General features: G+C 38.2%; 1 protein-coding gene across 1 annotated transcript; it reads right to left on the bottom strand.

Annotated features, from left to right (window-relative positions):
* Window positions 1–16,032: 16,032 nt before the first annotated feature.
* On the bottom strand, window positions 16,033–71,847 carry OTOL1 (otolin 1). Its single transcript, XM_067737223.1, has 5 exons — window positions 71,736–71,847; window positions 31,278–31,649; window positions 28,076–28,165; window positions 17,929–18,000; window positions 16,033–17,264 (listed from the first exon to the last, which is right to left on the bottom strand). The coding sequence occupies exons 1-5, from the start codon at window positions 71,818–71,820 to the stop codon at window positions 16,366–16,368; spliced, it is 1,518 nt and encodes a 505-aa protein (XP_067593324.1). The 5' UTR covers window positions 71,821–71,847; the 3' UTR covers window positions 16,033–16,365.
* Between the last annotated feature and the right edge of the window lie 242 nt (window positions 71,848–72,089).

Here is a 72,089-nt window from a genome sequence, read left to right as displayed (position 1 = left end):
GATATTTAATGTTTCTGAAAGGTCTTGTCTATAAAATATGTTCAATACCTATCTCATCAGTTACTTAGAAGCTAAATAAGATACTGTGTGCAGTGCAAGTCACCTATCACAGAGTGATGGCCCGATGAATATTAGCTTCCTTCCTCCCCTTAATTTTTTATTGCTAAGTACATCAGATGAGAAAATAGGGTTGTATAAATAACTGTTCATTGCATATACTGCTAGCTTTTCATTTAGCTGTTTTGAAGTCTTTATAGCAAAATTACATTAAGAGAAAATTCCACCTAATTATAAATAATAACCAAAAATTGAGTTGGCCTCAATTAAAACAATTTCATCCAAGACTCTTCAAAACATTAAAGTTAAAATATGTGGCAACAATATAATTAAAAAGTCAAAAGTCTTGTAATTGCCTTGTTTTTGCAGTGAGTAAAGGTAAATGCATGAAATTTTTTAATTCTCTCCAAAGGACTGTTTACCTTTCACATGGCCTCATCAATTTTTATTTGTTTTTTGTCATATTAAGGTCCTTTTCAATTACTATTTCAATAACTATAGCTTCAGGGTGATTAAGCTTTGTCTTTGAATGAATAGTTTTAACTGCTGGCTTTTCTGAGGAATTACACATTCTTGACTGGCATTGACAACTCAGCAAGTGAAGAGTTACAGTGGCCTGTTGATAGATCAAATTCTAAATGAAGGTCATATTTATGTTGACATGACTAGGAATTAAGACATAATCAAAGCAGCTCACATAAAAGCAGTTACCTAGTCTAACCATGCATTCTGTGTGTGAACCTCTCAATTATATCGCTGATAAATGATTGTCCCCCCTCTGCTTGGAAACCTCCAATAAAACAACTCACCACGACCATGAGCATCTGATTAAATTTTAAAACATGTGTAAGTTTTAGAGACTGTTTCCTTATATCGAACTAAACCAACTGGCTCATTAGCAGAGATCCCTCCAGTCACTGCCACCTGATACCTATATACACAGCCATTCCAATTTTATCTGCCCAGAGACCTCAGCTAAAATGTCATCTAAGATGAATGCTGCCCAGATGGTGGCATGCTATAGTTAAGCCAGTTGATAATTGTTGCCAATGGCATCAAAATTGATCCCTTTTAAAGTTGCCTGTGTGCTTTAAAACTTTAAAAGTGCATGTGTGTGTGTGTGTGGGGGTGTGTGTGTGTGTGTATGTGTGTGTGTGTGTGTGTGTGTGTGTGTTTAATTTCTTTATCAGTAAAACCTGGGATAAAGAACATTCTTGATCAGCATTGCTGAGAGATGGTATCTAAAAAAATGATGTCCTCAACTTATGAGAAAAAATAAAATCCCTTTTCCTGTGTCACCTCTACATTCTTCAAAATGAAGACACTGCTGGAAAAGAAGCTGGGGACGCATGTGACCAGCAGTGACTTTTGTGATGTCAGCTCTGCTTTGTAACAGACCCTGAGCTAAATACCTTATTCTCATTTAAACCTCCAGTCACCCACATGGTAGGTGCTATCATCATTGCTCTTGAGTGAAGAAACTGAGACAGAGAAAGATAAAGCAATTGTCCAAAGTCACACAACTAGTCAGTGAAGGAGGCAAAATTTTTACACCATGAGTTGGAACTCAGAGCCCAATCTCTTCACCTCTGTGCAATTAGTGTCTTAACCCATCATTGTAATCCCATCCCTCTTGCCAGTGATTGGTTCAGCAACCTAGGTTTAAGCCAATTAAAACACTCCATAGGTTCCCTTGGAGACAATTTCTGCCCCAAGGATGAGCTGGTGATCTAAAGTGATTCACAAAACCTGGAGAGTGAACTTTTTTCAGAAAACTTAAACCTAACTCACAAAAACTTGAAGTAAAACCGATAGTTTATTATTCTTTAATGTAAAATTCAAGCTGATAAGGTAGCTCTCCTCCACAAAACTGTCAGATGTCCCAGCTACTTCTACCTTACTGCTCTGTCCTTTTCCATAACAGACCATCTCAAGGACTAAGCCCACCAACAAACCCTCATTCCATCATGTATGTGTGTGTGTGTATATATATATATACACACACACACACACGGACAGAGACAAGGAGAGAGAGAGATTGGAAGAGAAATGTTATTATAGGAATTGACTCACGTGATTATGGAAGCCACAAAGTCCCACAGGCTGGAGAACAGGAAAGCCAATGGCTTAATTCAGTCCAAGTCCAAAGGCTTCAGAACCAGGGGAGTCAATGGTGTAAGTCCCGTTAGGAGTCCCAAAGCCCAAGGTAGGGGGGTGGCCCAACTTTGTAAGTCCTGGTCCAAGTTTTAAAGCCCAAGAACCAGGAACACTGATGTCTGAGGGCGTTCAGCTCAACACAGTGAGCAAATTCACCCTCCCTCCCCCCTTTTGTTCTATTGAGGCCCTCAGCAGATGGAATGATGCCCACCTGCATGGGTGAGGATTATTTGCTTTGCTCAGTCTACTGATTCAAATGCTAATCTCTTCTAATGTGTGTTTCTAGAAGACACATTTTACCAGATATCTGAGCATCCCTTAGCCTTGTCAAGTTGACACATAAAATTAGCCATCACAAGGAAGAATAGATATTGGGTTATAACTAAGGTGTCTGACATATTCCAGAAGACATATTTTCTTCTGGACATGACCAAGGAAGCATGCTTCCTTGGATGTTGCTGGCAAGCATGTTAACACAATGGGAGAAGCCAGCCTGAGAATAAAGACAAGGCAGAGAAGAGGGAAGAACCAACAGAACAACAGAGAAACAGAGCAAGCATCCTGATTTCTTCATGCCTGAGGTCCATGCTACCTGTTAACCACCTGTTAGGTGAGATAATAAATTTCTTTATTGGTTGAATTAGGTTGCCCATTAATTGCAGCTGAAAGGAATCTACTACAATGGCCAAAAGACAAACAAGAGCAGGGAAGGAGAGAAGCAGCTGGATCCCAGTAACCTCATAATAATTAATGAGGGCTTTCATTTCTCTTTAGGTATAAGAACAAACTTCTCTACTGCTTTTTACTTTATCCCCTCAGTAAATTCTTAGTTTTCTACAGGAATGTTGTACATCATCTGTATTTGAAAACAGAACTAATTTGATACCCCTGACAGGATGGGCTGCCTTGTGCTGAATTGCAGGTCTCTCTAAGTGTGGTACACAGTGATACATCTTAATTAGAGAGGGTCATTGTAATCTCTAACTCAATTAAAATTGCTCAGTGGCTTAGTTGTAAGTAGTGTTCAGTGAAGCTGTAGAATTGTGAATAACAATCTAAAATCATCATCATTGCACATTAAGAACAACACCTAATATCAGCATAAAGCATAAAAGTACAAGAAGGAATGAAAATGCAATGTTTTCATCATGCTATGTAATGCCCTGCAATTACTTAAATATCCACACAGCATACACTGCAGTTAAGCTATTCTAAGTTTTAACCCCTAATTCTATAACCAAGTTTAACTCATAAGTTCATACCTCAGCCAGAGCCATATTTACAGTCCCATTACAAGGACTAACTTATGCTTTTGCCACACACCAGGAAAATGACTCTTTCTGTCACTCGTTAAAACAGAAATCATACAATATACCACCTGGTTTTGCAGGGGAAATCAGTTGTAAGGCAAACAAAACATAAAGACTGTATCAGTAACATTGCCGTTATATGTAGCTTAGTCTACACTGTAAAATATTCACCATATCCCTCAGTCCATCCCAACCTCCCCCCTAAAAAAATGTGTTCCTATGTTTAAAGACCTACGGATCACTCTAATCCTGGCTGGCTGATTAGTATTATTACATCAGTTCTAAATTAATGAATAACTGCTCAGATATTTCTCACACATGGATACCTCCAAATTATTACAGTCTAAATTTTAATTTTTCCCCCATAGCAATCTTACCCCAAGTCAAGCATTTCAGATCATGACAATGCATATTCTTCTAATATCAACTCATCTAATATAGCATGAAAGAAAATCTTAGAACATTTCCTTTGCACTGTAGTATTTTCTAATAACTTCTGATCACAACACTTCTGAAAGCGATTTCAGTTTATCTGTAGAAGTTATTTTATTTAAAAAAGTACATAAATACATATATACTTACATCATGGTAGCTTGTATTTATCAGCAAACATTCACGCTACCTACTCCCACCCTTGCTCTGTGGGAAGAGTATACTTCTCAGCCCAGTTACGGGTTTGGTCAGAAGACTTTCTTTGCAAATGGAATTTGAGTGAATATGACTTATGTCCAAGCAGAAACTTTTAGTACAAGTTTCTATCACTCATTGAGCTCCAGCCCTCCACCATGAAGAAAACTTTCCCTACATAATGGCTGCTCATTCCACTTAGGTCCCCAGAATGAAAGAATATATGAAACAGACTTGAACCTAGTCCATAGCCTGGAGCCCAGTCCAGAGCAGACAAGCAGAGCTGAGCAAAGCTACAACCAACCTGTAAACACATGAGTGAGAAATAAATATTATAAACCATTGAAATTTGGCGGTTGTTTGTTACTGCAGGAAAAGCTCACTAATATATACCCAATGCTTCTGAAGGGCATTTAAGAGGATATATAATAAATGTAACCCTAAATTAACCCCTTTGAATCAGATACTTAAAAGTTATTTGACCAGAACATAGTCAACTGGAAAACCAAAGGGCCATTTTCTTCTTCTCACTTTAATAGGCTTATTTTTTGTCTGCTCTGACACCTCTCAGTAGAGACAAATAGCCCAAAACTGCTATACAAGTCTTTGAACACTTGAGGGTAAAGGATGGGAAATCCCTATGAAAGAGTTTAAAATTCTATCTTGATTAGGATAGAATGGAGCCAGGTCAAACCCTGAATCTAGCTCCTTCCATTTTCATCTACCTCTCAGCTACTCTCACCTTCATGTCACTGGGATATGACATTCCTACATTCTAAGAACTTTTAAGGATAAGATAGGGACCCTGTCATATTCATTGCTGTATGAATTCCCCCAGTGTTTATTAATGCCATCCATAGAGTAGGCCTTACATAGATAGGATGATAAACAGAGAGACAGCTAGATGCATCTAGCTATCCCAGCCCCTGGTAGATTTAACTGCCACATTACTAGAAGCATCTACTTCACTGGATTCTCATCGCATGCATTCCGCATGACGTCAGCCCACATCCCCCTGTTTGCAGTTCTGCAAATTCACCAATCTCTTTCCAAACTGTAATTCTATCTACAGGAGCCCCTTACAGGAATGGCTTTCCTCCCTTTTCACCAAAAAAATACTTCAAGACACGGTTTAAAGTCATCTCCTCTATCTTTCCCACTAAAGTGCCAGCTCCATGAAAACAGACTCATCTTTCTTATTCAAAGCTGTATCTTCAGCATCTATCTTGATGCTGGTATGAGGTAGATGCTCAATGAATACTTCTTGAATGGGGAAAGAAATTAATGCAAAAGCTCCCCTAATCCTCACAGACTGCTTTGAACCTCTCTTCTGGTCTCCTATTATAGTTAATAAATACTTTAATTAAGGAATTGACAAAACTGTATGATGACTATCTATCACAGTACCCAACTGTTAATGACCAATAAATATTTGAGGAGTGAAATATTTATGGCAGAAACAGACTAAGGTTCTCAAATCTGTGCCTGTGGGGTTTTTTTTTTTAGCACACATAACTGAGAACTGGTTTTATAGTGAGAGATTAAATAATACAGTCTGCTTAGGTTGGTCATCTCCAAACCCTGTTTTCTTTTCTAGCAAACTCTCAGCTTGAGGATGACCAGAGACTGCTTTGGGTCTGGCTAGGCACACACACACACCTCTATTTTAATTTTTTTCACTATTTTTGGCCCTCTTTGTCGTCACTAAAATTGCCTTCAATGATATTTCTTATTTTTTTCTGAGTTTTGCTTCCACTTTCAAATTATCTTAAATCATTTTCCTGCCTATAAGGTGTTAGACTCCACTTCCCAATGTAACACGGCTCATTAACTTAATAAGCATGCTTTGTTATCTCCTAACAAGTCATTATTGCAACATGAAGCCTGGTTTCTAGGACAACAAGCCTCCCTGGAACATCACACCATAAGGTTCCCAGGTTGGTGTTAACCACTGATGCCCAATCTTTGAAAATAGTCCTGAAACCAGTGATCCAGGTTTAGCCCTATATTCCTTAATCCTTTCTTTTTTTTAATGAAGCAATCATTTGTTGATGAATAAGTGTCTTTTTCCTTTGTCCAACACTTAATTGGCCCACATTCAAAGAAAAGTTTAAGAAATGACAGCAATGTTGGATTTCAGAGATATAAAAAATACCTCTTGTTGGTCATTCTTGCCCCCCAATTTCCCTCAAAAAATTCTCCATCAGCTTCCCAGTTTCTGAAATTCCACCATCAGTATTCTGTTGATTTGTTTCATTTCCTTTCAAAAGATAAATACCTAGGGGTTAAAGTAACAAAGAATTTTCATTAATATCTAAGCATTAATTCACTTATATCTAAGCATGAATTCACTTTGGGGAGCAATTTTAGTCCCACAAAAATAGAGAACCACTAGGGGAGCTTACATTTGAAAGTTCTGGAAATCTAAGAGGAATGAATGAAAAGGAGGAGTGGGCTCAGGAAACAAACTGACCCACTTGTAGAAAAAGTGAAGTAGATTAAAACTCAAGAGTCTTGCATGCAGACAGTCTAAAGAACTCCTATAAATCAAAATGAAAAAGACAACCCACTAAAATTTGGCCAAAAAATTGAACAGGCACTTCACAGAAGAGGATATTCAAGTGGTCAATCAGTATACGAAAAAAGATGTTCAACATTTTAAGTACCACTGATACACGCAACACCATAGATGATATTCCAGACAGATGTTGAGGAAAGAAGACAGATATGAAAAACTCTAAACTGCATGATTCCATTTATATGAAGTTCAATAACATGCAAAATGAATCTATGGTACTAGACATTAGAGTCATGGTCATGTTTGTGGGATGGGGTGATTTGACTGGAAGTGGGCACAAGGAAGCCTTCCAAGTACTGGAAATTTTCCATATCATGACATGGTGGTGATTTCATGGGTATCACCATCTGTTTAAAGCCACCAAGCTATACATTCAACACAGCTGCTCTTTTCTGAAGGTATATAATATACCAATAATTTTTTTTTCTTTTTCAAATCAGAAGCCTTTGGCTGCAATGTGAATGCTGCAATATTTGGGTCCTTGGGTCACACATCTTGAGTTACAGAATCCAGGCTTTGGACTCTCTTCCCTCATGAGGAGTTGGTAAGGTGACTATAGAGATCCTTTCGAGGCCTGGGTGAAAGCTTCTGCCTCCTTTGGTTCTGGACTTTGCCAGGTCAACTTCTGATTTCCCCACAGAGTCTTTAGCCCTCTCCTGCTTGTCAGTCCAGGATCTTAGAAACAAGACTTAGGGTCCCAGATGGTAATACCCAAATGTGAAAATGTCATTCTTGGATTTTTGTTTAACATTTTTTTCCTACTGAGACTGAACTTTTTGAAATAAATTGCTTATCTAGTACTCCATGGAGTAGTTAAATAAGAACATCAATCAACCAACTTGCTGCATTAAGTGTTTTCTCCAGTTCTCTTATAATAGCTATGGCATTTAGGTTCTTGGTCATCCCTGAGACAAAAGGATGGAACAACCCTTGTCTTTACTTAGTCACCTCTTCCATTCGACTGTGACTTCCTTGAAGACAAGAAATTATCTCATTCTTCTTTGTATCCCTGGCATCAAGCCCAGTGCCTGGTACATAGTAGGTGCTTATTAATTTTTCTTGAATTAAAATGAATGAGTAATACCTTTACAAAACCTTTTGTCAGAGGCAATTTTAACTTGCATTCAACATCCAAGGAGAGTGGGCGTGCTGCTTTGGCTCTGACATTGAATAATCTGGATGTTCCAAATTTCTTCTTGCTCATTTATCCTCAGGAAAAAAGAGAAGCAGGGGAAGATCATGTTTGTGGGCCTGGTAGACACATCTCAGACTCATCACCCTGTGTGACAGATCAGATGAAGCAGGAGCAAGACCAAGGCCACCTGCCCTGCTGTCTTCTGACTGCTGACGTTGCCTTAATCACCGAGCCGATGCAATTTCCTGCTGCTAACCCTCGCTATGGTCCACTGGGAGGTCTCATTTGTCACTGTCATTACCTTTCAGATCAGCAAAACATCCATCTTTAGTTGGGCCTTCCTTCAATGCCTTGTTCAGGTATATAGGGAGCTCATGGTCAGCAATGGCAATCCAGGACAGTGGTCCTCAGTGCCTCAGTATGAAGGTGGATTCATGCACTTTGATATACTAACTCTATCAACAGTAAGTTTGAGGAGAGGGTGAACCTCAGTCTCATTTCAAAGGAGTAACACTTTATTTTTATATATCCTTTATAGAACATATTTTTTGTATTTTTTTAATAACTCGCATATTCTATGGAAAGACCTTGATTAAATGTATAGCTCCAGGGCTTCCCTGGTGGCGCAGTGGTTGAGAGTCCACCTGCTGATGCAAAGGACGCGGGTTTGTGCCCCGGTCTGGGAAGATCCCACATGCCGCGGAGCGGCTGCGCCTGTGAGCCATGACCGCTGAGCCTGCGCGTCCGGAGCCTGTGCTCCGCAACGGGAGAGGCCGTGACAGTGAGAGGCCCACGTAACGCAAAAAAAAAAAAAAAAAAAAAATGTATAGCTCCAATTCCACCAACGCTCTCACCTCTGTTACTACCCTGAACCCAAATCAGTCCTCTTCTCCCTCCACTCAGCTGAAAAACTGAAACATACCTGACCCCAAAAAGGAATCTGAACCATATGCAAAATGCACCCTCTCACATTTGACTTGGATAGAACTGGCTTTCTTATCTGACAAACATCTGTCTAGCATTCACTATGTGCCAGACACAGTTCTAAGAGTTTTGCAAATATAAACTCATTTATAACACCAGAATCTCATTTTATGGATGAGGAAATGGAGGCACAGATAGACTAAGCATCTTGCCCAAGGTCACATGGCTAGTAAATGAAACTCTAACCCAGTGCATCCCATTCCTGAGTCCATGCACTTAATCAATCACTACAGTCAGACAATAGGAGGTCTTTGGACCTAAAGGCCAGGCCCAAAGCTTCCAGTAGTGTTCTGACAACATTACTTAATTACCTAATCAATTCTTTCAGCCCTGGCTCAGAACAAAGGAGAGGGGTATGTGTAGGTGTGGGTGTGGGTATGTGGGGGGGGGGGTGCACATGTGTGAGTGCACAGTGAACAAATAGTCCACAAAACTGTACCTCTACCACTGTCTCTCACATTTTCCATCTCATGGTCACCAGTTGGGTCTCCAGAAGCAAATGTTCAGAGAGAATCTGAGGCACAAGATGTTTATCAACCCCTGTGAAGGGAAGGGAAAGGAGGCAGAACTGAGCAGGGAAGAGCCCAACTGTAAGGAAGGCCCAGCAAAGCCTCAGTCAGGCAGCAGAGAGTCTGGAGCACATATGGGTCATCCAGGTAACCACCAAGGGCTGAGGCAGCTGGGCCTTTGTTCACCCACCTTGCTCGGTTATCAGTCTGGGGCTGCCCCACGAAGGGCAGCCTCAAAAGAGGCAGCCAAGGCAGACCTTGAAGGAGCACAGTCCCTCAGGAGCGCATCTAGACTTTCCTTGAAGGAGGTCTGGGTGGCGCAACTCCACATGTACCAAACCAAAATCCTACACAATCTGTGACCCCATTGCCTCTCTGACCTCACCCCCCGCTTCCTACAGTCTCACTGGTCTTCTTGCCAAGCAAGCCCCTACCTGAGGGATTTTGTCCTTGTGTTCCCTCTGCTTGCTCTCATGTCCACATGATTCGCTCTTTTGGCTTCTTCATATCTTAGCTCAAATATTACATCTCAGTGAAGCGTTTTCTGAACACTATTTTAAATCTCTCTCACCACCCCCCAACCCTACTCTGATACCCCCAATCCTTCTTCCTGCCATATTTCTCTCCATATCATTTATCATCTTCTGACATAATATATAGTTGGTGGCTTACATATTTTTAATTCTTTCTCTTCATAAGCACTATGAAGACAGAGGATGTTTTCCCCTGTTGTGCTCACTGATTTATCCTCAGTACCAAGAACAGTGCCTGGCACACAGTAACCCTAAGGCAATGAATGACTACACAGAGAGTAAAAGAAGGAAGCTTCTGTCTCCTCAGCGCCCTCCACAAGCTCAGGACAAGAGAGATGCCTTCCATGCATTTCCTACCTTAGAGGCAAGGAACCCTGAACATGCAAATCTCTCATGTCATCTCTATTAGACACAAGGTAATTCTTATACTTCAAGCAACAATAAATATGCTTTAATTCTAGTTTAATTAATATATATTAAATTAATATATTTAAACTAGTTTAATTAATATATTTAAAATATATTAAAAATATATTTAATTCTAGAGCTACTACCATTCTTTTTCCCATTATATCAATACCAGGTCTTACCAGTTAAGCTTTTTAGTAAACACTGCTTTGCTCCATTGGTTAAGAGGGCGGGTTCATGATATCTACAAAACAGAAACAGACACACAGACATAGAGAACAGATTTGTGGTTGCCAAGGGGGAGGGAGTGGGGGAGGGAAGGAGTGGGAGTTTGGCATTAGCAGATGCAAACTGTTATATATAGGGTGGATAAACAACAAGGTCCTACTGTATAGCACTGGGAAGTATATTCAGTATCCTGTGATAAACCCTAATGGAAAAGAATATGTATATGTGTAAGTGAATCACTTTGCTGTACAGAAGAAATTAACACAACATTGTAAATCAACTCTACTTCAATAAAATTTTTTAAAAAGAGTGTGGGTTCCTGGCTCCCCCACCTACCAGAAGGGTGTCCTTTGGCACATTGCCTAATAACCCCATGCCTCATTCTCCTCACGTGATCTATCACTTAAGGCACTTTAGACACATAAAGCTCAGGGCCTGGCACATTGTTGGGACCTAGGAAATAGCAGTTTCTATGACTCCATAATTCTCTCTCTCCTGCCTGCCCCACCCCCATCTTTGTCACTGGTAACTGCGTTGCTCTCAATTTTTCCTTCTCCCTAAGTCCTTCTTCCAAGTTTTACAGCATCCTTAAATCTTAAAGTCTTACAGTCTTCTTGCCTCATTTTAAAATCTTTTTGTAAGTGGCTTCACAGATATAGAATATAGTAATTCCCAGGACTCAGGATGACCCATTTGGGGCTGGGTTAAGTGATAAAGATGGATTAGACGCCCACTCAAAAGGAGCATCATCGCCAGCAACAGGAGACACGTTCCCCTTCCATACTTGTAAGTTCCTCATTGCAACCCCGTGGAACCGCCCAGTAGTCCCCTGTCCCCACAGGAAAAAAAAAATTCTGTAGCTCTTTGAAACACAATGAAACATAAAACATGGCATTTCATGAAGCCAGTTTCTTAATTATGAAATCTAAGAAGGCACAGTTTTAGTTACTTCGCAACTAGACTAGTAGTTTGTCATTGTTGTTTTACGTTAAGATGGAAACCAAAATCAAGATAACCTGTGAGCATCACCTTGTAGAGAGATTTACAACCACCACAGCAGCTTGGACCCCATCAATCTTCATTCACTGAATTAATGTGCTGGTGCTGGGGAAAGGACAATAAACAGATAAAAATCCTTGGAGTCCTGGAACTTACTTCTTAGTGGGAAGACAGAAAATAAAGATCAGTAAGGGAAATATATATTAGATGTGGTGAGTGCTGTGGAGAAAAAAGCAAGGATGAGAGGATGAGAGGCAGGACATGGGAATGCAATTTAAAATTTAAAATCAAGTAGTCAAAGACCTTACTGAAAAGGTGATATTTAAATAAAGGCTCTAGAGAGAGGAAGGGGCCAGTCATGCAGTTACCTGGGATAAGAGCCATTTAGGTAGAATGGCACGTGCAAAGCCCTAGCCCTAAGTGGAAATATGTGAGTGAATTTGAGAAATAGCATTGAGGGCAATGCCCAGAGTGAGCGTGGAAGAGATGGCAGAGTCAGAGGGAAAGCAGGGGCCCGATCACACGGGGCCTTTCCGGTCATAGTAAGGATTCAGCTTCTACTCCCGATGAGATAGGAGCTTCAAGAGGCTTTGAGCAGAGGAGTAAGGTGATCTAACTTCCTTTCTAACAGGATTGCTTTGATTAAAGGAGTTGGAGACAGAAACAGGAGATACTGCCTTTAGACCCAAGCAAGAGGGGCCCCTGCCCTGGGCCCCATGTTGTACGGGGTCCTGCATAAAACAAACTCACAACATGTACATTTATGATAGTACACAGGGCATCCTTCTTAGTGATCAGGCTCAATTCCAGCACAGAACAGCCTGCAGTCGTAAATATGTATTCCCATGACTACCACGTTTTAGACCCTTTTAGACTCTTCTCCACACCTCTTGCCACATGTGCAGCAAACAAAAGGTGACTGCCCCCAAATGCCATCAAGGCTGCAAACATGGGAGCTGGACACTGCTTAGGAACGTGGGGAGGATTTGAGAAATGGATGTGCCTAATTAAGAGAAGTACGACTTCACTTACTTACTTCCTCTTGGAGAGCATAAGTGCCATAGATAACAACATATTATGTCTCAGTTGTGCTGAGAGTCCATTTCCTTGCTTCTCTTTGTGTTCCAATTCAGCATTCTTGAGATATTCACGAATGGCCCAGGGTTTGCAATGGTTGCATACTTAATGGCTAGAAATATTAAACAATTCATCTCTCTCTAAATTTGTATTTATGCAGGTCCAAACAAAATTCATGCTGGAGCTAAATTCTAGAATATTGTTTCAAGAGATGACGAAAATGGCAATATAAGTGATCATAGTTTATAGGATGAAATTTAAATATTTTGAAATATTGTTTACAATAGTGGTAATATATCATCTGCAACCCCAGTTACAATACTTGAACATGATATGTAGAAGTTGTGGTTCTTATTGCTAGTTCAGATGAGCAAAGTTTCTCCAAACTGAATTGAAATTAATATGTTTAATTAATTTTTAAAATACAAGGACTCAACAAGAGTGGTCTAATTTGATAAAACTATCAATAGAACATCAATTACATGGAAATCTTGGTTATGTGGCATATATTTTACTGAAATTAAGTTTTAAAAATAACATCTACAGGATAGACATATAGTAATTCATAACTTAAACTCTTTCTGTACTCATCCAAATATCACCTACCCATTAAGAGAACACCCAGACGCACACAACAGTAATTCAGTCATCTGTTATGTTTTGCTTACTGTTGGTCATATAAAAATCATTAATTGTTTCTTACTTTTTCAACATAAGAGTATACGTTAAAGTAGGAGGATAGAACATATTTTAAATAACTTTGTTAGATTGACTCATAAAGTTCGAATATTTAGATATTTATTATGTTGGGTCCCATTTGTATTTTGGCCCCTTGTATCTTAGGGAAATCCAATTTGGAGGTTACTGTAATAAAAAAATCCTGGCAATAAATGATGGTGGTCTCATCAGGGTATGGCAATGGAGATGTGAGAAGTCATCAAATTCTGAATACTTTCTGAAAGAAGCACCAGAAGGATTCCTGACAGACTGGATTTAAGTGTGAAAGGGAAGAATCAAATGACACAAGGTTTTCAGCCTGAGCATCTCCATAAAAAGTTGCCATTATGTGAGCTAGGGCAGGATGTAGGAAGAGCAGCTTGGGGAGACTTTCAGAAGCTTGTTTTGTCATGTTAAGCCTGAGATGTATTTTAACTCTCAGCAGTTTTTTTTTTTTAATACATTTATTTATTTACTTACTTACTTACTTTTGGCTGCATTGGGTCTTCATTGCTGTGCACAGGCTTTCTCTAGTTGCGGCAAGCGGGGGCTACTCTTCGTTGCGGTGCGTGGACTTCTCTTGCAGTAGCTTCTCTTGTTGCAGAGCATGGGCTCTACGTGCACGGGCTTCAGTAGTTGTAGCATGCGGGCTGAGTAGTTGTGGCTCACGGGCTCTAGAGCGCAGGCTCAGTAGTTGTGGCGCACAAGTTTAGTTGCTCCGCGGCATGTGGGATCTTCCCGGACCAGGGATCGAACCCGTGTCCCCTGTTTTGGCAGGCGGATTCTTAACTACTGTACCACCAGGGAAGTCCTCTCAGCAGTTTAATACTCTGGGGAGGCATTCAGGGGAGAGGTCAGGATATGCAACAGTCATTAGGGTAGGAGCAGGATATGGGTTGCATTCAAATCCTTGGGATGCAAGAGATCCACTTTTGTTTTTGGGCTTTCAACGAGACGGAAGACATGGTATAGTTTAAAGAAGGGACATTGTTGTGCCACTTCACCCTTGTAGCAGAGAGTGGCGTACAGAACCCAGAAGTCACCTCCCAAAGCCATCCCAAAGGCTAAGAACTTCCTTAGTTGGGATGCCCTGAGGAAAATTCATAACTAACCACCAACCCTGGATCCTAACACTAAACTCTTAAGTTCAGACTTCCTATAAAGTGTTTACCACAAACACACATGTAAGACACCGCTGGATATCATAAATCCTCCATGTGAATTGTTCCTCTCTTACTGGCCCTCTGCCCAGCTACCTTTTGCATCACATCCTTTGATGTGGTTTCTCTTCCATCTTCCTAGGTTAGTTGGTCTCAGCCTCCCAAATCCCTCCGACCCCAAGATGGAAAAGGCATAAAGAAAGAAATATATCTATAACAAAATACAGAGAGACAAAACTCTAAGTTCCTGGAATCTCTTCACTATCCCGTCCTCAAACTGGAAAAGAAAAGTCTAAGTGCAAATATCGCTGTCTTAATCATTTGTGAATTTTTACTCTCCCTGTGACAAATACAAGCAAAGCCACAATTAAAGCAATATTGCAATCTAAATAGAGAAGAATTGCTGAAGCAAGGGCTAAATGTCAAAAGTAAACTTTATCCCAGCCTGCTGGGTAATCTTTGGATGAGAAACTAATGCAACATTTCCAAAATTGGCATCTTACAGAACGCTGTTCCATGGGATGCTGCTTGATGAGTTCTATGCTCAAAATAAATATAGTATCACTGGACAAAACAAAATTAAACAAATTTCTTTTCTGTGGGAATATCAGGGACTACACTAACATGCTCTATGAATCTTTAAAAGGGAGATAGAATATAGCATTTCCAACATTTGTTTGACACAGAACCCACTCTTTGCAGTAGCTCATAATAACAACTTCCAGTAATGGTTTTCCTCTGAACACAGTTTGAGAAGTACTATTCTAATATATATATACATATATATGAAGATCAAAAATAAATTATGTTTTTCAGAGTTTGTTTATCTGGCAGAGCAAGGCCAAAATGTTTCCCATCACTCACTCCCTGATTTGACTCACCAAGATTTGCAAATCTGCATAACTATATGCCTTCATTAAACCAAATTCAATTTAGAGTCAACAAATTCACTTCTTAATAAATGAGGTTGTTGAGTTATTATATAGTCACAGCTTTAAATATTCACATTGCAAGTGAATTCCCAAATACCCACCTGTTACAGCAATGTTATCACTGAATAACTAGAATTAATTATTTTAGAGATGATGATAATGAAGCCAAAGAATTTATCCAAATTAAGTGTTCTTCCATGAAGAAAGGGCTGAAACTTTAGATCAATAATGATTTAATTTTACTCTGAAATCTTTGGGGGACATTCAGTTCTTCTAAGCACAATAATTAGATGAATCGCTGGATCTTTGCTATGATGAAGCAATATCTATATCAACTTTCTTTTTACCTTTTACCCAACACACAAGTCCATATAATACAGGTTTTTTATGAGCAAACCCTTACACACTGATTGATCTTAAAAATACTTTAGCTAGTCTTTACTATTCTTTCTGTGTATTCTCCCTGAATTAAACTAACATGGGAATAGTTCTATTTTGTGGGAAGGCAATCCTCCCAACAGAATTAGAAACTTTTGAGAAATACCTACCCATCATATGTCAGCTGTTAGCCTCACATTCACACTGAAAAGAGTTACACACATTTTTATGAGACAGAAAATATTTAGTAAGAATATATTTATTTATTACAAATTTCATTCATATTTTTGTATACAAATATTATTTAAAGGGCTTGAGAAATGCCATTATAATGCTAAATGAAAAAAGCTAGCTACAAAATTAATAGACACATGCTCTCAAATACATATAAATATTTTTTAAAGGTGATGTTCTAAAATAGGAATTATTGACTCTAGGTGATATAATTTTTTCTTAATTTTTCTGTATTATTTTTATAATCATGAAAAGAAGTGAAGCTTACTTTTTTCAATAGCACTACCCAATGTTACCTGACTTATTCCACTAAACCCAAACTACAGTGTTGAAGATACAAGTTTATGGTGAAATGCCAGGGTTTTCCTCTGGGTACAAAAGGAACCCAGTAAAAATGCTATCATCCTCAGCACTGACATACACCCCATTCCAATCTTTTGAAACTTCCAGCCAGACTTGGTCCCCTGCTTTTAATTTCAAGATGATGAGGAGAGAGGCCTGGTCTATTTCATGACCATAGAGCGTTTCTCTGGACTTGAACTGCTTCCTATTCCAGGCCACCAGGCTGATCTGAGCAGGTCGGCCCCTCACGGTGACGTGGTAGGAAAAAACATATGCCCCAGGAATACTACAGTTAAATTTCCCAGTGACAGGGCTGTAGTTCCCTTGGTCGTTATAGAGAACCTTGTCAAACTTGATAGGGGCATTTGGAGGGGGGAAAGGCTTGGATAAAGCAGCACTGAAAGCTGACTGTGGGACTCTGGCCACCTCCCCCTTGGAGCCCTTGAGGCCCCGAGAGCCCTTCTTCCCAATAGACCCTCGGACCCCTTTGCTCCCAAGTTCACCCTTTGGCCCTGCAGGTCCCACAAGACCAGGAGGACCCAACTCTCCCTTTTCTCCTTTAACTCCTGGATCACCTTGGGGCCCAGGCAGCCCGTCTGAACCACTTTTCCCTTCCATTCCAATATCTCCTTTGCTACCTTTTTCTCCTTTCATGCCCTCCTCGCCTTTTTCTCCTTTTCCCACCCTCTCCCCAGAATCTCCACAGTAGCCCTTATCCCCCATCTCCCCCTTGTCTCCCTTGGCCCCAGGCTCTCCATTCAAGCCTGGTGCACCCACAGCCCCTCGGTCTCCTTTATCTCCTTTGGTACCATTGGCACATGTGTCCCCCTTCGAGCCTTTTTGTCCTTTCACTCCTGCCAGGCCAATATTTCCTCTATCCCCCTTAGGACCAAGTCCACCTGAAATGGAAAAATTAAAATAATGGTTAAGGCTCACATATGGTATGACCATTATGCTATTATTATGCTCACAAAATGAAACAAAACCTCTTAACTGGAGCTGGAAACCTGCTTCTTGCCTGAGCAATGGCCATGCAGAGGAGATTCTTACACTGAGCCATTCAAATCAAGCGACTCCCTCATAAAGGAAAGAGTTAATGCTACTGAGAAGCAACAGCTTATATTTAGATCTTATATATCTAGTTTGTCTGTTTGTTTGTTTGTTTGACTTTTAAGATGATGAAGAATATTAGAACTATAGTTGCCCGTTGTGTTCCATTATACTTTGCATTTTGGCCCAACCCAGCTATTCTCCTAAATCTCCATATTGTCCATCCAAACCCAAAATCTTACAGGCAAAACACCTGCAACCCAGAAAGATTTAGAGATCTTTTTCCCAAGGACAGCGAGAAAGAGGTGCAGAGTTCAGATACTTTTACCACTTCCAGACTCCTACACTAGTGCTGATAACACTCCATCCAATCAGTACACTAAATTATTAGAAGATTATTACTAATTGATATTTCCATCTTACCTCCCTGATAACTTTAAATACAAACAGGAAGAAAATTAAGGGCCATACTGCACACGTGACTACACACAGTAGATATACTTTATACACTACCTGGTACTCCAGGTTTTCCTGGGTATCCTGGAACTCCATTTGTTCCTTGCTCCCCACGTTCTCCTTTAAGTCCTAAAATGATACCAAGATTAACTTTTTTCTAACTATATTAGCTATGATATAACAAACACCCATTTCAAAACTGTGTCACATTCTAATGCTTCCTTTACCAAAATGTGTAAAGGTAAAACAATATGGAAAAAGAATTTATTGAGTAACATTAGGAATATTTTATTCCAATTGATGGTGAACCATTTAAAGTATATTTGGAGGTAGTGCCACATCTCTTCAGATTTCAGCTTTTCCCTCAGCATTCTTGTAGCTCTTCAAATCTCTTACAAAACCTATGACATTCTGCCTTACATTATGTATGTCTGTGTTTGTGCTCTTCTTATTACAAATTCTGAACGACAGTTAAAAGGTCCTCTTTTTTTATATCCCTCACAATGTGTGAGAGATCGTACCGTGCACCATATAAGCTAAAACACAGAGCACAACACTCTGCAGTCAGCTAAAACTATTCATGATAAAAACCCACACAGGGGGCTTCCCTGGTGGCGCAGTGGTTGAGAGTCCGCCTGCCGATGCAGGGGACACGGGTTCGTGCCCCGGTCCAGGAGGATCCCACATGCCGCGGAGCAGCTGGGCCTGTGAGCCATGGCTGCTGAGCCTGCGCTCCACAACAAGAGAGGCCGCAGCAGTGGGAGGCCCGTGTACTGCAAAAAACAAACAAACAAACAAACAAAAACTCACACAGGATAAAAAATATTGTCCTTGATATACATAAAGCACCAAGGAAAAGCTAATTTTCATTTTGTTTGGAAATTTTTTCATATACTCTTTGGGCAATTATAAAGCTGCTGTGAAAATTCATGTTTGAAAAAATAAAAATATCTGGGCTTTTAGATATTTGCCATATTACCACAAAATGGACTTTTACACTGGGCCTGGCCAAAGGCCCATCCTGTTACAGTACAGCCACTCTAGATTTATTTTAATTGTAACTAATAATAGCAAAAATAACAGTAACAATAATACCTAATTCTCATTGAGCACTTACTTTGCACCAGGTAATGTTCCAAGCTCTTAACATGAATTTTTAAATTTCAAACTTTTAGTTTAATATTAATTTTTATTTGATAATAAAACAGCCTCTCATATAACAGGGAGGCTCACATAACAGAGCACATTTCATCAATTGGAATATTTTTCATTTACAAAAGTTTGTAGCATCTCCCATCAAGAAAGGTAGAGCACATATTTTTGTCACCACTTTCATCACAAAAGAAACTGAGGTTTGAAAAAGTTTAGCAATCTGTACAGAGTCAAACATAACTGTATATAATATTGGTTGGCATCAACTTACCAGCCATATTATTTATGATATAACCAACAAATTTTGTTTCATTTTTTCCAGGGAAAAAGAAACCCTAAGTCAAATTAAAAGTCATGAGAAGAGGGGACTTTTCAAGATGGCGGAGGAGTAGGAGGACATGGAGTTCATCTCTCTCCACAAATGCATCAAGAGTACATCTACAGGGCTTCCCTGGTGGCGCAGTGGTTGAGAGTCCGCCTGCCGATGCAGGGGACGCGGGTTCGTGCCCCGGTCCGGGAAGACCCACATGCCACGGAGCAGCTGGGCCCATGAGCCATGGCCGCTGAGCCTGCGCGTCCGGAGCCTGTGCTCCGCAATGGGAGAGGCCACAACAGTGAGAGGCCCGTGTACCGTGAAAAAAAAAAAAAAAGAATACATCTACAGATGCAACAATTCTCACAGAACACGGGCTGAACACTAGTAGAAGACCTTGGACACCAGAAAGGACAATAAAGATGCCTGCATAACCAGGCAGGATGAAAGAAAGGGAGAAAGAAGAGGAGAGGAAATGGGATGGAACCTGCTCCCCAGTTGGGGAGCTGAAGCAGAAGAGAGGTTCCCACATCTGGGGAAGCCCCCTCACCGACAGAGAAATTGGTTGGGACAGAAGGGAAGCACCTGAGGCTGTCAGAGGAGGGTGGAGCAGCCAGTCTGTGGCAGAGAGCACAGAGTGAGACCTACACAGACAGTCCATGCAACAGCACTGCATGCCCCACACTGGGACATGTGTCCACTGGTGCACACAGCGGTGGGAGCTGGAGCATGGGGATTGGAGTACAAACCCAGGAGGAGTACTATTGTTGGCTGCAAGGAGACAGCCGATGGGGATGGGAGGGAGGAAATATGCAACTGGGAATGCCTGTAGAGGAAACCTGGACTGCCATGGAAGCAAGGCACCACTGTTGAGTGACATGCAGGGGATGCAGCCCCCGCTGCAGCCTCTCTCCCCACGCACCAGCCCCTGCCCATCCCCGCAGGTGCTAGGAGAGGGCCCTGACAGGGCTGGCCCTCGCACACCTGCCACTGGGCACTAGAAAATGCTCACACTAGGCCAGATCTCTTGTGCCTGTGGCTGCCACCTCCCTGCACATCTGTCGCCACTGGAGCTCCTGCGACCCAGGCAGCCATACCACCTCCACGCCCTGTCCTCACTGGGGCAGGCCCAAGTGCTCCAGGGCAGCCTAGGAAGCAGAATCCTGTGGGTGGCCCACATGCAGAAGTGGGGCTAAAATCACAGCTGAGCCCCAGGGGCAGGGTGACTAAGGAAGAGGAACAAAAATCTTTCCATCAGTTGCACAAGCTACATATTAAGGCCCTGTGATCAGCTTCGCAGACCCTGCATCTATGGATCTGAATGGACAATGAGTGTTCCCACAAATGAAACTGGTCTAGCTCTGGTAGCTGTGGACTTTGGGGGCAAGCACACGCATGAGCTGGGCCAGATCAGAGTCTGACCTGTCCTCACAGTGCCCACAGCAGGTCGAGAGACCAACCTAGAGGCACTAGAGGGCCTACTGGGGAGGTGGAGGTGGGCTGTGGCTCAGAGCAGGGGCTAGCACAATGACAGCTGAGACCCCAGGAAAATATTATTATTACTATTATTATTATTATGTTTTGATTTGTTCTGTTGCTGGCTTTGTTTTTTGTAATTATTATTTTTATTTAGTATTTTGGGGGGGTTTAGGTTTGTTTGGTTTTTCTCTGTTTTTTTTCTTTCTTTTTATAATTTTGTTCATTTTTTTGTTTTTATTTTTAATTGTTCTGTTTTTTTCCTTTTCTTTGTTCTATTTTGTTTTTATCTTTTTTTCCCTCTTTCTGTTTTTTCTTTTAATCCTTTTTTTAATTGTTTTTGTGTGTCTGTTTTTGTTTGCTTTGTTCTTCAGTTTGCATTCTGTTTTAGTTTTGTTTTTTGTTTTCTCTTTGTGTTAGTTTTGTTTTTAATTGTTTGATTTCATTTTGGGGTTCTGTTTGTCTGGTTGTTCTCTTGGGTTTTGTTTTCTTTGGTTTTGTTTTTGTTTCTTTTTGTGTGTGCATGAGTTTGTTTTCATTTTTGTTTGGTTGGTTTTGCTTTTACCATTTGGAGTTTGTTTTTTGGTTTTATTGCTGTTGTTGCTATTTGTTTCTGTATTTGCTATTTCTCTTGGGTTTTGTTTCTCTTTTTGTTTTCTCCCCCCACCCCTTTTTTTCCCTTTATTGCTGTGATGTGTGGCTTGTGGGGTCTTGGTTCCCCAGCCGGGGGTCAGGCCGGAGCCTCGGGGAAGGGAGCACTGAGTCCAGGATGCTGGACTGCCAGAGAATTCCTGACCCCAAGGAATGTTAACTGATGAGACCTCTCCCAGAGGTCTGCATCTTGAATACAAGACATGGCTCTACCCAACTGCCTGCAGGCTCTAGTGCTAGATGCCTCACAGCAAACAACAAGCAAGACAGGAACACAAAACCACCTATCAGCAGACAGGCTGCCTAAAGTTGTGCTAAGCTCACAGACACCCCAAAACACACCACCTGACATGGCCCTGCTCATCAGAGGGACAAGATCCAGCTCCACCCACGAGAACACAGGCACCAGTCCCTCCCACCAGGAAGCCTACACAAGCCACTGGACCAACCTCACCCACCAAGGGCAGACACAAGAAGCAAGAGGAACTATGACACTTCAGCCTGTGGAAAGAAGACCTCAAACACAGTAAGTTAGACAAAATGAGAAGACTGAGAAATATGTTGCAGAAGAAGGAGCAAGGTAAAAACCCACAAGACCAAATAAATGAAGAGGAAATAGGCAGTCTACCTGAAAAAGAATTCAGAGTAATAACAGTAAAGATGATCCAATTCTGTTAAACAGAAATGTTTAACAAGGACCTAGAAGAACTAAAGAACAAACAAACTGTGATGAACAACACAATAACTGAAATTAAAAATAAACTCGAAGGAATCAATAGCAGAATTACTGAGGAAGAAGAACAGATAAGTGACCTGGAAGATACGATGGTGGAAATAACTGCCATGGAGCAAAATAAAGAAAAAAGAATGAAAAGAAATGAGAACAGTCTCAGAGACCTCTAGGACAACATTAAAGGCACCAATGTTCAAATTATAGGGATCCCAGAAGAAGTAGAGAAAGTGTCTGAGAAAATATTTGAAGAGATTATAGTAAAAAAACTTCTCTAACATGGGAAAGGAAACAGTCAATCAAGTCCAGAAAGCACAGATAGTCCCATACAGGATAAATCCAAGGAGACACATATCTCTAAGAGGGAAGTTTAAAGTAATACAATCCTACCTCAAGAAACAAGAAAAATCTCAAATAAACAACCTAACCTTACACTTAAAGCAACTAGAGAAAGAAGAACAAAAAAAAAGTTAGTAGAAGGAAATAAATGAAATAGAAACAAAGAAAACAACAGCAAAGATCAATGAAACTAAAAGATGGTTCTTTGAGAAGATAAACCAAATTGATAAAACTTTAGGCAGACTCATCAAGAAAAAAAGGGAGAGGACTCAAATCAATAAAATTAGAAATTGAAAAGGACGAGTTACAACTGACATTGCAGAAATACAAAGGATCATAAGAGATCCTTTGTAAGCAACTCTATGCCAATAAAATGGACAACTTGGAAGAAATGGACAAATTCTTAGAAAGGCATAACCTTCCAAGACTGAACCAGGAAGAAGTAGAAAATATAAACAGACCAATCACAAGTAATGAAATTGAAACTGTGATTAAAAATCTTCCAACAAACAAAAGTCCAAGACCAGATGACTTCCCAGGCAAATTCTATCAAATTTTAGAGAAGAGCTAACACCTATCCTTCTCAAACTCTTCCCAAAAATTGCAGAGGGAGGAACACTCCCAAACTCATTCTATGAGGCCACCACCACCATGATATCAAAACCAGACAAGATATCACACAAAAAAAGAAAATTACAGGCCAATATCACTGATGAACATTAAACGCAAAAATCCTCAACAAAATACTAGCAAACCGAATCCAACAACACATTAAAAGGACCACATGCCATGATCAAGTAGGATTTATCCCAGGGCTGCAAGAAATCTTAAATACATGCAAATCAATCAATGTGATACACCATATTAACAAATTGAAGGACAAAAACCATATGATCATCTCAAGAGATGTAGAAAGAGCTTTTGACAAAATTCAACACCCATTTAAGATTAAAAAAAAAACTCTCCAGAATGTGGGCATAGAGGGAACTTACCTCAACACAATAAAGGCCATATATGAAAAACCCACATCAAGCATTATTCTCAATGGTGAAAAACTGAAAGCATTTCCTCTAAGATCAGGAACAAGACAAGGGTGCCCATTCTCGTCACTATTAGACAACATAGTTTTGGAAGTCCTAGCCACAGCAATCAGAGAAGAAAAAGAAATAAAAGGAATACAAACTGGAAAAGAATATGTAAAATTGTAACTCTTTGCAGATTACATGATAATATACATAGAGAATCCTAAAGATGCCACTAGAAAACTACTAGAGCTAATCAATGAATTTAGTAAAGTTGCACGATACAAAATTAATACACAGAAATCTCTTGCATTCCTATACACTAACAATGAAAGATCAGAAAGAGAAATTAAGGAAACAATTTCATTCACCATTGCAAAAAAAAGAATAAAATATCTAGGAATAAACCTACCTAAGGAGGCAAAAGACCTGTACTCAGAAAACTATAAGATACTGATGAAAGAAATAAAAAAAGACACAAACAGAGATATACCATGTTCTTGAATTGGAAGAATCAATATTGTGAAAATGACTATAATACCCAAAGCAATCTACAGATTCAATGCAATCCCTATCAAATTACCAATGGCATTTTTCACAGAACTAGAACAAAAATTTTTTACAATTTGTATGGAAATACAAAGACCCCAAAGCCAAAGCAATCTTGAGAGAGAAAAACGGAGCTGGAGGAATCAGGCTCCCTGAGTTCAGACTATACCACAAAGCTACAGTAATCAAGACAGTATGGTACTGGCACAAAAACAGAAATATAGATCAATGGAACAGGATAGAAAGCCCAAAGATAAACCCATGCACCTACAGTCACCTTATTTTTGATAAAGGAGGCAAGAATATACAGTGGAGAAAAGACAGTCTCTTCAATAAGTGGTGCTGGGAAAACTGGACAACTACATGTAAAAGAATGAAATTAGAACACTCTCTAACACCATACACAAAAATAAACTCAAAATGGATCAAATATCTAAATGTAAGGCCAGACACTATAAAACTCTTAGATGAAAACATAGGCAAAACATTCAATGACATAAATCACAGAAAGATCCTTTTTGACCCACCTCTTAGAGAAATGGAGATAAAAACAAAAATAAACAAATGGGAAGGACCTAATGAAACTTCAAAGCTTTTGCACAGCAAAGGAAACCATTAACAAGACCAAAAGACAACCCTCAGAATGGGAGAAAATATTTGCAAATGAAGCAACTGACAAAGGATTAACCTCCAAAATATACAAGCAACCCATGCAGCTCAATATGAAAAAAACAAACAACCCAATCCAAAAATGGCCAGAAGACCTAAATAGACATTTCTCCAAAGAAGACATACAGATTGCCAACAAACATATGAAAGGATGCTCAACATCAGTAATTATTAGAGAAATGCAAATCAAAACTACAATAAGGTATCACCTCACACCAGTCAGAATGGCCGTCATCAAAAAATCTACAAACAATAAATGCTGGAGAGGATGTGGAGAAAAGGGAACCCTCTTGCACTGTTGATGGGAATGTAAATTGATAAAACCACTATGGAGAACAGTATGGAGGTTCCTTAAAAAACTAAAAATAGAACTGCCATATGACCCAGCAATCCCACTACTGGGCATATACTGAGAGAAACCATAATGCAAAAAGACACATGACATGCACCCCAATGTTCATTGCAGCACTATTTACAATAGGCAGGACATAGAAGCAACCTAAATGTCCATCAACAGAGGAATGGATAAAGAAGATGTGGTACATATATATAATGGAATATTTCTCAGCCATAAAAAAGGAATGAAACTGGGTCATTTGTAGAGACGTGGATGGACCTAGAGACTGTCATACAGAGTGAAGTAAGGCAGAAAGAGAAAAACAAATATCATATATTATCCCATATATGTGGATTCTTAAAAAATGGTATAGATTATCTTATTTGCAAAGCAGAAATAGAGACACAGACGTAGAGAACAAACGTATGGATACCAAAGGGGAAAAGGGTGTGGGTAGGATGAATTGTGAGATAGGGATTGACATATATACACTATTGATACTATATATAAAATAGATAACTAACGAGAACGTACTGTAAAGCACAGGGAACTCTACTCAATGCTCTGCGGTGACCTAAATGGGAAGGAAATCCAAAAATGAGGGCATATATGTATATGTATAGCTGATTCACTTTATAGCAACTATACCCCAATAAAAATTTTTCAAAGAAGAAACCAAAATAATTTTTTTTAGTTTCTTAATCTCTTTTATTTTATTTTTAATTGAAGTATAGTTGATTTACAATGTTGTGTAAGAAACCAGAATATTATCAGTGTCCCAGAAGACTCTATTGTGTCCCCTTTTTGTCACAGCCTAACCTTTGAGAGTAACTACAGTTGACTTTTAGCATCATAGACTTTGGGGGGTTTGTACTAACCACTATATAATTGAAATTGTATAGTATGTAATCTTTTGTGTCTGAATTCTTTTGCTCAACATTATATTTGTAAAATTGATTTATACTGTTGCATATAGTTGTTTGTTGGTTCTCATTACCATTGTATAAATATGCCAGTATTTAATAATCTACTATAAAGAATTTATTAATTTTATAATAAAAGCACAATGGCTGTAAATAAATAAATAAATACATAAATAAAAGTCATGAAAAGCAATTCAGGCAAATTTCATAAGACTAGCTGGAAAAATCCCACCATAAGCTGCTCAACAGAGTTTTCTAAGTAGCTTGCTCCTCTTTATCATTCCATTTAAAATTTGGAAATTAGGGCTTCCCTGGTGACACAGTGGTTAAGAGTCCACCTGCCGATGCAGGAGTCACGGGTTCATGCCCTGGTCCAGGAAGATCCCACATGCTGCGGAGTGGCTGGGCCCGTGAGCCATGGCCGCTGGGCCTGTGCGTCCGGAGCCTGTGCTCCGCAACGGAGAGGCCACAAGAGTTAGAGGCCCGCGTACCACAATAAAAAAAAAAAAAAAAAATTGGAAATTTACCCATAGGCCATCAGGAGAACATCTGTATACCTTTGAAGAGAAAGAACATAACTATGAATGGAAGTGAAGGAATAATTCTATTCCCAGTCCTTGTCAATATTCATATCCTGACCTTCACTGCAGTTATTCTGGTTCTCGAGTTCATTTAAAGAGTTTAACTGCTTAAATGAATTTACTCAATCAGATAATGATTGAGTAAAAAATACAGTCATTCTACTCATTTATTTTTTTAACTTTAAGTCTTAACTAAGAGTCCAAGTTAAGTGGAAGTAAAAGGAAAATACAGTTGTCACTTTATAGAGACTGGCTAAATGATTTTATACTTTTGATCCTTCATCAAAGCATATTCTTAAGAACCTCATTTTATAATACTTCCCTGTTGTTTTCTTCTACTTCCAGAAGTCTAACTTTCAAAATGTATGAATCACTGAGGAGGTTCATCACTCATCTTTATTTCACAGGGCTTTCTGCTAACATAATTCAGCCACAAAAGGATAAAATGCTTCCAAGAATGAAAATCGCATAACTGACAAGTGCGAAGTGCTCTCTCTTACCTTAGCATCTTTTTTGAGTAATTACTTCACTGAATGTTCTACCAGAAATGAGTTAGGCGGTTCCTGAGCCATGCAGAGGGTGATGTATAGATGATATTATGTCTTTTGACACGTGACACTAAGGCTAAAACATTTAACTTGATGGATATATAGTATTTCTACAGGCTGGTGGTATTCCCTGAGGAATTTCTAAATGTCCCAGTGAATCTATAACCTTCCCTCAATACCTTGAAGCAATTATAGAACCAGGGATTTCCCAGAGCAGAGCACCCTCTTTGCTGATACATCTATGGAATTACAGAATTTCTGAGCTGGAAAAGATCTAGGAAAGCCCCCATAATGACAAATCTTCTTTAAACAGGGTACAAATAAATATCTAGTCTAGTCCTCTCAATTTCCAGATGAGGTAAAGTGACGGGTCCAAGGTCACTGCAAATAGCTTGACTTCTTCCATTTTAATTCAGTTCTCTTCCCACCGTTGACACTGCCCCTGATTTGAGAGTAAGCCAAAGGGTATGTCATACTCTCCTTAGTAGGTAGGCTATCCATCTATATGGAATATTCTAGAGGATTGCCTGCTCTGATTAGTTTTATGTAGTATGAAATTAATTTGTATCATAAAGAAGAATTCAAACAGGAGTATATAGGAAAGGACCCTTCCCCAGAGTCTATGCCCTGTGGCTCCCAGTCACTGAGTCAGCCAGGTGAACTACAAGGAACAGAAAAGGTATGTGTGGGGGGGGGGAGTATATTACCAGGCAAGTTTAAAATTTCTCAATTGGCTATTTATAAAGTTCACATTTTTATATCAAATATAACTCACAATATGCTTTACCAAGTTTTTACATTTTAAAAAATAGATCCACCTGCAAGAATCTGGTATTTACTTAACAAGCTGCTCTTCTTAAAAATGATGCAGAACATCTCTTGAGTTTTGACATGAAATGGATATAATTACCTACCCTTCTCTCCTTTCTGGCCTTTTGGACCTTGGGGTCCAGTGACTCCTGGTGGCCCTAGGATCCCCATACCACCAGCTTCTCCCTTAAAACCTGGAAATGAGATTTAAAAACCATCAGGGTAGAAAAATTCTCTTTTGAAATTCATTACTTCCAAAAAAATCAGTCATTTTATTGAGGCCAATGACTGTCAGTATCCTAATGATAAAATCTGGGTGAGAATAAACTATTACAGAGTTCTAAGGACAATATTTTTGTCTGATTTGCAATTTTGCACTACCTGAATAGATAAATTGAGCCCATTAGTACTTGTCACTGAATTCATGGCAGTGATCAAATGATTCAGAGAAGCAGTACTATATCAAACAACAAGAAAAGATGATTATCTGACTCTTAACCTCATATGGACCACACTTTCAAATTGGAAGTAAAACCACAATACCTAACACTTTTGGTTTTCCCATTCCTTCACTTATATACTCATTCAGGAAAAATTGCTGAGTCCCCCTACACACCAAGCATCCTGATAGGTGTCAGGAATCAGCCATCAACATTCCAGCAGTCCCTTCCCTCATGGAGCTGAGAGTCCATGAAAGATAAACATGAACAAATAACCACACAAATAAATAGAAATGGCCACACTGTTGTTAGTTATGTAAAGAAAAGAGAAAGTTCCTATTGTAGATGGTGGTTTAAAAAAAAAACTGATTTATGGGATCAGAGGATACCTCCTGGAAAAAAAATGTCATTAAGCTAAGACCCAATGAACAAATTAGAAATTTCTGAGACAAAGAAAAAAAAAGCAAAACATGGATGAGTATTTCAGGAAAAACAAGAGTAGAAAAGACCATGGTGTTTTTAAGAAACTGAAAGAAGAGCACCATGGGCGGAGCTAGCGATCAGGGTAAAAGAGGCTGAGGGGCAGGGGAGGGGCAGATGGTGCAGGACTCAGACCTCACTGGTGTCCTCGCTCATCCCAGCAGCCCAGGTCCACTTCCACTTACCTGGGCCACACAGACACCCAAGCCTAGGACAGTTATCGTTCCTGCAACCCCAGCCCTGTTCAAGCTTGATTGGAATAATTTATGGCCAGGTTCTTTGAAAGTTAACCATATAAATAAGTACACTCAATTAAATTGTAATCTTTCATCTTAATTATTATAATTAAGTTGATGGGATGGAGAAAATTATTTTCAATCTGTTGAATTTCCTCTTTGAAAGAACGCTGTATTTGTTTAGATGAAAAGCTTTAATAAATTGCATGCAATGGAGGTTAAGGCTGAAGGCAAGCTTAAGAAGCCAAAGTGGTGGTTAAGCTCTTCTGTCTAAAAAAGAAGGAAGAGCAGAGAGGAAAGGAATGGAGAACAAAGAGCAGGGGAGGCAGAAGCAAGCAAAATGATCAATTACAGTTCACTATGCAGTGACCCCCCCTTCCTCACGACCCCCAAATGCCCAATGTGGTTATGAGGGAAACACACAGGGAGCACACAGCAACTGCCTGCAAGGGCACAAGGGGCAGGCAGGCTGCCCCTTCCATCTAGGCAGGGTGTACATCTTGGTTAGTTTAGTGTAAATATCGGAAGCCTGGACCTAATGGAAGAGCTGGGGCTGGAGGGTGCACACACCGAGTTTGACACCAGGTTCTATACTCTCAGGTGCTATAACCTCTAGAATTACCTGAAACTCTCTGAAATGCAATTAAATTATGCACTGAAATGTAATAATATTTTAATCATTTTCTACAAAGATGAGAAACAACATAAAGTGCTTAACAGTTATTGGCACATAGTAGGTAGCTATTATATAACTGAATTAATGAGAGAAGATGGAGATAAAATTTCAAATGGAATTTTACCTTTACGAGCTATTAGATAGAGCTGAGCTGTATACTTCAAAACACTTTCATTCAGAAACTCTGTAAAATTAGGCTCATAACTTTTAAAGTCTACATTTATTATTCACATTACAGTAGATAACACAAATGTGATGTATGTACTATGTGTGTTAATTAATGTATGTAATAAGCTGAGCTCTAAGAACAGTGCAGCTAAATCCACCACTGGGTAAGACAAAAGCCCTGATGCTATGACTTATAAGACAGTTTAGCAACCAGCTGTGTTTATGACCCCCTCCCGCTCCCCGCTAGCAGCTTGCCAGACATGATACTAAGAGAAATCCTGGTAAATATAATTTTCTCAGTCTAATTAGATCTCCAGTAATGTTTTGGCAAGCCTGAAATCTTGGTTCCCCAGACCCCTGCCCAGCTTCTTTCCCATTCAATACCACCTCCACATAAACACTGATCACATTTCCCAAAAGCTTCCTGAAATGGGATGAAATAAATGAAAAGCTTAATGAGGATGCAGAATTCCTGATTTTATAACTTTAAATTCTTCAGGCAAGACACAACAAATATTTATATGTAATTCTTTCAGGGAAGAGTGGATTTGAAATTGACATTCTGATCTCACTTTTTCCTTGAATTCTCTGCTGTAGGACATGTGAAAGCTGAACTGTATTACAATAAAAGTGAGAGTATATTCATACTGTATACATGAAAGACATCTGAAATTTTGAAATATTTAACCGTGACGTTCAATGGAGAAAACTGCTGGGCAAGGAGACTGTGTTGCCTCAGAATTTCAATGAGAAGTGAACTGAATCCTGCCTTTATTCTCCACCTCACAGGCATTCCATTTCTAATCCTAACTACAAGTAGAACTCCAAAACCCCATCAGTCAGTATACATTCTTACCAGACCACAGAATTTTCACTTACCCTATTTACATCAGCCATTAATGAAAAGATTGTGTAACTGGAAGGACTACACACCAGTGCTAGGGTTGGTAGGCCAGTCTCTGCTCTAACCAGCACCATCCAGTAGAACTTTCTGCAATTATGGAAATGCTCTATATCTGTGCTGCCCACTGGCCACACGTGGCTACTGAGCACTTCAAATGGGACCCGTGTGACTGAGGAATTGAATTTTTAATCTCATTTAATTTTAATATTAATAGCCATACATGGGACTCTGGCTACCCCACTGGGCAACAGAGCCCATTGCATTTGTCACAGTGTTACACCTAGGCTTGTCCCATTCGCATGACAATGTAGAAACCCTTGGGGCAATTCCACCACCAAACCACCACCTCTCAACTCAGGATGTACATGTGAGAAATATAGGGCCTTGTATATTTTCAAATACCTGGTTTTCCAGTCTCTCCAGGTTCTCCTTTTTGCCCTGGTCCAGATGAACAACAATCACAGCAATTCAAGAAGAAATCAGCCGTGTCAAGAGTGAGGTTTTCAGAGGGGAAGAGGGTGGCAGCACCAAAGACAGAATTGAAAGCTGAGGGGTCAGGGGTTGGTTCTGCCATTTCAGCTGCTTCTGTGAAGGGAGTTTCTTCTTCTTCTGGAGGTTGGCCACTGGATGGCTTTGGACCCTTTGGCATCTCTTTTCCCTCAGACTTCTTCGTGAATTTGGTATATGGTGTGGTCTTTACTATTGTGTCCACACCAGCAACAGCCAAGATAATCAAAATGGCACAAAACCAAGAAAATATCCACATATTTGAGGCTGGAAGAAAGATATAATGGGAATATATACATATATTACAAACAGAAAGACAAAGTGATATAGATATATTCTTATATGAGAGGAATATATATACATATATGAACCATAAGAATGAACAGTATGCATAATACTAAATGATTTTTATACATTTCATATGTAAATGTATGCTTGATTCACAATGGAATATTTTATTTACTTAAAATATTTATTGTAAGGAACATTTTGCTTCAATTCTTTCTGGTTGTTTTCCCAGTGTTACACGTACTAAAATACTGTTCTCAATCATTAAAATTATCTTGCCAAAAAGCAAACATGATCTATAATAAATGCAACATGACTTAATAGCTCATATACCCTGTGGAAAACAAATATGAATAAAATCATGACTGACTTCACCCAGATTTATAGGAATCAAATACATCTGTATTAGAGGGAGATGAAAAATATTGAGCTGAATTGTTTATTTCAGCAAACTCAATTATTTCAAGAAAAAATACTGGTAAAAGAGTCCTTAAATCTACTCAGGATAATGGTCTTGTTATAAGAACAATCTTTTAGAATCTGTTGTAATAAATAGAGAGAATAAAAAATCATAAATTTAAATATGTGTTATGTCTTCAGATTCTTCACATGTCATTTAACTCTCCAATTCTTTGCTTTATAATTTAAGGGTTTTTCTGCAAACTCACATTTATCTTTGTATTATTTTAATGGGCCAAATAGTGGTTATTCTTATTAAGGCTTTTATCACTGTTCAAAGGGATATAAGGTTCCTGATGAAATGAAATTTTGAGAGTTCATAATATTCCATTCCCCAGACACTCCCAGTAGTCCAGTGGCTGCTAACAGGTAGCCAGGGTTAGAAATGCATGATTTCTGATTGGAAAAGGAAGGAGTGTTTAAGATAAACAGTAAGAGAGAAAAGAGAATGGAAATAAGGATAGTAACAACACCTACTATTTATAGAATCCCTACAAAGAGTAGGTGCCTTATATTCATCAATCCAATCTGTTCTCAAAACAGCTCTGCCAGGTAGACAACACTCTCACTCACCTTCACAGATGAGGAAAGAGGCACCAGGTGGTTACATACCTTGTTCAAGATCACACAACCCACAAGTTATTAAGTCAGAACTTAAATCCACGTCTGAATAATATCAAAGCCTCAACCATAGGACCTTCAAGATGGCAGGGAAGTAAGATGTGGAGATCAACTTCCTCCCCACAAATACATCAAAAATACATCTACATGTGGAACAACTCCTACAGAACACCTACTGAATGCTGGCAGAAGCCCTCAGACTTCCCAAAAGGCAAGAAAATGCCCACGTATCTGGCCGTGGGGCTGACAGGGTCTTGGTGCTCTGGCCGGGTGCCAAGCCTGTGCCTCTGAGGTGGGAGAGCCGAGTTCAGGACACTTTTCCACCAGAGACCTCCTGGCCCCATGTAATATCAATTGGTAAGAGCTCTCCCAGAGATCTCCATCTCAACACTAACACCCAGTTCCACTCAATGATCAGCAAGCTCAAGTGCTGGAAACCCCACGCCAAACAACTAGCAACACAGGAACACAACCCCACCTATTAGCACAGAGGCTGCCTAAAATCATACTAAGTTCACAGACACCCCAAAACACACAACTGGATGCAGTCCTGCCCACCAGAAAATTCCAGCCTCATCCACAAGAACACAGGCATTAGTCCCCTCCACCAGGAAGCCTACACAAATCACTGAACCAACCTTACCCACTGGGGCAGACACAAAAAACAATGGGAACTATGAACCTGCAGCCTACGAAAAGGAGGCCCCAAATGCAGTAACTTAAGCAAAATGAGAAGACAGAGAAATACACAACAGATAAAGGAGCAAGGTAAAAACCCACTAGACCAAAAAAAATGATGAGGAAATATGCAGTCTACCTGAAAAAGAATTCAGAGTAATGATAGTAAAGATGATCCAAAATCTTAGAAATAGAATGGAGAAAATACAGGAAACGTTTAACAAGGACCTAGAAGAACTAAAGAGCAAACAAACAATTATGAGCAACAAAATAAATGAAATTAAAAATTCTCCAGAAGAAATCAATAGCAGAATAACTGAGGCAGAAGAACAGATAAGTGACCTGGAAAATAACATAGTGGAAATAACTACCACAGAGCAGAAAAAAGAATGAAAAGAATTGAGGACAGTCTCAGAGACCTCTGGGGCAACATTAAACTCACCAACATTCGAATTATAGGGGTCCCGGAGGAAGAAAAGGAAAAGAAAGGGACTGAGAAAATATTTGAAGAAATTATAGTTGAAAACTTCCCTAATACGGGAAAGGAAATAGTAAATCAAGTCCAGGAAGTGCAGAGAGTCCCACACAGGATAAATCCAAGGAGAAACACACCAAGGCACATATTAGTCAAACTATCAAAAATTAAATACAAATAAAAAATATTAAAAGCAGCAAGGGAAAAGCAACAAATAACATACAAAGGAATCCCCAAAAAGTTAACAGCTGATCTTTCAGCAGAAACTCTGTAAGCCAGAAGTGAGTGGCAGGATATACTTACAGTGATGAAAGGGAAAAACCTACAACGAAGATTACGCTACACAACAAGGATCTCATTCCGATTCGACAAAGAAATTAAAACCTTTACAAACAAACAAAAGTTAAGAAAATTCATCACCATGAAACCAGCTTAACAACAAATGCTAAAGGAACTTCTGTAGGCAGAAAACACAAGAGAAGGAAAAGACCTACAATAACAAACACAAAAAAATTAAGAAAATGGTAATAGGAACATACATATCGATAATTACCTTAAATGTAAATGGATTAAATGCTCCAACCAAAAAACAGAGACTGGCTGAATGGATACAAAAACAACATCCATATAAATGGTGTCTACAAGAGACCCATTTCAGACCCACTTCAGACACATACAGACTGAAAGTGAGGGGATGGAAAAAGATATTCCAGGAAAATGGAAATCAAAAGAAAGCTGGAGTAGCAATACTCATATCAGACAAAATAGACTTTAAAATAAAGACTATTAGAAGAGACAAAGAAGGACACTACACAATGATCAAGGGATCAATCCAAGAAGATATAAAAATTGTACATATTTACGCACCCAACATAGGAGCACCTCAATACATAAGGCAAATGCTAACAGCCATAAAAGGGGAAATCGACAGTAACACAGTAATAGTAGGGGACTTTAACACCTACTTTCACCAATGAACAGAAAAGCCAAAATGCAAATAAATAAGGAAACAAAAGCTTTAAATGATACATTAAACAAGATGGACTTAATTGATATTTATAAGACATTCCATCCAAAAACAACAGAATACACTTTCTTCTCAAGTGTTCATGGAACATTCTCCAGGATAGACCACATCTTGGGTCACAAACCAAGCCTTGGTAAATTTAAGAAAGTTGAAATCATATCAAGTATCTTTTCTGACCACAACACTATGAGACTAGTTATCAATTACAGGAAAAAAACTGTAAAACATACAAACACATGGAGCCTAAAAAATACACTACTAAAAAACCAAGAGATCACTGAAGAAATCAAAGAGGAAATCAAAAAATACCAAGAAACAAATGACAGTGAAAACACAACGACCCAAAACCTATGCGATGCAGCAAAAGCAGTTCTAAGAGGGAAGTTTACAGCAATACAATCCTACCTGAAGAAACAAGAAACATCTCAAATAAACAACCTAACCTTACACCTAACAATTACAGAAAGAAGAACAAAAAAACCCCAAAGTTAGCAGAAGGAAAGAAATCATAAAGATCAGATCAGAAATAAATGAAAAAGAAATGAAGGAAATGATAGCCAAGATCAATAAAACTAAAATCTGGTTCTTTGAGAAGATAAACAAATTTGATAAACCATTAGCCAGACTCATCAAGAAAAACAGGGAGAAGACTCATATCAACAGGATTAGAAATGAAAAAGGAGAAGTAACAACTGACACTGAAGAAATACAAAGGATCATGAGAGATTACTACAAGCAACTATATGCCAATAAAATGGACAACCTGGAAGAAATGGACAAATTCTTTAAAAACACAACCTTCTGAGACTGAACCAGGAAGAAATAGAAAATATAAACAGACTAATCACAAGCACTAAAATTTCAACTGTTATTAAAAATCTTCGAACAGACAAAAGCCCAGGACCACATGGCTTCACAGATGAATTCTGGCAAACATTTAGACAAGAGCTAAAACCTATCCTTCTCAAACTCTTCCAAAATATAGCAGAGGGTGGAACACTCCCAAACTCATTCTATGAGGCCACCATCACCCTGATACCAAAACCAGACAAAGATGTTTCAAAAAAAGAAAACTACAGGCCAATATCACAGTTGAACATAGATGCAAAAATCCTTGCCAAAATACTAGAAAACAGAATCCTGAAGCACATGAGAAGGATCATACACCATGATCAACTGGGGTTTACCCCAGGAATTCAAGGATTCTTCAGTATAGGCAAATCAATCAATGTGATAAACTATACTAACAAACTGAAGCAGAAAAACCATATGATCATCTCAATAGATGTAGAAAAAGCTTTTGACAAAATTCAACACCGATTTATGATAAAAACTCTCCTGAATGTAGGCATAGATGCTTCAACATAATAAAGGCCATATATGACAAACCCAAAGTCAACATCATTCTCAATGGTGAAAAACTGAAACCATTTCCACTAAGGTCAGGAACTAGACAAGGCCACTCTCACCACTATTATTCAACATAGTTTTGGAAGTTTTAGCCACAGAAATCAGAGAAGAAAAGGAAATAAAAGGAATCCAAATCGGAAAAGAAGAAGTAAAGCTGTCACTGTTTGCAGATGACATGATACTATACATAGAGAATCCTAAAGATGCTACCAGAAAACTACTAGAGCTAATCAATGAATTTGGTAAAGTAGCAGGATACAAAATTAATGCACAGAAATCTCTCGCATTCCTATACACTAATGACGAAAAAACTGAAAGTGAAATCAAGAAAACACTCCCATTTACCATTGCAACAAGAAGAATAAAATATCTAGGAATAAACCTACCTAAGGAGACAAAAGACCTGTATGCAGAAAACTATAAGACACTTCTGAAAGAAATTAAAGATGATACAAACAGATGGAGAGACATACCATGTTCTTGGATTGGAAGGATCAACATTGTGAAAATGGCTATTCTACCCAAAGCAATCTACAGATTCAATGCAATCCCTATCAAACTACCAATGGCATTTTTCACAGAACAGGAACAAAAAATTTCACAATTTGTATGGAAACACAAAAGACTCCAAATAGCCAAAGCAATGTTGAGAAAGAAAAACGGAGCTGGAGGAATCAGGCTCCCTGACTTCAGACTATACTACAAAGCTACAGCAATCAAGACAGTATGGTATTGGTGCAAAAACAGAAATATAGATCAATGGAACAGGATAGGAAGCCCAGAGATAAACCCATGCTCATATGGTCACCTTATCTTTGATAAAGGAGGCTAGAGTATACGATGGAGAAAAGACAGCCTCTTCAATAAGTGGTGTTGGGAAAACTGGATAGCTACAGGTAAAAGAATGAAATAAGAACACTCCCTAACACCATACACAAAAATAAACTCAAAATGGATTAAAGACCTAAATGTAAGGCCAGACACTCTAAAACTCTTAGAGGAAAACATAGGCAGAACACTCTATGACATATATCACAGTAAGATCCTTTCTGACCCACCTCCTAGATAAACGGAAATAAAAGCAAAAATAAACAAATGGGACCTAATGAAACTTAAAAGCTTTTGTACAGCAAAGGAAACCATAAACAAGACAAAAAGACAACCCTCAAAATGGGAGAAAATATGCGCAAACAAAGCAACTAACAAAGGATTAATCTCCAAAATATACAAGCAGCTCATGCAGCTCAATATCAAAAAAACAAACAACCCAATCCAAAAATGGGCAGAAGACCTAAATAGACATTTCTCCAAAGAAGATATACAGAATGCCAACAAACACATGAGAGGATGCTCAACATCATTAATCATTAGAGAAATGCAGATCAAAACTACAATGAGATATCACCTCACACCAGTCAGAATAGTCATCATCAAAAAATCTATAAGCAATAAATGCTGTAGAGGGTGCAGAGAAAAGGGAATCCCTTTGCACTGTTGGTGGGAATGTAAATTGATACAGCCACTATGGAGAACAGTATGGAGGTTCCTTAAAAAAACAAAAATAGAACTACCATATGACCCAGCAATCCCACTATTTGGCATATACCCTGAGAAAATCATAATTCAAAAAGAGTCATGTACCACAATGTTCATTGCAGCTCTATTTACAATAGCCACGACATGGAAGCAACCTGAGTGTCCATCAACAGAAGAATGGATAAAGAAGATGTGGCACATATATACAATGGAATATTACTCAGTCATAAAAAGAAATGAAATTGAGCAATTTGTAGTTAGGTGGATGGACCTAGAGTCTGTCATACAGAGTGAAGTAAGTGAGAAAGAGAAAAACAAATACTGTATGATAACACATATATATGGAATCTAAAAAAAAAGTGGTTCTGAAGAACCTAGGGGCAGGACAGGAATAAAGACACAGATGTAGAGAATGGACTTGAGGACAAGGGAAATGGGAAGGGTAAGCTGGGACGAAGTGAGAGAGTGGCATGGACATATATACACTACCAAATATAAAATAGATAGCTAGTGGGAAGCTGCTGCATAGCACAGGGAGATCAGCTCAGTGTTTTGTGACCACATAGACGGGTGGGATAGGGAGGGTGGGAGGGAGATGCAAGAAGGGGGGGGATATGGGGATATATGTATATATATAGCTGATTCATTTTGTTACACAGCAGCAACTAACACAACAATGTAAAGCAATTATACTCCAATAAAGATGTCAAAAAAATAAATAATTAAGAAGGAAAAAAATTATAAAATAAATAGCCTCAACCCTTTCCCACAAATCATGTGACATTTATAAGGGTGAGATTAAAGAATAATAAATCCAAGTGTAGGATCAATGAAACAGCTACGGAGGAGACAGATATAAATCAAAGCAGATGAGAAGGGATGAAGGATGCTGCATTTCCAAAACACTATAAAGATCCAAAAGTGCTAATCTTCTTTCAAGCTGTCTTTGCTACCATATTCATCCATTCAACCAATATTAACTGAGTACTGACAGTATTACAAGCACTGAGAAATTATATGTGGTAACATACAGTAATACAGAATAAGCCATGGCCTGTGCCCTCTGGGAGTTGACAATCTAGTAGGAAAGATGAGAAACAACAAAAGCAAAGAGCAAAGTGTGAAGGGCAGATGATAATAATGCATCTCTCCAAATACAGATCCCACAGCCCCACTCCCCCCATCTCTGCAACACTGGGCACATAAACAAGGTTACTGTGCATCGGTAAGCTAAATCCAGCCCCAGCCAAAACCAGACAACACAAATATGCAGTTTAGATATAAAATAATTCAACTTTCATTAGTTCATACAATTGCATTCAATGAAACATTAATTTGTTCAACAAACATTTACTTAAGCATCGAAGAAGTGTCTGGTCCTGTGCTGGGTCATACAATATAAAGACAAATAAATCGAGCCCTATCCCTAAGGATCTTGTCTGCAGTAAACATTCAAATATGGCAATTATCCAAAGTGCAAAATATGCAAATTGAAATATTGGTAACTTTTAATTTTCTTACCACTTTGCTATAAAAATACTTTGAGCTTACAAAATGCTGAGTGTTAATGCTCTAAGGCATTGTTTATGTTCTCTTAAACAAAATGAGGTTATATGGGGAAAAAACAGGGTTTTTATTCCTTACTAAAACATATCTGTATTATTCTTCTAGGCACACAAAGTATTTTTGATCCCGAAAACATGGTGTGATAGCCCCTTGGTAAACCAGTCATGAGGTGGCAAATAAGAGATAGCTATTGGGATGGGGAAGGGAAAGGAACTAACACTGAGATCATGACAGACATTTTCTAAGCACTTTGTAATTATTATTACAATTACCTCACACATGAACCATGCAAGGTAAGATTTACTATGCCCACATAATGGATTATAAAACTGAGGCACGGAGAGGTTAAGTAGCCTGCCCCAGATCACAGTATTAGTAAGCAGTGGAGCTGGAATTAAAAACCTAAATCCATTTGACTCCAAAGTCAGCCCATGTGCTCCCCACTGTGCTGTGCTGCCTGGGGATTAATGAGTGATCAGAGACGGTGCAGAACAAACTGAGTTAGGCCCTTCAAGGAGCTCAGCTTGAGGCCCTTCAGTGGAAGAAAGTGGGACAAGAAACGGGAACCTAATGGGAGACATGAGGAAGAGGAAAGACAAGAAGTCTGGCTCTGACCGTGGAACATATTAGTGTGGGGCAAAGTTACAGAGGGGAACACAGCCCATCTGACAAGAGGCTAAAGGACCACAGAAAGGAATGAGCAGAACCAACCAATATTATGAAGGTGCTCAGTGTCCTATTGGAGGGTGTGACTTGTCCTCATAAATGTCTTCCTTGCATTGTAGCTTCCTGCTTCCCAATTTAAATACAGATATTAAAGGATAATGTAGTCAGTACCTTAAGACTATGATGAAGCTCCCCAAGAACTTGGAGATGAAGCCCTTTTTAAAACAGTAGAGCAAGAGTTGATAGCAACCCGATTGATGGTGCATATATATTATTTCTTTTCATTTGGATTTTTTCATGTTTGTGTAGAAACACAAAAACTTAGCCAAACAAAACCTCCACAATGAGTCAAGCAAGTAAGGGCTTTTGACCAAATTTTAAGTCACTAAAACAATAAGACATGACTCAAATGCTAACTCTGAAGTTTAACACAGGTATAAATCTTAACAGAGGGGTTAGAAGTAAAGATCTAAAAGGAGATTGAGGTCCCCAATAAACCTAAATACGGTAAAAGCCCTTTTACTCCTCCTGAAGTTCGCCTGGACTGTAGGCATTTCAAGAGCAGAAAGTTAGGTCTCTTTTGTTTCTGTGTTCCCAGTGTCTAGCATAATATGTATCTCATAAATGTTTGCTAAAATGAAATGAAGTAAATGTAGTAGATTGCATTATTGTCTCCAATTTTCCACCCTTCCCTGTACTCACACTCTTTGATGTATGAGTTTTGCACTGTCTCCCACAAAAGAAATGATGTCTATCCTCCAGCCCCTTGACTTTGAGTTCAGCCATGTGACTTTGGCCAGTAGAATGAAGTGGAAGTGACAGGATACCATTTCCAAGCCTAAGTCTCAAGAGGCCTTATGTGCTTCCACTTGCTCTTGCACTTTGGCCACTGCCATGAGATGGATATGCATGGCCAACCTTGCTTGTCACAGAAGGAGGATGAGAGACACATGGAGCAGAGCTTCCCCAGGTAAGCTGCCCCAGCCCAACTCAATCTAGATGAAAGTCCACAACTGATCCACAGATGTGAGTGAGCCCAGGTGAGACCAGTTGAGGCCAATCTAGATCAGATGACCCTCACTGATCCCACAGACATGTTCCAGTCATCTATTGCTGTGTAACAAAGTACCTCAAACTCACTGACTTAAAATAACCATTTTACCATAGCTCATAATGTCATGGGTCAGGAATTTGGGTCTAGATTATTCAGGTTGATTCTTCTGTTCCAGGAGGCATCAACTAAGGTCACTCAGCAGTATTCAGCTGGTGCATGGGCTAGTCTGGAGAGACTTCACTACAAATCCAATGCCTTGATAAAAATGGGGGAAAAAAAGCTGAGCTCATCAATCACAAGCATCTCCCTAGCACGTTAGTCTCAGGACTGTCAAATTTCTTCAATCAGACCTCAGAGTTCCCAAAGAGAGTGTTCTAAGAACATGGAAGCTACCAGTCTACTTAGGCTGTACCTGAGAAGTGGCACAGCAACACTTTTATTGAATTCTATTAGTTACAGAAGTCACAGAGGCCAGCCAGACTCTAAGGGAAGGGCCATAGACCCCATCTCTTAATGGAAGAAGAGACAAGTAATCTTTGGCCATCTTGAATCCACCGCCGACACTCAAACCATAATTTGCAAGCCATGGAGTGAGTTTGGGAAAGTTTAGGCAGCAAAAGATATTACCAATAGTTCCAGCCTCTAGCCTAACACTATATTTGCTACCATTGAGACAAAAATGACTAAGCAGCCTCCAGGCAGCACCATCTTTCCCTTTCCCAGCAGCAGGTATCCTATGTACTCCTCCCCCTTGTCAATCAGCCCCCATAGTCTTGGACATTGCCCCCATTGAAAGTTCTTAAGCAGAAGCTGGGCCATGTTTTGTTGAGATGCTACTATAAAGAATCTTGAAGACTCTTCAACCTTGAATGCCCTGTCTAACCTTAAATTCTATGATGTGGTTTTATAACAGTAGACATTTTATCAATATATGAAAATGAGTTCATACCATAAAATTGCATTCTAAATACAGGAGACATTACATTCCTTCTAATGGTGTACTCTTTCTTCTCTCTCATTAAGTTAGTGCCCATGCTTGGGAGGATGTTCTTTAAAGATTCATTAGTTTTTTTCCCCAAAATAAGTGAGGTATTTACACCAACTTAATAATGTATATTTGTAAGATGACTGGAAAATTTTATGTTGAGGCTAAGGCCATGGATTATAAATAAATTTAATAACTGACTAGTAAGTAATATAGTAAAAGGACTAAAAGCCATTGGCTTTGTAGACAGTGAGTCCTGAGTACAAGATTCAGATCTTCTATTTACGAGTTGTTTGACTGGGAGCAAGATATTATACCTCTCAAAGTCTTAGTTCCTTTTTTTTTTTTTTTTTTTTTTTTTTGCAGTATGTGGCCTCTCACCGTTGTGGCCTCTCCCATTGCGGAGCACAGGCTCCGGATGCGCAGGCTCAGCGGCCATGGCTCACGGGCCCAGCTGCTCCATGGCATGTGGGATCTTCCCGGACCGGGGCACGAACCCGTGTCCCCTGCATCGGCAGGCAGACTCTCAACCACTGCGCCACCAGGGAAGCCCTAGTTCCTTATTTTTTTAATAGAGATAATAATAGTAGAGACATATTTTACGGTTGTGAAACTTAATGATGTAATGCATGTAAAGCTCTTAACACAGTGCACCTGGTTGTTACTGTTGGCTATTATTTTTAGTGAGGATTAGAGCTAATGAAATTAGCCAGAAATAGTATTTTAAAGCAGTGACAAGTATTTCCTATTCTCATATTGTACCAGATTGGCATTTGGCCCCATTTCCATCCCTTTATATGCTCTCTCCTTTATCTCAGGAACTCAAAGCCTGAGAACTACTTGTCCCAGAATCTCTTGCCATCAGGGCTCCAGTTTAGTTTCTGCCAGCGAGAAAAAGTTGCATGGGATGTGGAAGACAGAAAGGAAGCAGAAGCCATTATACTTCTGCCGGCAGCAGCTAGTGACCGTATGGACTTTGGCAGAATCGAAGTTTTGCAGTGTTCTCTGGTACAACAACATGATTTCTTGCCCTGGTTGTGTAGCTGGCTGTGACCATCACTAGCAAAGTCTTAATTCTCTGAAGGCGGGTGACAAACCTGACAGCTAGTGGCAGCCCTTCCTGCCCTGTGCTCCTTCCCCTTCAATGACTGCATGAACACCTAATTACCTGTATCAAATCCCTTTCTGCCTTACACAGCTACAGGGGTCCCAGACTAAATCCTACTATAGTCTTCTTCTTCTCCCTTTACTTTTACTTCCACTTCTCTTATTATAAACTCCCAGCCTGCCTGCCTTAGCCTGTCTTATATCCAATCCTACATTCTCTTTTTTCTTAACCCAGTCACTCCTCATCCATCCACAACATCTTAATCTCTTAGAAATTAGCTGGATCCAATTATATCCCAAAAAATTTTGTCAAAAGATCCTCCCACAATGTTCTGAGCCTGCAAATACATCATCCACACCAGTGATGCATCCCAGTTGCATTCTTGAATGCTGACTCCAGTATAATTATAAAGACTTTTGAAATAATTTTAGGCACACAGATAGGTATGGATATGTTGTTGGGCTGTAACAGTGATGGCCTTTTTCGACCTTTTGTAGAGAATTCTTCCCTTCTGACACTTGTATCATTATATAAGATTATAAGATGAACGTTTATGTATATAGCATTCCTTTCCTATGTGAACAGTTACTTTTAATTTCTCACAACACTTCATTATGAACAATATTCCATGCTGTGTTCCTTCTCATACCCATGTTTCACATTCATTCATTCTTTCAGTCAACAAATGTTTATTAAACACCTATTTTGTGTAGACACATTATATGCAGGAGTCATAGAACAAAATATCTGCTCTCATAGAACTTACATTCCAATGAGAGTAATAAATATCTGATGGTAAAAAAAAAATCCAATATTTCAGACTGTAATAGTGCTATGGAAGAAATAAATAGGGGTATTTGATAAAGAGTGACAAGGAAAGATCGTTTCAGACAAGTGGCTAGAGAAAGCGTATCTAAGGAAGTGATACTTAAGTTAGGAAGGCCTGAGGAAGGAGCATTGATGAATCAGAGCAGCCAGTCTCAGGAAGAGCAAGGAGAAGAACTTTCCAAGCAGCAGGAACCAGGTGTGCCCTTGGTACTGGAGGCCTGACCATATGGAGTGAGGAAGAGAGATTACTGTCATGGTCACCCAGGATGCACTTTGTAGGGTGCTGTAGACCATCATTAGGATTTGGGGTTTCTTCTACAAGCTCTAAGAAGTCACTGAAAATTAAAGCATGAGCGAGACCCTGGCTTCTGTGTAGAGGATGGTTGCAGGTGGATCAAAACAATAAGCAGTAAAAGCACATGGGAGCTGCTGCAGTCCAGGCAATAGGAGATGAGGGTGGTTTACAACAGTTTGTTGATGTTAATTCACAACTAATAGGTCAACCCATTCTGGAAAACAAGTGTTACTTTAATTTTTATCTGAAAAGTGCCTCTTTCCCCAATGTTCATCACAGTGCTGTTTACAATAGCCAAGACATGGAAGCAACCTAAATGTCCATCAACAGATGAATGGATAAAGAAGATGTGGTACACATATACAGTGGAATATTACTCAGCCATAATAAAGAATGAAATAATGCCATTTGCAGCAACATGGATGGACCTAGAGATGATCATACTAAGTGAAGTAAGTCAGAAAGAGAAAAACAAATATCATATGACATCAGTTATATGTAGAATCCCCAAAAATGATACAAATGAACTTATTTACAAAACAGAAACAGACTCACAGACATAGAAAACAAATTTATGGTTACCAAGGGGGAAATGTGGGAGAAAGGGATAAATTAAGAGGTTGGGATTAAGATATACACACTACTATATATAAAAAAGGTAATCAACAAGAACCTACCATAGCACAAGGAACTATACTCAATACTCTGTAACAACCTATATGGGAAAAGAAGGTTATGAGGAAAAGAGGAAGTTTTATTAGAGGGCTGAGCCCTAGTCAAGAAATGGGATGACTTCAGGGCTTGTTCCTAGGATGTCGGCAGCCCCCTGTGACCTTTCCGCCTAAACAAGTAACCAAAAGTGGTGTTGAGAGTCAAGAGCTGCAGACAAGTGAGATCATTAACATCACACTCATTTCAGGCATGTTTACCCCAAGGAAGAAGGTCCCACAACAGGGCATATTATATAAGGATGTCAGGAAGAGGAAAACAGGGAGGGCCAGTTGCTGCCACTACTTCCTTCTCCTTCCCTGAGAGCCACATCCATCGAATAATCTCCTCTTTTCCTTTTTAAGGTGCCTGCTGTTGAGCTCTCAATGCTATGCAGCCATAAGGGTGAATTAGGGAGAATTTCTGAGAAGCTGTTTTCTCTTGCCTGGATGCTTCCAGCAAACTCAGGCAGGCCTCCTTGAGCTCAGAGTTTGAGTTCACAAATAAAACACCATCAAAAGGAAGGAAGAGAAACTTTGCAACTAGAGATTCCTATTTCCCACTTTATTTTTTAAGGGCAACTCCAGAGTGACTGTGATCAGCTCTAATAAGGCTTGCTCATCTCTTTGTGTCAAGAGATGCAGCAAAAGCATCATAATTTCCGTTATCCAGTGGGAGACTATTTCTCCCAGGGTGTCAAAATAAGTGAATCCATTACAATTTTATTAAGCACATTGAATATAACATTACCTTCTACCCAGTTAAATGCTTCTTATATTTAACAAGTATGCAGTAAAATAAAAACATATTCTCATCATTTTTCAGTTAGATAAAAGGGGATTAGCTTTGGTTCAGAGTCTAACACCATTTAAAAAAAAAAAAAAAAAAGTCCGGCAGCAAATGTGGATGCTTTTTTCCTTCTGTGCATGCCACCGCTTTTTCAGTTATACCTCTTCTCCGCCCACTTTGTGTTAAATCCAGGTAGTATGACAGGAAGCAAAATGTTCTAAGTGGCAGGCGAGGCCCATGGCACAGAACTGGGTGCAGAGAAGGAATCACATTCAGGAGAGCTGGGAGCAGTCAAGCTAAGGCAGGAGGAAATAATCATTCAGGTGACCGGCTGGTAGGAAAGCCAACTCGACCCACACGGATGAGCAGACAGGTTATAAATGTACTTTAATTTAGGCATGAAAATAAGCCCTGGCCCCAGATCTCCAAAAACCAAAAGAAACCTTTAAGAATGGAATTAGGCAAAGGCAAGAATGAAATTCTTACTACTCTGGTTCATCTTTGTTTATTTCCCTCACAGGGATTCTGAGTGTGTCTGCTGCAGTGGTTTTCCTATTTTATGGAGAGAGAGAGAGGAGGTGAGAAAAGGGACAGTGTGACTGGGTGGGTAGACAGTGAGCCACTGATTGTAAAAGGCAGTGGATAACTGCGTGTGAGGGGTGGGGGGATGGGCACATGGGACTCTCCGTACTTTCTGCTCAATTTTCTGTAAACTTGAAACTGCTCTAAAAGATAAAGTCCATTGATTAATAAAAAGAAAAAAGCAATGGGGCCCAAACATGATTGATTTGTTCCCTTACTTGTTTATTAGTTGGTCCTGGTGGCAGTTAATAATCTATCGAAGTTGCTGCTAAAAAACTGAATTTAAAATTTACCTATGCCCATGATATTTTTTTTTTTCCCATGATATATTTTTGTTAAGTTTTGGCATGTTAACAAAAATCTATGGTGGAGCCAAACTGGCTTCCATGTTAGAAACTTTCTCCACGAAGCAGAGATTTCACTGAAATTTTTCAACTTCCTTGACATAAATTATTTAGACACCCATTTAAATAAGTATAACCAAACCTAAGCAAACCACTTCACGTTTCTGTCGACCAAGCAGAAGGTCCGTCGTGGGTGTTCCTCAGTAGGGAATTATTATGGAAAGGAGTGGAAGCCAGCTCACTCGTGCTCCATCAGGTCCACCCGAAAATTAGCCAGAGGTACCCTGATGGGGAGGTTCTGGACAGCCTTGAGGATACAGAATCTAGCAGATTGGAGGGTTTAAAGAAAAGAAGTTTGTAATAACCTGTACTGGAAAAGGATCTAAAAAGTATATAGATGTATATATGTATATGTAACTAAATCACTTTGCTGTATACCTGAAACATCGTAAATCAACTATACTTCAATTAAAAAATAAAAATAAAAAAGCAAGGACAAGTAGTTTGTCTTTGAAGCAAAAGGTATTTTTCAGATAACATGATAGATGAAAATTTTCATCACTAGTAGCTTACCTTCTGCAGGTAGCCTTGCTTCTCAGTGTTGAAAGATTAGTGTTGATCCTTTTATCAGCTTACTCACATGCTCATATGTAGGGAACTCAAATATGAAGTAAATCTACTAAAGATATGGCATGAAATAAAATATACAAAAATATTTCCAATTACCAAACTTCTATTTGTCTTCCATTTCTGCAGTGTTTAAGATCTCCCTTTTTCTAAAATCCAGTGTTTCAAACTTATTCCAGTGCTCTGAATGTCTTATAAACAAACATTAGGAAAGTAAAACGTTTGAGGATGCCAACAGACATTACCTATATCCCAAAAGATATCAGTTCCTATCCTGCCCACTGGAATCCGAACTAGTAACAGCTGTTTAGCATCTTAGATCAAGGCAAGAGGAGGCCCCATAGAAACATTTTAATCATAAGTTACTAAGAGAAATCAATCTAGGCCTATAGGTAATGGAGTTGGTCCTTACCCTGCCTCTAAAACATTTCCAGAAGTTTTTGAAAAACCCTTAATTACTTCCCACCACTCATAAGGTCATTGTCACTGACCCATACCATTGACCAAAAAAAGGCAGGAAACAAGGATACTGGCCACACTGCATTTTTCTGGGTCGTACTGACATGCTGATTCTAGCACTTTCCTGCTTTGCTCTAACTCCATAATTTGGCATTAATTTCCAAGACTTCATCATGGATATGGATTCTGTTAACTCCATAAAATGAAGTCAAGAACCTGGGTCACTAACAGCTGTGAGAGACCTGGGGCAAGTCAGTTTACCATTAAAAACAATGAGTTTGGGCTACATGAGCCAGAGTGATAAACCCTTTTCTAATTCTAAAGTATTAAGACTCTTTTCCCAACAAACCCTGGCTAATCATATCGCTCGAGAATTAAATATTTTTACATCCTCATTTTGTCACCTGGTCCAGGGTCTATTCCAGGACTTGAGAGGCACGTCATGGAAAGCTCTGCCTGAGGCAGTGGCTCTGGAAGACCCTTTAGAGGTCAAGGGCTCTCCTGGAGAAAGCTGAGAATCCCAGAATAACAGGGATCTCTGATGAGCATCAGGTTTGGTATCAGCCCAGAGAAGAACAGAAGGGAGTCTGTCCCTGAAAAAGCTACCAAGAGGTTAATGCTTCACATGCAAACCAGCAGTCCATTTTCTTTTCCAGAACAGCCACGCTATTTAATACCCAAAAGATCAAGGACAAAGAATAAGCACTGTAACTCAAGCAATTAGCCAGGTAATGGTCTATGGGGTTCATTATAGCAGAATGTCAATTAAAAACTTGGAAGGAGATTATACAAAGCCCTTAGATTTCAAATCTTATAAGCTACACAGTAAGACTAAATTATAGTAAATGTCATATCACTACAGTAGGTATCACATAAATGAAATTAAGTTTCTTTTCTAGTATGGACTCTTGCTTAATATCTTATCAATTCCAGAAATTGAAAAAAGCAGCCAAGTGTCTAGTTTTCATTCAACAATAAAAGATAAGGGATAAAGGATATGATGTTTCAATTGAATATCTTCTTTCCTACCTTTGGCCTTATTAAGCACTATTTTGTATATCTCTAGTTAATTGTTTTTTAAAGATTAAAAAGTAAAGCAATTAGTTTCATTTTAGATTTCTGCCAAAGAACTTAAGGAGGAAGAAAGGAAGAGGAAGGAATAAAATGCGAATTTCAGAAGGAAAATTATTTCTTAGAAAGATCTTTAGATTTCTTCTGTTTAATGATCTGCCTGACTTCATTCTCACAGAAGCATAGCATTTCCTTTTTTTTTTAATACAGATATGTTATTAGAAAAATTGGCTTCTTAAAAATAGAAAAATAAATGACAGAGTTCTTTATGAAATTTCAAAAATGCAAATAGCATTTAGGATCAAAAAGAGATGGCCACAATGATTTGCCTTAAACACTGGTAGAAAGAACATAATACATAAAAATTAGTTTCTGTCCTGAAAACCCTCAAGTCAAGTTTAAGTCAGCAGTTAATTTTTTTTTATCACTTTTATTGGAGTATAATTGCTTTACAATGGTGTGGTAGCTTCTGCTTTATAACAAAGTGAATCAGCTATACATATACATATATCCCCATATCCAGCAGTTAATTTTTATTCATGAATTATAAATCCTTTACAGAGGGGGTGAAAATAAAATGACCATTAGATCTAGAAATGTAATGCTCCACTAATTCTATCATAAGAAGCTAAATGCATATTAAATTTTTATTATTGTTCATAATTGTTCCCTAAAATACCACAGGCATAACATATTCTTGAAAGCAAACTATCTTTTCTCCTCACCAGATAATTATTATGATAGAAACCACATTTTTGATACAACTACCTACATCATCTTAACTGAAGATATACCACAGTATTGTAATCTAAACAAAACCTGGTTTTTAAGATCTTCATCTCTGAAAGGGAGTTAAATATTGCATGGAACCAAAAATATGTAGTTTGACCTCAGTAATATCAATATATTATAATCTCCCTTTAGAATTTATTTATTCTACATGTCTCATGGATATTCACAAACTTAGTGACTTTAAAATTAAGAATGATTTTATACTCCATACCACAACCTTCCACATTTCAAAAATCAATACAAAAAATAGATTTAATACAACAGAGGAAAGACTGCCTTCTACCAATTGCAAGCTTTTATCATGTCTATTCATATTCTTACTTCCTTGAGGCAAATTACATCAACACAACTTTTTTAAGCCTGGGATCTTATTGCAAAAGACCTGATAGAAGATAAAATAAATCCACGTTTGTAATCATCACCTACCTTATGGATGTTTCCTTATCAGTAATCCCTCTCCTGGACAGCACATTGGAAAATTCAATCTCATTCACCATCAGACAGGGGTTTGTTTTACTCCTTTCAAGATTTGCCCCTACCCAATGAGAGATGAGTACCCTATGATGAGGGGAGGGGTGACTTTTTTTGACTCTGAAGAAAGGCTCTGAAATCTGATGAAATGCAAATATCTTGGGAATATTAAAGCCTTAGCTCTTCACTGGCCTGAACTTCTCTGCCATTCCTCTTGGTTTACAGGATTATCTTTCATCCTAATACTTTAAGACCATGGCACCAATGTGTCAAACAATTCTCCTGTTTAGTAAATGTCACAGTTTTCTGGAGAATCTCCACTGGAATCTATTATTCAGGCAGCATTTGGGTATTTAAAGGCATCTGCTTCCGCTACTGAGTGAGCCCTCACTGCAGGAGAGCAATCACTTGGGTGACATTTCTGAACAAACACATTCCCCCCAACCTTCCCCTTTACTTCATAAGCCTGACACCCATTGAGGATTGACCAAGACTTGTAGATTCTTGGCCAGGTTCATTTCTAAGAAGATAACTTTGTCATATTGTTTGGGATTACAATAAGATGTTCCCAAGAACTTATACATTACAAAAGCACCATTGGTCTCTTGAAAGATCATTCATTCAGCAAACAAGTAAGCAAGCATTCATGAGAACCTATCAAGTGCCAGACTCTGTTCTAGGTGCTGGGAATAGAGAAGAAGAAAGGCTGACAAGGTTCTTACCTTCATGGATCTTATATCCTAATGGGAGAGACAACCAAAAATTAAAACACAAAGATGTAAATAGTAAATATCATTTACTAATAAGCCAATGAGCATTACACACAAACTAAAATAAAGTGAAGTGACGGAGAACGAGTGGCTTCTTTAGACTGACTGCTCAGGGAAGGTCCTTCTAACAAACTGACTTTAAGCTGCTTCAATTTGAATGTGGAGAAGGAGAAATCAGAGGATAATGCAAGAGCATCCCAAGTACAGAGACTCTGAGATGGCAACAAGCATTAGACTGTGAAAGCAACACAGAATAGATCAGAGGAGAGATACAAAGAAAACCAAATTAAATCCCAGATCAGCAAAATGGTGATATGATTAAATATATTAACATACCTAGGATTGGTGCTATAGAAGGGACTGATCAACCATCAGAACATAGAAAAAGGAATTTGTGAGGCACAAACAGGATTGGAACCCATCCAGACAGGCCCAAGGAACCTAAGGCAATGGGACTTCAATATTCTGGTCCCATTGGTAACCTGATCCCCATTATGAGCTGGATGCAGCTGGTTAGCTTAACCAGAAGCCATGAAATATTTGATTCATGTAAATCCTCTCGTTTTGATTCCACACTCACCAAGTCCTTCCTCATTCTGCCCTCAGAGAGAATGTGTTGATCATAATGCTTAAAATAATTTGACATAGTGATTACTCATGGTAAGTTACAAAGTGAGTTTCTAATTATCATTTGGCTTCCGCTGTAGCTTGCTGGCTTGGAGAGTATGCTGTGGTCAGGCTAATACAAACACAGCAGCCCATATGGTTATATTTCTCACTATAAATTAATAGGCATTCTGAAAGCTATCTGTCTCCTCCTCATTTTAGTGTTTCTGGGGTCTTGGTTACTGCTGGACATTGACAAATGCAAGTTTAATCAAGCCACTACCTAGAGAATCCCAGCCCAGTCCCAGCTGGCCTTTCCTTCATAACCACTGACTCCTGATGATGAGGATATATATGTCTATGTCTACCACATCTTCATCTAAAATGCCTGATGTGGGCTTCCCTGGTGGCGCAGTGGTTGAGGGTCCGCCTGCCGATGCGGGGGGGTGCGGGTTCGTGCCCCGGTCCGGGAGGATGCCGCGTGCCGCAAAGCGGCTGGGCCCGTGGGCCACGGCCGCTGGGCCTGCGCGTCCAGAGCCTGTGCTCTGCAACGGGAGAGGCCACAACAGTGAGAGGCCTGCGTACTGCCAAAAAAACATAAAATAAAATAAAAAATAAAATGCCTGATGAATTCAACTGGGAATGATGAAGAAAGTTACTGCCCTGAAATAAACAATCAAGCACACTGAATTCTCCCTTTGGGTTTACCGTGCTCTCTGACAGCCTTGGCAAGCAAATATCTGTTTCCTCTATAAAATGCAAGCGTTGGTCTCCTCCAGGTCTTTTTTCATAGATTTTTAATTACACAAGTAATATATCAATACATTTGTCCTGTAAATGCATAAAACATTACAAGCAACAACACCCCAATCGCTGTCTGCTATTCCCACTGTCCAAAGAGGAGCGCTGTTATCACATCTGAATCCTTCCAAACCTTTTTAAGCATTTACATCCTATGTCTACATACATATATTTACTCATGAAAAAATAGTATTGTTTGCTTTATGTTTAATAAATGGTTCCACATGGTACATCTTGCTCTGTAACTTGCTTTCACTAAGCAATATATCTTAGAATTGGACTCATCTTCATAGGCAGTGAATAACAGTGGAAGATGGTTTAAAGTTGAAGTAATGGCCCCATGACCTGCACAAAGTTCGCTTCTCAGGTTACTTACATTTCTTTTTCTCTGTAAATACCTAAAACCATTATACTGCTTGGAGTTAAAAACATCTTTACCTAACAAAATTGTAATAGCTTTGTTCAGATCTCCTGTATAGCAGTAGAAGTAGATATTTTCCTCACAAAGTATATGAAAGTAAATGTAGATCTTTCCACATCAGAACATAGCTCTCCTCTAGTCTCTTTAATTGTTGCCTAACATTCCATCATATGAATACACTACACTTACGTGTACTATTTATCAATTGGAAGCTATTTAGGCTCATTTCAATGTTTAACCTCTACCAAATGTCACAATAAATATCCTTGTACATTCTTTACCGTGCACATAAAAGAGAGTTTCTCTAGAATAGCTCCAGGAAGGGGAACTACCAAATGACAGCATCTGAGTCTAGGCTCAAGCTATAGTCTGTAGACCACCTGGATCATAGAAGTGTTTACTAAAGATAAAGAAATGTATAATACGAGATAAAAAGGGAGCTTTCTTGGTCCCATCTCACACCTTCTGTGCCACAATCCATAGGTATGGGGGCCAGGACCTATGTTTTATACAAACACTTTCACAGTGAAGTTAGAGAACTATTAGAGTAGGTGGCTCTCAAGTGCTGTCTGTCTCTAAAAATGTACTAAAATGTCCAGCTAGCAAACACTTGTATGTGCAAGGCTCTGCATTAGGAGTTTTGCACACACTTCCTGTTGAATCATAACTCCCGTAGTCCAGAGCTGGGTTGCAGTTAAATCTGGATTCCAATCCAGACTTTGTCTACTAAAATATATGTGGGCCCATGGACACAGTGTTTCCCTCCCAGTGCACCCTTCGCTCCCACATCCCATCACTGTGACTGTCCTCATCCACCTCTGCCTCAACACTGCTCTTTCCCAGAATGTGCTCTGATGAGCCTGAGTCCCTGATGCGTGCTGTCCCTGTCAGAGTGTGATTGGCCTGCTGCTCTGACTGTCTGGTTTTCTATCATTTTTCCCTCTGTTATTACCAAATCTGCCTGGATAGCCTTTCTCCTTAGACAGCAGGAGAAGAGACGCTAAATGAGCAAAGACCCACCCATCTTCACTGTGGTTAGAAGGTTACAGAGAAAGCTGTAAATATTAACATATTAATAATTGTATTTAATTATTAATTTACTAGTAAATGAAACCGTGTGCAGGAAGTACTGTTATCCCCGTTTTATAGATGAGAAAACTGAACACAGAGAAGTTAAGAAATTTGCTCAAGAGAACCAGCCAGGGAGAGGTAGATCCAGCATTCAAACCCAGCTCTGTCTGGTGTCAAAGCCCAGCGCATAAGCCTGTTTTGTACCATTTCTAGTCCACATGTACCTGTGAATTTTTTTTTTTTTTTTTTGCGGTACGTGGGCCACTTTTGTGGCCTCTCCCATTGCAGAGCACAGGCTCCAGACGCGCAGGCTCAGCGGCCATGGCTCACGGGCCCAGCCGCTCCGCGGCATGTGGGATCTTCCCGGACCGGAGCACGAACCCGTGTCCCCTGCATCGGCAGGCGGACTCTCAACCACTGCACCACCAGGGAAGCCCGTACCTGTGAATTTTATCCTTCCTCTTTTCTGGGCATTTGTGTAGGACTTTATCATTGAAGTACAAGAAACAACCTTGAGCATGAAGTTTAAAGGAGCGTGGACCACAGAAATCTGCATCAGTTCATCTGAGAGTGTTCAACAGGCATCACACACTAGGCTGAGTCACATTAGGAATGCATGCCAGCCTGTAATTCTTCACCCTCTCTGATGTGCTGGCACTGGATGGATTTATGTACCACTAAACTTAGATAGCTTAAAACACCTCATTGCCTAAGCCCTCAGTAGTGCTGATAAAATACATGTAGCTGCATTTATAAATCATTACATTTACTTACACTTAAAAAATTGAAAATAATCTTCTCCAAGAAGTTGTTGGACAGTTTCAACTCACTGTGGACTGGCTGTGATTGCTTTTTATGCACCATATCTTTATACTCTTATCACCTCTTATGTAGTTACTATGAACTGAATTATGCTCCTCCCCCCAAAATTCATATATTGAAGCCCTACCCCTCAATGTGATGATATTTGGAGATGGGACCTTTAGGAAATAATTAGGTTTAATGAGATCGTGAGGGTGGGGCCCTCGTGATGGGACTAATGCTCATGTAAGAAGAGATACCAGAGAGTTTACTCTCTCTCTGCCACGTGAAGACACAGCAAGAGAGCAGCTGTCTGCAAACGAGGAAAAGAGCTCTCACCAGAACCCTGCCATACTCTGGCACAGAATTAGCATTTTTAACTCATACAGTCCCTAAATATTAACTTTTCTTTAACGGCCATCACAATCACTTAAAGGAGTCTTTCCATGTATTAAATTTTGAAAAAGAAAATGTGTTAGGGTGAAATTTAAATTATGAGCAGCAGAAAAACAAATACACAAATATATTTGTGTATTATAATACATACATATATGATATATATCATAATATATATTTATAACGTGTATTTTATAATAGATGCATTATATATAGTTATAAATAAAACCAGATGACTTCATAAAATGTTTTATGTTCCTCTTCAGGGTACATTTGTACTCAAACTAATTTATTAGGAGGAAAACAATGAAGGCCCAGAATAAAGCTCTTTTTATAAAACAGCTACATCACCAAGCAGATTATATTCCTGACCCTGAGCTGAAGGAGCTTGTCAGCTTTCTTTCTTTCCAAGTAAATCTTCCCTGTTGGGCTTCAGTCCAGAAAACCTCTCTGCTTTAGCTCACTGCATCTCCCTCTGACCTTTACTTTTCAGATGTGTATCTCATGTAACAGGTCTGTACACTTGACCCTGACTCCTTTGAGCAAACATGAAAGAAGAAGGAGTTCAAGGAGAAAGCTTCCCTGAGTAAGAGGACTGCAGAAAGTCTTCATATATCAGAGCATTTTGATTTTAATAATATAATTTTCCCTTAAATGTACCTATTTAAAAATTAAAGTTTCATTAGTACCATGGAACTTGGAAAGTCCCAAACAGTTTGAAATTAATTTTATACTTTATAAGATTTTAATTGTATGAAGTTTTGTTTCATCCTCTCTCTAATTGAAAATCTCATTGCAAAAATACTCATTTGTTTTCAACTCTGGTAAAATTATAAACCTTATAGTGGAAAATTTAAATAGCAGAGAGCTTCCTTCTATTTTGTAATTTAATGTGTAAATAAAGTCAAATTTTTAACAGCTAGACATTTCACTATACTTGTTAATCATTCAGATTGACTACCAGAAAAAAAGAAAGATTATCTTTGGTTGCTTCAAACCTTTTTCTAAAACCATTTAGCTTCTTTCCCATTAATTCAAGCAATAAGAGACCTAATGTTCCTTGAACAACTTATATTTGAAAATGCTTTTTGCTTCCTGAAAATATTCAAGTTTTATAACATTGGGATTTTTTTCAATAAAGTAGAGTTCAAGAATATAGGCAAATCTCTCACCAGGGACCTTTGAAATATTGCAATATACCAACAATTCAATTTAAACACTAAAAATATTTTCTTTTATATCATATATTTTCTTAAGGTCTGACAGATTTATACTTTCCGTCCATAAAATCAATTAATTTTTGCTAATCTGCATCCCTCACTAATATACATTAATGTCTAAGTGTTTGTTTTAAATACATGGTAAGGTGCCAATTAAAATGAAAACCTTCTTCAGTTATTTGAATTCCATCAGAGCAGTTAGTCTGTGCATATGGAAACAATCCCAGTTGCCCACAAAACAACCCCAACAATATATTGATGGATCAAAAATGAAATATGTGTATAACCTGATTTTTCTCCAGCTTCCAGGTTGCCTAAAAAGTAATTACTCATATTTTACTTACTTTCATATCTATGTCCTAAGACCCCACCCCCAAGTATCTCTAAGACATCTCATGGGTGTCTTGCCAGGTGGCACCACAGGCCCCGCATGGTCCACTGTGCCCCACCTTCCCCAAGTCTCTACTGGACCCGCCCCTCTGCTCCCCCTCCAACAGTGGAGGTGACGGTGCACTGTGAATCCGGGGAAATACCACTCCCCGCTGTGTACAGCCACTTGGATGTCTGTTTATTCTCTGGATGCCTTAAAGAGATTTAAGTATAAAATATTTTCTGTTTCTCTCTCCCGCTCCACATAGAACTCAAACATGAGACGAAAGAGGGCTAGCCTGGGAGATAAATCTAATACATAGACAGGTTGCATTAGAATTCTCCTTCCTCAGTGGCAACTTTTCTTTAATTGATATCTAGTTAATTTACAATGTTGTGTTAGTTTCAAGTGTATATAGCAAAGTGACTCGGCTATACACACACACACACACACACACACACACATTGTTTTTCAGATTTTTTCCATTATGGGTTAGTACAAGATATTGAATATAGTTCCCTGTGCTATGTAGTAGGTCCTTGCTGTTTACCTATTTTATATATAGTAGTGTATATATGTTAATCCCCAAATCCTAATTTACTCTTCTCCCCACCCCACTATCTCCTTTGGTAACCATAAGTTTGTTTTCTGTCTGTGAGTCTATTTCTGTTTTGTAAATGAGTTCATTTGTATCATTTTGTTAGATTGTATATATAAGTGACATATGATATTTGTCTTTCTCTGTCTGACTTACTTCACTTAGTATGATAATCTCCAGATCTGTCCATGTTGCTGCAAATGGCATTATTTCATTCTTTTTTATGGCTGAGTAGTATTCCATTGTATATATGTACCACATCTTCTTTATCCATTCATCTGTCAGTGGACATTGAGGTTGCTTCCATGTCTTGGCTATTGTAAACAGCACTGCAATGAACATTGGGGTGCATGTATCCTTTCGAACCATGTTTTTCTCCAGATATATGCCCAGGAGTGGGATTGCTGGATCATATGGTAGCTCTATTTTTAGTTTCTTAAGGAACTTCCATACTGTTCTCTATAGTGGTTGCACCAATTTACCTCTCACCAAAAGTGCAGGGGGGTTCCCTTTTCTCCATACTCTCTCCTGCATTTATTATTTGTAGACTTTTTGATGCTGGCCATTCTGACCAGTGTGAGGTGATACCTCACTGTAGTTTTGATTTACTTTTATATGATAATTAGCGATGTTGAGCATCTTTTCATGTGCCTATTGGCCATCTGTATGTCTTCTTTGGAGAAATGTCTCTTTTCAAATTAGAGTTTTTGTCTTTTCTGGATATATGCCTAGCGGTGGGATTGCTGGATCATATGGTAGCCCTATTTTTAGTTTTTAAAGGAAGTTCCATACTGTTTTCCAGAACAATCATTTTAAATTCAATATCAGACATGCTCTGAGTAATATTCCATTGCATATATATATACCGTATCTTCTTTATCCATTCATCTATTGATGGACGCTTAGATTGTTTCCATGTCTTGGCTACTGTAAACAGTGCTGCTGTGAACATTGGGGTGCATGTATCTTTTTGAATTAGTTTTCCCTGGATATATGGTCAGTGGCAACTTTTATCTCAAAAATGAATTCCTCCCCCAGGAGAGTTCTTAGTCCTTATGCTTACCAGCTTTTCATTCCTTAACGCTAACTCAATATTTTCCATACAACCCCAGAAGTATCTGGATCCCACTTTAAATTTACAACCTCTGGTCCAGGTGATTATCCACATCTAAAGCAATGTGTAGATATCACAAAAACATTTTCAAAACTATTTCTATTTGCATATTAAAATAAGAATATCTAATTCTCATAACAACTGTGGAGGTACATGCTGTAGTGGACACTTGTAAGTTTTCTGACAGGCGTCTCTTTGTTTTTTAATAATTTTTTTAAAAAATATTTTTAAGCGTAAGAGTCCTGCATCTTCAAGGTGGAACCCAAAACACTCACTCACATGACCTAGTCTCTACCAATAAGTACTCAATGAGGCTTCAGTTTGGAAGTAAGCAACTTGAGGAAGGAGGCTCTGCACACAATCCAACATATTGGTGAGGCTTACAGCAGAACTGCCCGGCTTCCTCAGAGACTTCATGCAAGGCTCTAAGGCAAAGTAGGACAGAAACAGTCTCTCCTTGCTCTTTGCCTTGTTAGCAGCATTCCAAATCACTCCTGGGATTGGCCTCAATATTTTATGACACTTTCACTGAAACCGCTCTTCCTAGGTTTCTCACAGCCTTTCTGAATTACACGGGACTCAAACATGAATCCAATGGCAACTACATTCAATGCAGAGTATGTCCTCCTAAGTTTGGTTCACTGAGTGTTTTCAGCAAAACTGACTCATTCTTCCCCAAATAAGATTCCTCAAGCCTCCTGCAAACAAGTATCTGGCAGGCCCAACCCTCAATTTCACTCTAGGTAAATCCCACTTAGACCCAAGCTGGAGTTCCTACTGTATCAATATCGCCAATGATTAAATTACTAAAGATTGAGCAGATAGCCAACAAGCACCTACTGTATAGCACAGGGAACTCTGATCAGTATTCTCTAATAACATAAATGGGAAAAGAATTTGAAAAAGAGTATATATATGTATATGTATAACTGAATCACCTTGCTGTATACCTGAAATTAACACAACATTGTAAATCAACTATAGTCCAATATAAAGTTAAAAAAAGTCTATTTTGTCTGAAAAAAAAATTTTTTTTTAATATTGAGCATATTTAAACAAATTTAAACATGTTTAAGTCAGTAATCAAATCAAAAAACTCCATTTCAACATTTCGGAGTAACAAAGAAGGTCTTTTCACTACTAGTATAATTCCAAGTGCTATTCTACAATTGCAGGAGGCCCCATCTTTACCCCAGGGGTCTGTTCCTGAGATATTCCTAAGGACCTCAGCATTGTTTACTTAATCTAAAGAGTTCATTCTCAGTTATAACTATCTGAGCCTCCTCAAACAGCCCAGCAGCCCCTGCAGTTAATACTAATGGCAGTGGAGCCACCCAGACAAATGCCCCATTTGCTGTTCCTATTACAGTTCTCCTGCTGGTACCGGGCCAGAGAAGTTCAAGCACGAGCCACACTTTGTGGTCAACAACAGCCTCTCTCACAATTGCTGCAAGCTTGGCTGGAATACACCCTCTTGACTTCCCAGAAGCACAACTAAAAAGCAAGCTCTATGCTCCTGAAGAGACCGTCTCGAATTCATAGTTATTCAATACTTAATAAACCGAAATAGAGGTCACTAATAGTCCTGATTGAATATCTTTTAGGAAAACTACTTCTGTTCCCTCTTTTAGAAGTAAAATACGTACATCTAATTGACATTACCAAATAGAACACAATGCACGTATTCTCAGATTCAAGGTAACCTCATACCTCTACTCAATAACAATAGGTGGCTATTTTTTTCTTACAAACCTGGAATGAAAGAGACTATTCTGAAGAATTTCCTTAACAAAAGTAGTGTTCCAAAGGTAAAGACTTTTTTTATCTCCATGAAACCAAAAAAACTGTTTCCTCAGTAAATCTTTTAAAAGATAAAGTACCTGCTGTGTTTTTTGGTTTTTTAGTCTCAAAACAATTCGTGCTTTCTTACCTAAAAAATCATTTAAAAGCTTTTCAAATTAAATTTTATACACGTATTTTTTGAATAAGTACTACCTGAAGATGGTACAAAATTCAAAATATACAAAGTAGATCTCTCTCCCACCATATTCACCCTTTCAGAAACAACCACTCAGTGATATTTTTTTTCTTTCCAGAGATTGCAGAAGAATTGATGCCTGCATAATGACATAACACTTTTTTGGGAGCTTCCTGAGTCAACTTCTCCTTAATTTTCAACTTTCCATGTGTTATGATTCTATTGTTTTCCAATTTCTGTATTTTCTTCTGGTCCCTATAATTGTTTTGACATTACCATCAATTAGCTCTTTCACTTATTCTTCCCCAATGCAAGATGATGGCTATTTTGCCTCTTAATAGTAGCTCTGTTCTGCGAAGTGGGGAAGTTGTATTTTTGGTTAGATTTTACTTACTTCTTTGTTTTCCTTATCCAATATAAGGCTACTTATCCTGTTTTTTTTTTTTAAGCTTTCCTGAGATTATGCACTTTAGTGCAAAAAGCATGTATAGCGTCAAGAACTGTGAAGGGCCTGAGATTTTAACCTACTTGCAAACTAAAGCTTAGCCTCCCACAGTCTGATGGATGTTGGTAGAAGATGTGAGACTTCTGGGCCAAAGACAAAGGGCAGTTTATTGTTCAGAGCGATAGCAACAACCTGAGTACCATCATTTGTGCCAATTCCCAAGCCTCAATTCCCACAACGTGACATCCAGAAGATGAAATGATACCTACATGTGAAATACAGTGCATTATAGGAGAGGAACCCTCAGCATAAGGATCCCAAATCTTTTATAATGGGAAGTAAACTTGTGTGACTTTTGCTCCAAAAAGGGACAGCTTTATTATACTGAACAGTAAGCAAACCTGCCCATTGCTCTGGAGGGAGATACTATCTCTATCTTCCAAGGCTGATTACTACATAAATATCCTCAAAAAGATAGTTCATAACAAAGGTAGTCAGTTCCTCTGCCCACAAGATGTACAGATGTGAGAGGTTATGCAGAATTATCTCCAAATATACAGCGCCTACAATCTGCTAGACACTGCTAGGAAGTTCAATCTATTCATTTGTCAAGCTTTTACTGAGCACTTGCTTTGCTCCAGGGACCACGACTAGTGTCCATTAAAGGAAATAATGCATGTAAAGGAATTTTTTAAACTGTAGTGAGACAAGCATTACCTATTTTTCCTACTACCTTAGTTGATTTATCTTTTTAGTATTTGCCAATAGTAGGTATTTTGTCCATTGCTGTTGCTGGTTATCTTCCAATGTCTGTATTGGTCTTTTACTTCTACAACTGGGATTTAGGGGAAGAGTCAGAGTACTAAAGTCCCAGAGCCTGTTTTCCTCTGCACAAAACAAACTGGCTTCTCTCTGCTCATAGCCAGCTTTCCTGGGGCTTTCAATTTCTTCCTTTCATAAAGGGATGAAGGGAGAAACTGATTAGGCTGGAACTCAAAAATGTAAAAATTCTCAGTTGTGAAATCAGACAATATTAAGCACATTTAAAAATGTTAAAAAAAATAAAAATAAAAAAAATAAAAAAATAAAATAAAATAAAAAATAAAAAAAAAATGTTAAGCCAAAGATTGTTCCATTGGATTAATTTCTAATTTGAGTTAATCCATTTTACTTACCCAGAATTTGGCATGGTATATATTTAATTATGGTGTGTTATATAATGAATAAGAAAGTACTGGTAACTCTGAATATTTTTAATACATATTCATGTAAAAAAAATTTCAAGATGAAGAAATCAACTGTTCTGTAAATTTATATATAAATTGTTTATGTAATTACAAACAAAAAAAACTTTAGATAAGTGAATGTAAATTTCTGGGGTTGATGAGGTTCTCTTACTTTTGTTCACTATTTTCTTTTTTTTAAACAACTCATTGAAATATAATTAACATGCAGCAGACTGCACAAATTTAAAGTATATAATTTGAGGAGTTTTAACATATGGATATACCCGTGAAATCATCACAACACTCAAGATAATAAACGTTCACTCCAAAAAGTTTCCTTGTGCCCCTTTGTAATTCCTCCCTCCAACAGGGTAAAAAGGCAACTTATGGAATGGGAGAAGATATTTGCAAACTATATATCTGATAATGAGTTAAAATCTAAAATATTTAAGTCCTAAAACTCAGTAGCAAAACTAAATAAATAGCCCAATTAAGAAATGGGCAAAGGACTTGAATAGACATTTCTCCAAAGAAGACATACAAATGGTCAACAAATATATTAAGATGCTCAACTTCACTACTCATCAGGGAAATGCAAATCAAAACCACAATGGGATATCACCTCATATCTGTTAGGATGGCCATTATCAAAAAAATAAATAAAATCAGAAAACAGCAAGTGATGCAGAGGATGTGGAGAAACTGGAACCATTGTGCACTGTTGGTGGGAATGTAAAATGGAGCAACCGCTATGGAAAACAGTATGCAGATTCCAAAAAGAAAATTAAAAAATAGAATTGCCATATGATCCAGCAATTTCTCTTTTGAGTATTTATTTAAAAGAATTGAAATCAGGATCTTGAAGAGATATTTGCACACCTATGTTCATCACAGCATTATTCACAAGAGCCAAGAGGTAGAAGCAACCTATGTATGCATCAATGAATTAATAATGTAAATATGGTACATGCTTCCAGTGGAATATTATTCAACCATAAAAAAGGAAGAAATCCTGTCATATGCTACTATGACGAACCTTGAGGGCCTCACACTAAATGAAACAAGCCAGTCACAAAAGGACAAATGCTGTATGATTCCACTTATAGGAGGTATCTAAAGTAGTCGAACTCACAGAACAGAAAGTAGAATGATGGTTGCCAGAGGCTGGGGGGCAGGGGAAATGGGGAATTGCTGTTCAATGGGTATAGAGTGCAGGTCATGCAAGATGGAAAAGTTCTAGAGATCTACTATACAACATTGTGCTTAGAGTTAACAATACTGTGCTGTACACTTAAAATTTTGTGAAGAAGAGAGATTTCATGTTGTATGATTTTTACCACAATAAAAAAAAATCCAGTTGAGAGAGACAGATAATTATCAAATAAACAACTGAATTGCCGGGCAAGGATGAATGCTATGAAGAAGAATAAAAAGTGGGGTGAAAGGATAAAGAAAAAAATCCAATTGTATCAATACATGTATGGGTGGATTTATTTCTGGACTCTCCATTTTGTTCCATTGATCTGGGTAACTATTATTATGCCAATTATGACCTTTTTTTAGCCATTTTATTGAGGTATGATTGACATAAAAAAATCTATACATATTTCACTTTAAATATCTTAACAATTTTATTTATCAATTTTACCTCAGTAAAGTTGGGGAAAAAAATCAGTAATTGGAGACAGTGAAAAATAAAAAAGGAAAAAATCTGTATATATTTAATGTATACAGCTTGATGAATTTAGAGAGAAGTATTCATCCATAAAACCATCACCACAATCTGTGCAATAAACATATCTGTCTATATATAATTTTAAAAAACATATTCATCACCTATAAAAGTTTCCTCCCACACTCTTTATTTATTTTGTGTGTGTGTAATAAGAACTCTTAATATAAGATCTATTCTCTCAGCACATTTTTAAGTATATAAAAATGTGCTGTTTACTATGAAGAATATGAAATAGTCAAACTCATAGAAGTAGAGCATAGATTGGTGGTTGCCAGGGCCTGGAAGGAGGGGAAAACAAGAGGTATTTGTGAAAAAACACAGTTTCCGTTATGCAAGCTGAATAAATCCTTGAGATCTTCTGTACAATATAGTGGCTATAGTTAGCAAGGCAGTATTGACACTATCTGATTATTGTAGCCATATAAAAACTCTTGAAATCCAGTAGTGTAAAAAAGCTTCATTCAGAATTGTTTTGGATATCTAGGTCCATTGCATTTCCACATAAATTTTAGAATCAGCCTATCAATTTCTACTAAAAATTTCTTCAGGGATTTTGATTGGGACTGAGTTAAAAATAAATCAATTTGGGGACTTCCCTGGTGGGGCAGTGGTTAAGACTCCACACTTCCAATGTAGGGGGCGTGAGTTCGATGCCTGGTCAGGCAATTAATATTTTACATGCCTCTTGGCAGTGCAAAAACTATATATATATATATGAATTTGGGTAGAATTGACATCTTAATAATATTGACTCTTCCCATACATGAGCCTGGTATATCCCTCCATTTATTCATGTCTCCTTTAAATTTTCTTAACAATGTTTCCTAGTATTTAGTATACAGTTTTTAAACATCTTTTGTCAAATATATTCCTAAATATCTCATATACTGATGCTAATGTAAAGATACTGTTTACTTAATTTTGTATTTTGTATATTGACTTAGTATCCTGCAACCTTGCTAATTAATTAGCATAAAGTTGTTCATAATATATTCATAATAAACATCTTTTTAATATATGTAGGATTTGCTCTAGGATTACAGTATACATATTTAAGTTATTAAAGTCTATGTTCAACTAATATTACACCACTTTACAGACAGCAGTAGACCCCTATCTACTTACATTTCCCCCATCCTGGACCTTATGCCACTACTGTCATAGAGTTTACCCATACTGTCATAAAATTATGTTATAAACTGTACAATACATTGTTACTATGTTTGCTTTAAAGAGTCAATTATCTTTTAATGAATTTTCTTAAATAAGGAAAAAACTTTTATATTTACATAAATAGTTTTTACTTCTGATTCTCTTCATTTCTTTAAGTAGGTATAAATTTCTATCTGACATCCTTTTCCTTGAAGGACTTTCTATGGCATTTCTTGTTGTACTACTCTGCTGGTAATAAATTCTATCAGCTTTTGTATGCCTTTTAAAAAATCTTTACTTTACCTTCATTTTATGAATATATTCTAATTGGGTAAAGATTTCTAGAATGATGGGGTATTATGTCTTCTGGTACTTAAAATGTGTTGCTCTACCATCTTCTAGTTTGCATTCTTTATTTGTCATGCTTATCTTTGTGCCTCTGTATGGAATATGTTATTTTCCTTTGACTAATTTAATTATTTTTTCTTTATTCCTGCTTTTAAGCAATTTGATTATCTGCCTCGTGTTGCTTTCTTCATGTGTCTTCTGATTGAGGTTTGCTGAGCTTTTGCTGTCTATGGGATTTGGTAATATTCTGTCATTATTTCTCCAGACATTTTTTCTACCCTCCTTCCATCTCTCTCCACCCCTTCTGAGACTCCTATGGCATATATATGAGGATACATGAAGGTTTCCCACAGTGCACTGATGCTCCATTCACTTTTCCATCTTCTTTTCTCTGTTTCATTTATGATAGTCTCCATTACTATGTCTTCAAGTTCACTAATCTTTCCTCCTAATAGTGTCTAATAACCTATTAATTTCATTCAGTATATTTTTATCTAAAACATCATATATTTCATCTCTACAAATTTAGTTTAGGTGTTATTTATACTTTCCATTTCTCTCTTCATCATGCTCATGTTTTTCTCTACCTTTTTCAATATACACTGTGTATTTATAATAGCTGATTTATTGTCCTTTCCTAAAAATTCTATTATCAATGCCATTTTTGTTTCTATTAATTGACATCTGTCTTCATTATGGGTCATCTTTTACTGCCCCTTTGAATACGTGGTTATTTTTTATTAGATGCCAGACATTGTGATTTTTACATTGTTGGATACTAGATGCTTTGTATTCCTTTAAATATTTATGGACATTGTTCAGGGATGCAGAAATTTTCTTGGAAATGGATACTAGTTTTTTCCCTTTAAGTATTTTTAGGTTATGTTTTAGGATGTGGTTAATTTACTTGGAAATGGATACTTTTGAGATTTGCTTTTAACCCTTATTAGGCAGGTTTAGAACAGCCTTTAGTCCAGGATAGGGTTCAGCAAACTTTTTTTGTAAAGGACCACATGGTTACTAGTTAGGTTTTATGGGCCACATATAATCTGTGGCATACTCTTCATTTGCTTTCAATAATCCTTTAAAAATGTAAAAACCGGGCTTCCCTGGTGGCACAGTGGTTGAGAGTCCGCCTGCCGCTGCAGGGGACACGGGTTCGTGCCCCGGTCCGGGAAGATCCCACATGACGCGGAGCGGCTGGGCCCGCGAGCCATGGCCGCCGAGCCTGCGCATCCGGAGCCCGTGCTCTGCAACGGGAGAGACCACAACAGACAGAGGCCTGCATACCGCAAAAAAAAAAAAAAAAAAAAAAAAATGTAAAAACCATTCCTAGCTTGTGAACTGGACATAAAAGGCCAGATTTGACCCACATGTCATAGTTGTCTACCCTTCATCCAGGGTTATTTGACTCTCTTATCAATCCCTGGGAATAAAGAAGCTTTTCACTCTGGCTGGTACAAACACAAACTATTCCTGGAACTGTGTGAGCTCCATGGACTATTCTGACTAGTCTGAACCTTTCTGTATAAACATTTGAAAGCCAGGTCTCTAGAACTCTCTAGCTGTGCAGCTCTTTCCTCTCGAGTACTCTGCTCTTTCCATTACAAGTGGCTTGGCCACCATGAACTCTGCACTCTGTCTCCTCAACTAAGGGAGTCTGCCAGGTTCTGTATGGACTCCCGCACCCTGCAGTGAAGCCCAGAAACTCTCTTTAGCCTGTAGCTTGAGCAATCATAGGGTTCACCTTGTTTGTTCCCTTCTCTCAGAGATCGCTCTCATGTACTGCCTGTTGTCCAATATCTGAAAGCCATTGTTTCATATATTTTGTCTGCTTATTTCGTTGTTTAAGATAAATCCTGTGCTTGCTAATCCATCCTGGACAGAAATGGCAGTAAAGAATACAATTTTTTTTTTCTGACCCCTAACTGCTGGACTGCCAGGGAATTCCCAAGATTACAATTTTTAAGTATTTGTTTACTTAAAATTAAATATTGATTCAAGCTCAAGTGAAAGCATCTCAGTTTATTTTCTTCCTATAACTTACGTAAATCAAATTATGTTCCTATATTACATGAACCACAGGAAGAAAACATTTTCTTAGGACTTTTTTGGAAAAGAAATTTCATATGTAAGTATAAATAAGAAAATGTCTATTATTATTGAAATGACAAATTTTCATTTAATTCTAATATTTCCTAAGAATGAGAAAGTTGTTAAAAATTATCGTTAGCTAAAGAGAGGAAGCTATAGGACATGCCTCACCTAGATATTACAACTAGGACATATTCATATTTGTTTAAAATTTTTGAAATGTGGGACTGACATCATACTTGGTTAGTAAGTAAGCTTTATATTCAGAACAGCAATAGATATTTTTAGGGTTCTAACAATTTGGTTTTTAGAAAAAATAAAAGAGTTTCACTTATTTAAAAACTAGGACAGCAATTTTGGTATTATATATGTAAAGCCTTTAAATGTATAAAGTAAACAAATTCAAATTACATGGGTCTTTTAAAAACCATCAACTAATTGCTCTGAATAACTCTAATGACTTCTTTCAGACTTTGTTTAGAATGCAAATTACTTCAAATGACATGTTCACTATAATTTTATATCTTTTTCTATTTTTAAACTATTTAACTTGTGGTGGTATTGCTTTCCAGCAATTAAGCTAAAAATGTGCCTTAAATATTCAACATTAGAACCTAAATTACATGAGCAATAACATCTCATCCATGAATTTCCAAGAAAAAAAATTTTATAATTTAACTCATGCTTCTTCCACTAACTGAAAAAAACAATAATACACCTGAGAAGAGACTTCCATTTAAAAAAATTAAAAAATAAAAATAGGGACTTCCCTGGTGGCACAGTGGTTGGGAGTCTGCCTGCCAGTGCGGGGGACACGGGTTCAAGCCCTGGTCCGGGAGGATCCCACATGCTGCGGAGCAGCTAAGCCCAGGCGCCACAGCTATGGAGCCTGCGCTCTGCAGCCCACGAGCTCACAGCTACTGAGCCCACATGCCACAACTAAAGCCCGCGCGCGCCTGGGGCCTGTGCTCCGCAACAAGACGGGCCCCCACTCTCTGCAACTAGAGAAAGCCTGCGCGTAGCAACGAAGACCCAACGCAGCCAAAGTTAAAAATAAATAAATAAATAAAGTTATTTTTTAAAAAAAATAAATAAAAAAAATAAAAATAAATGCTACTTCTAACTTGAGATAAATTCACAGAAAACAAGTCTACCTTCACTGGAAGATATTAAGGTCATTCTAGTTCTATAATCAAATAATACATTTTCATGTTCTTATTTATCAATGAAGAATATCTTTTTTACAGAAATTAACTAAGATCATGCTAGACCCTCTGGAAAGCAAGGAAGTATAATATGCATGTTTCCTGCCCTCATGGAACTGACAATGTGTTTGTAAGACAGGGCATATAAACATAGGAAATAAAATAATAATGTATAAAACATAAGCAATTTGTGATTTAGTTTTAAAAAACAACATTTGTTGAAAGTCTGCTATGTCAGCAATTTTATACGTATTATGTCTAATCCTTTCAAAAATCTTTTAAGATGACCATATTAAATGGAATTCTTTGGTTGCAAATAAATCTCTCCAATCCCCTCCATTCTCTCTCTCCCTCTCTGTCTCTCTCTCCCTGTCTCTCTGTCTCTCTGTCTGTCTCTCTCTCTCTCTCTCTCTCTCACACACACACACACACACACACACACACACACATATACACTTTTCCTTCTCCTTTCAGATTGGTTTCATTCTAAAGATCAAAGGCTACCGAAACCTGAAACTGACTAGAGCTGTCCTGGGGCTTGCATTCTTATATTCTCACAACCAGAGAGAAAATATAGCTTTTCTATCCCAGCTTCACCTTGAAAAAATAAAGGTTGAAGGGAAAATTCTGATTGGTCTGCCTTAGATAAATGTTCACATCTTGGTGAGATTATTGTCACCATAGGGATGAAGAATTATAATTGGTCCAAACAGAGGGGTCTTTTACCATTAGGAGAAGTAGCAGCACAATAAGGTCACTGAAAGATACGTCGTAAGCCACTATGTTCCTTCAGATACACCCAAGCTTCTTTTTATTACTCACTCAAGAAACACACAGCATGAGATTAAAAAAAAAAGAGAGCATTTATGGAAAAAACAGAATGTAAGTCATTTTCATGCCAGTAATGTTTTTTTGAAAAAACCATGTCACTTGTCTCACTTTCCAAGTTTGGCTGATTTAATGTGTTTCTGTCTCCGCCAGGTTTTCTATAAAATCTCAAACAAGGATTATGACTTGTGGGCCAAATGTGACCTGCTGCCTGCTCTGAAATAAAGTTTTATTGGGGCAAAGCAATGTCTTCTATTTACACATTGTCTGTACCTCCTTTCATGCTTCTCAGTAGAGTTTAGAAGTTGTGACAGAGACTGTATGGTCCACAAAGCCTAAAATATTTACTGTCTTGCCCTTTACAGAAAAGTTTACATATTCCTGATCTACATGCTTGATTATATTCAGATTCAGTTGCTTAGATCAGAATACTTTGTATGTATGCTGTATATTTTTTTACATCATATTATGAAGCGCATAATACTTTACCATCCTACTTTTAGTGATAAGATGGAATCACCTCAAAAAGTTAAACATAAGTGACCATATGACCCACCAATTTCAATTCTAGGTATATAACAAAAGAAACTAAAAACATATGTCCACACAAAGACTTGTACACAGATGCTCTTAGCAGTGTTACAATAGCCAAAAATAGAAAGAACCTAATTTCCATCAACTAATGAATGGATAAACAAAATGTGGTATACCCATACAATGGAATATTATTCAACCATTAAAAGGAACAAAATACTGATACATGCTACTACACAGATGACCATAAAAACATTATGGTAAGTGAAAGAAGCCATATCATTTGATTCTGTTTAAATGAAATGTCCAGAATAAGCAAATCCACAGAGAGAGGAGATAGATTAATTGTTGCCAAAAACTGGTGGGAAGGAGGAATGGAGACTTACTGCTAATAGGGATCAAGTTTCTTTTTGAAGTGTTAACAAAATGTTCTGGAATTAGATAATGGTGATGGTTGCACCACTCTGTGATTATACTCAAAACCACTGAATTGTATACTTTAAAGGGTGAATTTTTATTGTATGTGGATTATTTCTCGATAAAGCTGTTATTTTTTAAAAGGATGAAATCAGAGGGTTCAAATTATATGACCCTGATCCCTCCATTATAAGATTTTCCCATCAAATTTTACCTCATACTTTTATTATTTATACATGATTGTTGCCCAGAAGCATTATTTCCTTAGAAGTTGCAAAACAGTGATTTTCTTATTCTACCATTCTCTCTGTACCTTTAGGCTGAACTTCTTCTATAAAGAATTTTCTTTCATCAGCTCTTCAGTTATATAAATATACAATTCATACAGGTAAGGCAGGATAAGCTTGGTTCTTTTCCTCTTTCAGTTTTTCACAGAAATGATTGGTGGTCTGGCAACCTCCAGTGGTGAATGGTGAGATATTTGTTTTGTTGTCTTTACAAACTAAAACTCACTATATATATATATATATATATATATATATATATATACTGTGTTTCAATTCAATGCAGTCAGTCTTTTTGATGCTCAAATTGCCCTGTGCACTGGGAGCTCCTTTCCAGTTGGCTGCTATGCACTGTTGGCATGATTTCATTAGACTTTTTTTTAACAGCATTATTAAGATATAATTCACATACTATTCACCCATTTAAGGTATACAATTCACTTGTTTTTAGTTTGTTCACAGAATTGCACAATTATCACCATAATGGATTTTTAGAACATTTCATTCCCCTACAAAGAAACCCCATGTCCATCAGTAGTAACTCCTCATTTCTCCTACCCCCAATCTATCCCCTGCCCTAGGCAACTACTAATCTACTTTCTGAATCTATAGATTTGCCTATAAAGGACATTTCATATAAATGGAATCATACAGTATGAAGTCTTTTCTGTCTACCTTCTTTCGCTTAGCATGTTTTCAAGATTCACCCCTATTGTAGCATTTATCAGTACTTTATTCCTTTTAATGGCTGGATAATATTCCATTGTACAGATATAGCACATTTTGTTTGTCCATTCACTAGCTGATGGACATTTGAGTTGATTCCAAGTTTTGGATATTATGATATAATGCTGCTATGAACATTTGTGTACAAGTCTTTGTGTGGACATATGTTTTCAATTTTCTTGGGTATAGCTCTATTCCCTTTTTCTCCTTTTTGAGCTGTAATTGTTATGCATTGTACATGTATATATGTTACAAACCCAACAATAGGTTATTCTACTTATTATCTTATATATTTTTTTATTTTAAAGAAGTTGAGAGAATAAAGGAGAGGAAGTATATAAACTAGAGTTGGTTAAATTAATCTCCTTACTTACTATTTTTGGTTCTCTTCCTTTGTCGCCATACATTCACGTCGCCATCTGGCATCGTTTCCTTACTCCAACATAGCCTTGCTCCCATCCACTTCCTTTGTGCTGTTCAAATATGTTGCATTCCTATGTGTTATAGGACCAATAATTCATTTATATATGTAATTTCACAGAATTGCTTTTAAATTGTAGTTCAAAGAAATAAGCATCTTTTATGATTATATAATTACCTTTACCATTACTTTTTGGGTTTTGGTGTGCAGTTGAATTACAGTCCAGGTGTCACTTGCTTTTAGCCTGAAGAAGTCTTTAGTATTTCAGATAAAGTGATCTCCTAGCAACTAATTGTCTCCACTTTTG

Source organism: Pseudorca crassidens, chromosome 5 (genome assembly GCF_039906515.1).
Source record: "Pseudorca crassidens isolate mPseCra1 chromosome 5, mPseCra1.hap1, whole genome shotgun sequence".
NCBI lineage: Eukaryota > Metazoa > Chordata > Mammalia > Artiodactyla > Delphinidae > Pseudorca > Pseudorca crassidens.
Note: the sequence above shows the minus strand (reverse complement) of the source record. Positions and strands in the feature narration are given on the sequence as shown.

Excerpts from the sequence above, each read along its gene's own strand:
- OTOL1 (XM_067737223.1), bottom strand. The coding sequence starts at position 71,820 with ATGGGAGCAAGGCTATGTTGGAGTAAGGAAACGATGCCAGATGGCGAC. Across the intron at positions 28,166-31,277 it reads TGGAGAGACTGGAAAACCAG|GTTTTAAGGGAGAAGCTGGT; the intron begins GTATTTGAAAAT and ends TCTCATTTCCAG. Across the intron at positions 18,001-28,075 it reads AGGCCAGAAAGGAGAGAAGG|GACTTAAAGGAGAACGTGGG; the intron begins GTAGGTAATTAT and ends GTATCATTTTAG.